Source organism: Apteryx mantelli, chromosome 1 (genome assembly GCF_036417845.1).
Source record: "Apteryx mantelli isolate bAptMan1 chromosome 1, bAptMan1.hap1, whole genome shotgun sequence".
Classification (NCBI taxonomy): Eukaryota; Metazoa; Chordata; class Aves; order Apterygiformes; family Apterygidae; genus Apteryx; species Apteryx mantelli.
The window spans coordinates 51,393,306-51,465,394 of record NC_089978.1 but is presented as its reverse complement, the minus strand read 5'-3'; positions in this window follow the sequence as shown (position 1 = coordinate 51,465,394).

The window sequence follows — 72,089 nt, the reverse complement described above, 5'->3', positions numbered from 1 at the left end:
ACACATTCATACAAACACATTTATTATTATTTTTAAATGATATGATTTTAATTATTTCTTATGCAATAGCTAATACAAGTGATTTTCATTCTATGAGGGCTATGTGGAAGCAGGAGCCAATTGGCCTGTATGAACTAATCCACAGCTGGAGGCTTAAGGAGGGTGATGCTGCTTCAAGTGATGCTGCCCTTGCCAGCTCAGCTGGTACAGCACTGTTCCTGGGTCAGATGGAAGAAGCGCTGAAGGATACAGCTGATTATGAATTAATAGTATCTATATACTTTTGGCACCTGCATTGCCAGAACTTTTAGTTTAGTTTTTTTTTTCTTCTCTCTCCATTTTCTGGGTCATCCCAGCTCCCAACTGCCTCAAATATTATAGAGTTGACTGTATTGCTATACCATTATATTGATCTGTCCTGTAAATAGGTGTCCAGAAGAATGAAGAGGGCCTCAATTATAGAAAATTGATAAGCTTTGATATCACAGCTGCATGCTTAATTCTTTGAAGAACATCTGTGGGCACCAGATTTCAGAAGAAAACTTCACTCTGTGTTTTCTAAATACAGGGAAGTGCCTGCCTTCACCTTTGAATCAGTGTCGTCCCCAGGAAGTGAAATAGGAAGGGGAGAGAAAAAGACACACCCCAGTGCCTCAGCATTTCTGTTGCTTACCTTCTGATGCCTTCCCACTGAGTATATGGGCTTCTTAGGAATACATTTCTGATGTATCTAATTTTGCTTAGGAATTCCATATTTTTTTTGAGATTTCTGGATGGCAGTAACGAAAAAATGCAGGGCTGAACTTTTAGGCATTTGTGTATTTTATTTAATCAAATTGCACTTTCTTTGAATATAGCAGTATTACATGCTAGTAGCCAACATAATAAATTGCCTGAAGAAATTGGAAAATTTGAAAGTATTGCCACTTTTAGTTTAGAAAATAGCCATACTTTGAATTCTTTTTGGACTTCCGAAATTAGAAGAACTTAATGATGGATTCATGTATTTATTTGGCACAGTCATTTTCATTCACTAAAAATAAATAAAGTGCTGTTTCCCTGAGAACAGGAGTAATGAAAACATAGGAGACGCATTCCCTGCTCACAGCCTCAAGGGTTTTCCAGCCGGCGACTGACCTAAACCCTTCTCGGGGTTCCTTTCAGGACAATGCATATTCTGCTTCCTCCAGCTGTGTTTGAACTGTTGTCTTCTATTTCTCACTCACAACATGCACAAGCATATTCCTACATCCCTACTTATCAGCTTGCAATGAAAACATTAATCTAAACAAATTTAATTACTAAATGGACTTACATATTTGTTTTGAGTAATGATATGCATCCCCTGTGGTTTGGAGGCCATCTATTGTTTCTTTCAATTAATCTGAACAAAGAGTAATTACTAACCTTAAGAGCTTCATGAGTTTTGCTTCCAAAGTACACACTAGTGCATTCATAAGTGGAGAATAAAGGCTAAATAAACAGCAATCTTGTTTCCTGCTTCCTTCATATCTGAATTTCAAGCTTCAAATACAGAAACAGAGAAGTGTTATTTTTAGACTTGTAAACAGTCAGCTGCATGTAAGGTATAGATTCCTGATCACCTGCTGTCAGCTTTTGTTCTTCTTTATGACTGAATTTTATTTACTCAAAGGGAAAAAAAAAAGAAAAAAAGACAAGATAAAGGAAGGAAAAGGTACAAAGACAAGACAAATGAGTCAAAAACGGTTTCTTCAGCTTTACTTATAATTAATAATCTGCATTATCATGTTCAGCACATAATGCAATCTAAAGTATATTAACAACAATGAGCTATATATTATCAAAGCTGCAAGAAAGAGTTTTCTATTAGTTTATTATCCTATTAACAGGGTACATAAAAGGGACATCCAACTTAGTAATGGCTCATTAGCTGTTTTTCATGTTAATAATATTATGAAAAAAGGGACTTAGAATACAAAACCTTTTAATCATATTGGACAGCTACAGGAGGAAAAAAAAAATCCACTGACAGCCATATTTTTTTAGTAGGGATGGGACTATTCTATAAGCAGTGATCTGTGCCAGGCCTGTGACAGCAGCAGTAATTGCATCCATCCAGTTGTGCTGGGAATGAAGCTGTCATTTGTCTCCATTACGGCTGAACATTGAAGCTGCCTTCCACTTTATTCAGTAAATGAAATGCTTTAACACCTGACTGTGAAATGCTGCTGAAAAAAAGAATGTGAAGAAAAGGAAGTTATTATCACAAAACAAAGATAAGAGACAATGAGCGACTCTTCATAAAACATATTCTGTTATAATGAATTGTCTTTGTCAGAAAATTAAGGACTCATACAATAAACATTCTGGTACACGAGTACTCTCTACTGGTGTTTTTGATTATCAGTATTTACAATCTGTCGTCAGTATGATATGTGAATGTAATCTATCTTGCATGATTTTTTCTGTGCATATTCTCCATACTTGTTTGTGATGAAGAAGAAGCCATTGATGCAAACTGTTTGCTGAGTACAGACTGACTGTAATTTTATTTTCTATTATTTTTAAGTATTATCTCCCCATGCTAGCCTGAAATAGGCATGGGGCCATAGAAGTGATTTATTTATTGATCTATTTATTTATTTTCCCCCATTCACAGGATTAGAAGCTCCTTTCTGAAAGATCTTTTAAGAAATATCAACAGTTCCTGTTCATCATAGGTAACGAGTTTAGAGTGCTGTCTCTATGTATGTGGGCACCAGCTGAAGAGTTGGGTGTGAGTACACCCATACAACTTGTTTCAATGGCTATCAGTTTCAGTGGAAGGATTTTCATTTATTTCAGAAACTATTGAAGAAATCTTCTGGTGAGAAACTGACATCACTTACAAAGGATAACTCAGCACTGACTTCTGTAGATAAGGAAATGAATCCCTTTTGGAATGATCATTTCATTATCCTAACTGTGCTGTTAAGAGGGCTGCTGCCTTCCTATGAGGGTTCCTATGAGTAGCTAGTTAGATCATAACAACATGACTGCAGGTTAGCTTGGAAAAATGTATTCTCTGTTCATGATATAAACTGTGTTTGTCCTACTGGGACATGATCAGTCAATCATTTTTCTACTTTTTTTCCCTATTTTCTTTATTCCTGTATTTTTAAAGTTAACCCTTGTTTATCTGGCAGAATGAGGAAGGTGACTCAAAAAAAAAAAAAAAGATAGAACTAGAGCAGGATGAGAGGAATCCCTCAGTCTTTGCGTTTCTCTTCATTTACAATAAATGAAGACAACTCAAATGTAGATGTCCACTTTGCTGATGATTCAAGTTAGCAGAGATGAAATCCCTCATGGAAGAATTAGCTTTTATAGAGAAAGAGGAACTTTGTTTTAACAGGTAGGTGTGCACATGAATAAATCTTTCATGTGTTTCTATTTATTACTATGAAGTATCTTTCTATAGATGATTCCATTTTAAGACAAAAACAAAACATATATCAAAATATCTTAGAAATGACCTCATATCATATCATATCATATCATATCAACTTTGAGATTTTGAAAGATGCAAAAACAACTTTTATGAAGTCTTCCTTCATAAAAGTATTCCTGCAAGCTTTCCTTACATAAAAGTATCTCAAAACCTCTTAACTGCAGAAAAATATCTTTCATCACTATGGTCCCTTATGCAAAAATAAATAATTCACTTTTTTGCAGATGAAGCTGTTCAGAGACTTTATGGTATGCCTCTCTCAGAACACAATGGCACCAGTGCATTTATTTCCATCTGTGATGTTATATACTTACAGTAACACCAGTGGAAATAAAAGACAGCTTTTTTTTCATCAGATGAAAAAGTGGAACCATGCATTCCAACTTACAGTTCAATTTACAGTGATTTCTGTCTTTTTAATGTCCGTCTCTTTTGTGCTCATCTGACTGCTTTTGTGCTTTCTTAAGCTGAGACATAACATAAATCTGAGATCCATTTCAACTAAATTTAGGCACATAGGTGAATGGCACATAAATAAGAGGACAGAACCTCCCTCTGGCAACTTTATTTTCTTTGACAAAAGAAAAGTGCTTTAGGGCTCTTTCAGTTGGATCCTAAAATAATGGAAAGTTAGGTGCCCAAATTACAGCAATTCCAAATGAGTTGTTTTCTTTTATATGTGTGTACTGATAAATATGATCTGTGTATCTAAGACTGTACAGTTTAGAATTTCTCCCCTAACTTTCTTTTGTGTATATGTCACCCTATTTTGTTCTGTTTGGGTTTGTTTTCCTTTGTTTTGTCTGTATGGCACCTACAACAAAAGAAATGCTCTGGACCCTTCCCTAAGTACTGCTGCTGAAATGACTGCATGTCTCTTCAAGTAGAAAGCAGAATTTGGTTTGAATTCATTTTTAAATAGCATCATGATCCAGTTCTGAAAAACATCAACATCAAGCAGATCTTTAGGTATTATAATTTTCAATAGGACCACAACATTCTTCTAATTATATGAAGCATGCTAGCAGTTTTGAACCTTCGCTCTAAAACTGCAGTTCTATATCTTCATTTTCTAGTCATTCAAGCAACCACTCCCCATATTGTTCCAGTTTCTTATTTCTTGAATAGTATTAGTCAAGATTCCTTCTTAGCATCTTGAACAATGGTGAAAATATTCCCCTATTTGTACTGGAAATGCTTCAACTAATATATCTTAGAACTCTGGCACCTTCATGATTATATCATGTTAGTGGCACATAGCCATTCAATGATGAGTTAAAATACTGGATTTTTCTCTTCCTCTGACATTTCAATTCATGATTTCTTCATTCAATGAGAAATTCTTATTATTTTTTTTAAAAAAGAATTCCTTTTACTTTGTAAAAGGACATTTAATTCCATTCCTACTGTCAGCTGTCGGTAGTCACGGAAGTAAACCATCCTCTGCTACCAGATGTCGGAGTGGGGGGACGGACCCGGAGTAACGATGAGTCTCAATATGAGTATGGTCGTTCTCCCTTTATTAGAGCTTACACAGAGTATATATAGACAGGCGATAGAGCATGCGCTAGCAATAGCTGTTTGATTGGTTTACAGTCTGTTCACGCCCCTAAAGCGAATACATGATTGGTGCAAAGTTGCTGTTCACGTGGAGGGGCTTGTCGGCCCCCTCCTTGACTTGTTTACCACTACTTGCCTTCCCCTTCTGTAATGGTCTAGGAATGTTCAAGGACAGTTCACATAGCCGCGGGATCCTCCCTTCATCGTGAAGACAGGATTGCTCACTTCTAAGAGATCATGCCCCTTTTCACTTAACCATTCTTCCACTAGTCAGCCCTGCATCTCCAGAACAGATCAGCTAATGAATGCAAGATCACCGTGTAAAATGTTATTGATCTTATCTCATTCCTGTTGGGAGTAAAAGATAAAATAAATTCATTTTACTCAACTAATACACATTTAATTTTTTTATATGGCATTGTTTCATAGCATGCATTATTTTTCTCAGAGAAGGCTACTTGCTGATCTTCTAGTAATGATACAAATGTCCTTTTGTTTCTTCAAGAGATGTACTTGTCATGTTTGGCTGTTGTCAAGTAATTTTGGTAACATACAATTGACATTGTTGTAGCTAGTAGATATTAACAAATAGCTACCAAGGCATTGTATCTATATCTGTGCATATCTGTAGATACACATATGTCTTCTAACTGATCCATATTCTTGCAGAATTAACTATTCAATGGCTTTAGAATAAGGACGTGTGTGTGACTAGCTTCTGCCAGTAAAACATTAATTATATTTTCAAGAAGCCACAGCTTGAAGGCTGTTGAATAAAAACAGGAGATTGTAAGAGGAGCCCTCAAAAATAAAAGCTACAGGCTGTAGCAGAGGTCTTGAAAGTGCAAGCACAACATTTATACTGGTCACTAAAGGTCTTGTGAACCAGGTGAAAACAGTTTTAGGGACAACCAATGAAGAAAGAGCGAGTGGACTTGGGTAGCAAAGACATCAAAATGACTCCAAGCAGATCCTAGAGTGAGGAGGAGTAAACCACTGCCGGCACCGTCTTGCTCTTCCTGGCGAAGAGCTTGGCTTGTTTTGCCGTAACGTTCCCCTGTCCACTCTTCTTCTTGAGGAAGGCTAGCAGGAGCAGCTGCAGGATGCAGAGGAGCAAAGGATGGGCTTAACACAGGGGAGAGGGGATAGATACTAGAAATTTTGTGTGTATCAGTTTTAACTATATCATCATTGGCAATGAACTGTAATAATTGAGTAATTTCACACAGAAGTATTAGCATTATTGTGACTGGGCTAGTAATAATTATTTGAAAAGACTGTTAAGACTTTAATTAGACTAGCAATAATTTTTTGGCCTTGTATATAAGGTGTATGTTAGCACACAAAAAATTGCAGTTTTTACTCTGATGCCAAACAGCCTTTGAAGACTGGTTGTTGAAATTAAGATGCAACATTGCCTGATGCTTCATATTCTTTTAAACTTTGCCTATTCATTATAGATTGATTTTAAATATGAAATGGAAAAAATACAGTTGCTGACCCATCTAAATAAAATATATATAAAATCCACTTCATCAGTATTCATGAAGGGTGTGGATTTTTCTTCCACTTTTTTTTTTTTTTTTTTTTTTTTGCTGGTTTACTTTTACATGGGATATGCATTAGAGCAATATCTGAATTTATTCAAGTATAAATAATTTCTTGTTCATTTTTTGTCTCTTCCACAGCATGATTGAGAGATACGAAAGCTGAAGTTGTGATGCTATCATCATTTCCAAAGGACTGTAACCCATCAAAGCAAGATTTATCAGTAGTCAACATCATCACCTGGGCTTTATATTGAGTAATTTCTTAAAGCAAAAATTTGCAAATGAACATCACTTCATTGCATGTATGTGGAAAATATTTGATCACATGTATAATTACAAATATGATACATAAGAATATATGACATTGAATTTAATGGACTTTCTGCATCGTCATATTCAGTCTTTTACCTTTATGCACCACAGTATGTATTCCTGTCATACAGTCTTATTATGGAGCCAAGTTAGGATAGCTATCTTAATTCAATAAACTGATGTGGATTTACACTCACTGTGGATCTGGCTCAAACCATTTTTGAAAAGTCTAATTTCACAGCTTTATGGCTTCAAAGTGCTGCAAGGACTTCCACATGACATACTTCATGACAGGAACAGTTCTGTTTCCGAGTGCTAGCTTTTACATTACGTCTTTGAGTTAACAGAAAGTCTTGTAAAAAAAAGTCACACTTTTGCATAGCTCATTGCATAGCCTTAAAAGCTCAAGAAGTTAAATTGCTATAGCGAGCTGGAATTACTCTGATAAAATTGATGTATCAAATGGAAATAATTCTTTTCCTACTCAGAAATTCTTCTGTTCTCTTCTTGGGGTGGTCACATTCATTCTTGGGACTATCATCTATCAAAAAAAAAAAAAAAATCCAGTAGATGAGGCTTATTTTAATTAATAGAAGGTAATCTGTCATTTTTTATTAGGCATTCCATACAGGCCTTTTATAAATACATTATTTTATTTAATGTCATGCTGCATATTCAGATCTCTGGGATATTGAAGACATGTATGTGCAAATCCATGTGCCAGTTTTAGGGCAATTGAAGTCTTCTGGTTTAGAATATGATCTGTAAATGAGGTGGAATTAGTGGTTAGAAATTTTGTGGTCAAACTGCCTTTACCGTTTTGAATTTCAGTGGAAGCACAGCTTGTTTTAAATTAGGGGAAGGACACTGATTCATTCTAGAAAGAAAAGATAGGTAGAAACCAGTATTTATTAGTTTAGTCAAGGTAAAACTCGTCAGAAAAATATGAGGAAGTGTTAGTCTGGTAACTAAAGAAGAGACTGAAAGATGGATGATGGAATATAACCCTGAACTCCTTGTTTCTTTTCAAGGGTTTGAAGCTACAAATCTAGATTCCTATTCCTTCTGTGTTTTTACCACATTCGTTGCACCAAAAGAGTAAAAAAGCAGAGAATAGCTACAGACTAAAAGATACTCAAGTCCAGAATTGTCCCAGTTTTACTGGGTTTGTGCCCTTGTCTAGCCAGCTGAATGTAAGCTGGGGTGTGCTTATATGTGCATGTGTACATGTATGTTTAACTCCCCCAAATTGGTCTGGCTGAAAAGTAACTGTGGAAGAACAACTGATAAAAGCATTTAAATTTGCAAGTCCAAGAAAAACTTTGTACCCAAGTGAAAGAACAAAAGACTGAAATTAACTTCCAGACAGAGGACTTGGGTCTGACATATGTGTTCTACTCATAAAACTGTACTTTATTATCAATATGATTTTACATAGGGCTATAAACATGGCTTTCTATAACTGAGAAATGCAAGTACTTAAACAGTAAATTGTAAGAGACTCTTTTCCTCCATTACATTTTCATGAGTTTTTTCACTCTATTGTTAAGCTATAGCATAGCTTTATTTTGCTAGATATTTAGCTATTTTTGATAGCATGCTTTATTTCTGTTTGTTCCCCCCTCCCCCCAGTAAAATAAGAAGAAAACTAAAATGGATTCAGAGTTTTGGAAGAATAAAAAAAATAAAAAATGATAATTAGAGCATAGTGAAACTTTCAGCTTTCAGTATTCTTGAAATGTCTGGCATTACAAAGCATTTGCTTTTATGTCTTCTTTTTTTTTTTTTTTTTTTAAATACTGATTTTCTGTAACCAAAGACTTTGTCAGGGACAAATGGAAATGGCACTGAGAAAAAGAAAGATCACATTATTTCTTCAAAATCCCTTATGTTTCATAGAAATGAGATTAATCATCGAGGAATGCTGCGTATTTAGCTAACTTTCCAGTATGAAAGGCCAGACGGTAATTACCACTAATAATCTCTGCAAAGCTTTATTACCAGTGCAAGTATATAAGTATACAGGAACACTGCAGTAAGGTCAGCTCAGCACACGGCTGAGAGGGAGAGCGGGTTGTCAGTTTTAATCACAGTTAATCCTATGCAGCCTTTCAGAAATGGTAACGATCTCAGTTTCTTCAGGCCTTGCATAAAAATGTGCTATTGGATGGCCTTTTTATGAGAGAGAGATTCAATTATAGCTTTGGGTGAAAATTCTGGGTGCAGTAACTTGCCTTTGGGCCACATCTGCTCATTAATTATGGGTACTTATGGAAGTGTTCTTCATCTCTGTTCTTCAGCTTATAGTCTGTTCTCATAAACTCTAGTGATGCTACATCAACAGCAAAATAAAGTTCTGGGTATAGTAAATACTTCTTCTTTTTTTTTTTTCTCTGTGGTGGACAGGTTCCCAAGTATCCAAATATCCATGACTGTGTTTCCCAGTCAGCTCAAAATAGAGCTTTGTGACAGATCTATAAGTGATAAAAACTGACATAGTTTTGGTAAAATCAGCACTTTTGACAGTTAATTTTGGCTTACATTCCAGTTTTTAGTTTTCTGCCTAGACTATTCTACCTTCTTTAATTTTTGACAGTCTGGAATCATAAATCTTGGATATTACTGAAAAAGGGTTTTTTTATTTGGTTGGTTGCTTGGTTTGTTGGAAGTTTTTTAAATAATTTTCCATGGTTATAGTTACTCAAGAAAAGAAAAAAAGGGCACATGAAATATATTTTCATAAGAAAACAATTGTTTTATCATCATAAAAGATTAACATTATCTACAAAAACAACATTCTTGGTAATTTGTTGCAACCTCATATTCCTGACATGACATTGTGAAATAGCTGCAACAAAGATAATGCATTAAATATTCTCTTTTTAATCATAGCTAGAAATCCTATCCAGCCTTACCAGTGCAATACTTAGAAAATGAACAAACAAAAACTCGGCACATTTATAGATATTAATCTAGTTTTAAAAAGATTCAGTTCAGATTTTTTCAGTGTACTGCTTAAACATTATTCAGAGAAAAATTATGTTATGCACATGCAGACATGTTTAGCAATTTCCTTCTTTTCCATCTTAATTTCTCCAACTCCCAGAGTTGGTTATTATCATTCTTTTATAACAATAGTTCTCTATAGCTCTTTTATATTTATAAAATGTTTATAGTTCTCTATAAAGTTCTTTTTTTAAGGAAATTAGTTACAAGAATTTTTAACAAGATTTTCAAGAGTTTTTTACACACACGCGCACACACACACACACACACACACACATATTTACATATAAAACTTTTTCCTCAGTATTAAACAACATAGTTACCTCTGGCTATGTGCAGCTACAGGACCCATTCTTTTTTCTTTTGGCCATCACATTAGTCACATACTTATGTAAAATGCTTATATATTGTGTCTGGCTGTGGTATTACAAAATACTTATATACTGTTGCTATACAGTGTATACACTACACAGTATTGCTTAAACTATTTTAGTATGCTTCTATTTGGGTTTAAGGAAAGCTAATATTATATCCCAATTAGTGCACTGATAATTTACAAATGTTACAGGGCTCTGCTTTGACTAAAATACATTCCCAAAAAAGTGATGCTTTCATGTAGTAATGGTGCTTACAAAACGATACTTGGTCTAAATAGTGTTAACCAAAATTTAACTTGGTCATGACATTGTGAAATAAGCCTTCTGAAGTCAAATAATTTTTTAAGGCCTGTCAAAAAACTTGAATGTCACAATATCATTTTCCCAGTACAGTGACTGTATTTCCTCTGTCATCTCTCTTTATAATTGCACAGCTTCAAGTCACTGTATTACATGCAAACTTTTTGTTAGCAGGTCAAATCCATGCAAACCCCTTGTTGCCTTAAGGGATATAGGACTTAGGATGCAGGGGAAGAGCATTTAGGGATGGAGCAGAAAGTTTGGGGATTGTACAAAATTTATTAGGGGGTGTTGGAGGGAGTGAAGCAAATCAGGGAAGAACAAGCCTGGGAAAAGAGGGATAAAAGGGGCAGATCACATATAAGCAAAGGCAGGTCATTACGCTTGTCAGATTGAACCCTTAGGTTCATCGCCACAGTCTGTCCTATCTTCTTATTAAATCCCGTTTCTAACTGTCTTGTATGTGAATGTCGTCCCTATTTTGAGGCTGTGTGTGTGAACCGCCAGGGAACTGCACGTTGCGAGTAGGATGAGGTGCCCCGGCGCCCACCACTGGGGAGTCGCATGCTCTGCGTGTGTGCTTGCGAGAAACTCCTCATGAACTTGAAGCTGGCAAACTTTGTGTGTTTGGAATAAGGGTAACACAAGACAAGTGGAGACAAAAGATGGGGAACAAAAACTTTCAGTAGAAAACAAATATTTTTCTCTGACTTCCTAGGAATTTCTACTGGGAAAATATCTATTTGAGTCAGATAAATTCTGAACTTTTCCCTTCTCTGTAAAAGAAATGAAAGTCTTGCAAGAACTGAATAGTTCCCCTAAGGGTCTGGGTTTGTGGTGGTTAAACTGCCTTTCGTTGAATAAGAAAAAAACACATTTTGATCTAATCATAGTGGGACATTTCCCATAAATAAAGAATGGATGGGGTACCGGTAGTACTGAAGTTAATTGCAGTTCCTATTGACTTGTGTTAGAATTTCCCTGCAGGTCTCTTCAGTTCAGAAAAATCAGTGTCCTCATATTCTCGATGAAGGGCTTTCAAACCATTATATGAAAGACTGGTTATGGAAGGAAGAGTTCATATATGAAAAGAATCTGTTGCTGGTGGTTCAGCTAATTCTGTCAGATCTTTGTATTTTTGACCATAGATGTAGAAGTTATAGTAGATAATTTATCAAAGTTATTTACTTATCAAAGCTGTATATGAGTCACACTAATGCATGGTTTAAACAAATGAACAGTTTTTAATTACATACACCTGCAGTATGTTCAAAGAATAAATTGTTTGTAATAATCACGTTGGTATTTAGATTTTCTGAACTGCCAAATATGCTTTCATACATTGTTTTCATTTTATCTGTCCTCTCTAAGCAAAAGTAACTTTCATCATTGGTGACATAACATAAATACACAGTGGTGGGTTTTTGGTTTTTTTTTTTGTTTTGAAGTGAAGTTAAAAAACAAAAAACAAAAAACAAAGTGCTGGCAACTAGAAGCACAAAACTGCCATATTCTACATCCAAATACAGTAAGAGACAGGTGGCTATAAAGCTTACACTTCACTTAGTTATTGAAGTTTTGGGAAAGAACTAGCTTCAGAGAGTACTTCAGACATAACTATATAGTTCTTTTCCATTAGGCAGGCCAAAAATTTATTATACAGTATTAAAATATTGTTGATCAAAAACCTTCAACTAAATTTTTTGCTATAACCTCATAATCTCTCAAAACACTAATAGGGAAAATTGTTTTCTTGATAGGCAATTAAAGACTTTAAATTCCTTTCTGAAATGAAAAATGTGTTTGCCTTTATATAAACTGCATCCTGTAATCTATAATTCTTTAAGGTAATGTTTGTTTTCAATGATCAATATGAATGGAAAGTATTATCGCTGATTTCTTTGATTACCACTGGTATTATTTCAAAGGGAGACCTTTTAATTTATTTATTTCTTTGTTTGGGTTTTTTTTTCTTCCTATTTGTCTTACATATAAATGTTAAAACTTGCTTCTCTGAGTGTAATGTCAAACTGAACTTATAGAAATATTTCTGTCTCAAGAAATTAATATATTACTTGCCACAGATATAATGTATATACAATTATATGTAACTTTAAAAACTGTGTGAGGGTGTTAGTGTGTGTGTGTGCATGTGCGTGTGTTTGAGTGTGCATGCTCTCATAAAAATTCCTGTTTGAGGGCTATTAGCAGTATGTGAAGAAGAAATAGCTAATATATATAATTTCCAACATGGATGTCTCTGAACAAATAAAATATGACTATTCAGTTAGTCCTAATACTAATAAAGAGTTTATATATAAATTTCACATGTGTGTGTGAGTGTGTGTGTGCACGTGTGTCCATGAATATAGCCATATATTCACAGTGCTTCTGATTAGGTGACATAGAGGATTCTCAGTAACTGAAAGGTGAAAGGAAATCCTGATAGAATTTAAATAGAAATTTAGAGGAAAAAGGAATGAGAATAAGACTACATGACCAGTTTAGACTTGACATTGAAAGAAATTACCTGTGGACTATACTTGAGGCTTTGCATTTTTTTCATGTTTTATTATAAATGTAGGTGTTTGTGACTTTGATACTTGCTTATTCCTCCAGAACTCAGATATTCTCAGATATTATCAGATATTATAGTGTGATATTTTCTTTATGAAATATCTTGATTTTTTTATGCATTTTAAGGACATATTTCATGAAAAAAATGGCTTTAGGTTTACAATTATTAAATGTATGCATCTGGGCAAAGTTTAATGGAATACTAATCATGAACAAAATGTTAGTTTTCTGCCTACATGTTTTCTTACTTTTTCTAAATATATTGTATAATATCAACATTTGTCATTGTATATATAATTCATGTGGTAAACATACAGACTAAATCACAATTAGTCTGCTAAGAATATGAACATTTTTTCATAACAAGAGTGGGACATTGGTGCTTGGCCTGGAAGAAATCTGTTGTGGAGTTTTGTTAAGAAAAATCGTAGGTGTTTAGTGCTCTATTGCAACCAGGATTAAATTGCTGACCAGACCTGGTATGAAGAAGGAGTCATTTCTCAATCAAGTTAGCAAGGATTAAGTACTTTTCTGTTTACCTCTATAGCATGTGGCTTAGTAGCATTTCTAAGGTGACTTGATATTTTTCACCTGGTGAATTCTCCATTATTTATGATGAGGGTTTCTCCTTTTTTTCTGTCTTTGGGTACCTTCTACTAAAGCTCTGAAGTTTGCTGGATAGTGGGCATGTTTATGTTCATGGATGGGGCAGTACTAGTCCATTGTCAAAAGGTGGAAGAGGTGGAAGTTAACAGATACAGTTCACAAACATTTGTGAAGTTTGTCGAAAAATTGGTTTAGTGTGCACACAATTCTCCTGCTGAGTCAGGCTTCTGTGGCTGGGAGTTGCCACATGCATATTGTAGATTAGTATATCCTTTGTCCTCAGTTTTTCCTTCAAGTATTCCCCTTGACTAAGCCATTGTTTTAAAAAAGTTTTAAGTTCTGGAATAATTAGTTAAAAATATAGTCAAAATTGCAACTGAAAAAAAAAAAAACCCCTCAAATAACTAAAGGTTTTCCAAACAGTAAACTGATGATTTATAATGATATACTTCTAAAATTATTTCTAAGGAAGATTTAAGCTTGGTCTACAATAAGGTATGAAAACACACACAACAGAGATGGTACATCTAGCTCTTAATTCTCACTATTTTAAATACTTTATTTCCTCTGTAATATAAATGAATAAAAATTGTTTTGATAGTGTTTATCTATCTATATATTATTCTAGAAGTCCTTCAGTGAAGTTTTTAACAGAAGTAATTTAAATCAATTCCTTAGATCCATACATCTATAAAGAGATGAAAGAAATTTAAGCCTAGATATTACTATGAAATTTTTATCTCTATAATGAGATGAACATTTAATTACAAATATTAAGTCTAACTTTTTATGAGTAAGAGATCTTGTGCCCAGATATGCATCTCAATTTGCTTTCTAAACAGAAATTAGGCTTGAGCATTATTATACATTATTTTATAAGTAGAAATGCTTGTATGACCTTTATATTCCCTAAGAACTCTCCTAATCTTTTGCTGTGATAGACTTTCTCAATAGTCTTGCTTTATAGTGAGACAGTAAGACTCCCAGTACCTTTCATATGACACATGAAATGCACACAGTAGAAAAGATCCAAACTGAAACGTAATAAAAATTCAAGTGAAGACCGTGTAAAACAATATGCTTTAAAGCCTTACTCTAATGACCTATATTCTTGCCTATTAATATGAAAAGTAATTTCAGTAATTGGAAAGTGCAACATCATTTGATCTTATTCAGCAAATACTTACACTGCTTTATAATACAATTAAAGGGTTGCTTCAGTTATAGAAGGCTGCTTTAGCTAACAGTTTTAACTCTACGTAATGAAATTTTATAAGCCTATTCAAAATGTAAGTTTTGGGAGGGATAACTTGTAGCAGCAGAACAGTTTTCAGAATGATTCATTTATTTTTGAAAGATTACATTTGAGAGGTATGTTGAATGAGTTTGTGAACAATCCTTTCTCTTCTCCTCTTCCTCCATTCGTAGCTTGCAGCCTGTCATCTTATTCTGCCCACTCGCAGCTCTGAAGAACTGTCTCTATACCAATGATGACTTTTCAGTAATATTCTCAATAAACTTTTATCAGAAATTCCCCTAGATAAGGATACCTTCAGCCATCATTATCAAGTCTAATTGTTAATAGGATGGAGCTAAGCTTGGAAGAAGCCATGGAAGAAATGGAAGAAATGGAAGAACTGAGCTATGGAAGAAATGTAGAGGCATTCAGTCCCACACACAACCATCATCAGTTCTCAGCTCTTCATTCAAACCCTATGAGATTATTAGCCAAAGAAGAGGAACAACTGTATTTTATTGATAATGCACTAGGATAACTGACTATTCTATTTTATAGACCAGCGCTAGGAGGGTACACGTGGGGGTTGTAGGAAACAGTGCAGTTTTGAGTAACAATGTATGAATAAGGTAATTAGTTTCTGAAAAGTGTGAGATTTTAATCAGACATAGATGATTCTGTTTTTCTTGAATTCTTTGAAAGATATAAGGCATTCCAAGAAATTCAAATATCATCTCAACAGAGTAAAAATTGTAAGATTACATTTCTGCTCTTCAAGGAGGATTTAATTTGTTTCCATTTTCTTTGAAATGGGAAGAGTATAATCCAGGAGGATTATAGACAGTCCTGCCTCTCTGTCACAACCAGGGCAGCACAGAGATCAGGGAGAAGCAGTTTATTTGATAGGTAGTGAAAGTTTATTTAAAATATGCAAATTACCTTCATGTTTTAGTCCTATTTGTCATCTCCCCAACCATCTTAATGGACTCTCTCTGCCTTTGAGACAAATTAAAAGAACCTGAGTATGGATGAAGTAGTCAGAGACTTAAACGATTTTGGAAACATTTTCCCTAAATCAAGGGGACACCATGAATTTGAGAGACAATAAGAAAGGCTTGACTAGTAGAAGGAAAATTGTGTGCTTGTCTATTGCAAAGATAGAATAATGCTCTCTGCGGAAAACACAGGTTTCATATTAAAGACACCATACTAAAACCACCTCTTACTACATTACTTTCATCAGGCATCTGTGAGAAGATGAAGCCTCACAAAGGTACATTTTTGGAAGACAGTGGGATTTCCCCAGTGCATGATTTCTTCTGGAAAACATAATTTGTCACATAACATTTGCAACTATCCGTTATCTGAATACTTTTTCCAACACCTTTTTAAGTATTATCTTTCTCCTCTATATATCTCCTCAGAGACTCTGTAACATCTCTACTTCACATTGCACAGAAGGAAAGATAGCCATAGGCAATGTCTGAGCAGGGGAAGGATGAGGATCCCCATGACAATGATGGCTGGAAACTTGTGGGTTTTGGCAACAAGAAGAGGGCTTTTTATCCAAGAGAACATGTTTTTTCTTCAGCTGCAGACCAGGTATAGGGAACAATCAACAGGAGAGAGGAGTGAATTTTGTCAGAGAAGGCATCTCGGCCAGCCATGCCTGATCTATGGATTGTAACTTTAAACACAAAGAGGAAACAATGAGTAATAGTAGTGTCAGGCTCCCTTCTGTAAGACCTGCTGTCTTGAAAGGTTTATTGAACACTCAGGACCTACGACATGGTGGACAGATTGCCAAGGCCTGTCCAGTACTCAAACTACCACCTTTTGCACCAGGTATAATGTTAAGAAAGACCTTGAACAGATCAAAGGTGATGACCTGTCTCTGTGGGACAGGATTAAGAAAATTTGGCTCTAGATGGTGCATTGTGTTTGAACAACCAGAAGAAATCTCTTGACCAGAGCAACTGTTACGGGTGACTTTAACCACTGCAGACGATGGACATGGATGAGGCTGAGGTACTCAGGTCCTTCTTCTCCTCAGTTCTACTGGCAAGGTCTGCACTCAGGCTCCCACATTTCCACAGAGTGGCAAAGTTTGGGGGAGAGAAGTACTACTACCTTCGTAACACAGGTTTGAATTACACACCAGTTAAGAAAACTGAAAGTATACCACAAGTTCACAGAACCTGATAGGATGCATCCAAGGCTGGTGAAAGAGCTGGTTTATGTCACTATGTGGCAGCCCTTTACTGTTGTTCAAAGGTCATGGCAGCTGGGGAATGGCCGTTATGCCTGGGAAAAGGCAAATGCCATGCCTATCTTCAAAAAAAAAAAAAAAAAAGGCAACAAGGTTTTGGGGTACTACAGTCTCATGCAGTCTTTGATAAGATTACAGAGCAAATCCTCCTGGAGGTCATGTCCAGGCCCATGAAGAACAGAAAGTTAAATGGGAACACCAGCATGGATTTAGCAAGGGCAAACTGTGTTTGACCAGCTACGACGATATGACTGATGTAGTGGATGAAGGTGGAACAGCGGATGTCATTGACCTTCACTTTAGCAAGGCTTTTGATAAGGTTTCCCATAGTATCCTTGTAGCTAACAGAAACCTCATGAAATTCAACAAAGGCAAATACAAAGTCCTACATCTTGGGCAGAACAACCTATTGCCAATATAGGCTGGAGACTGAATGGCTAGGTTCTGCAGAAAAGGAGGTGGGTATCTTGGTAAACAGCAGTGTGCCCTTCCAGCAATGCACGCTCAACACATCCTAGGTCATTTTAGCAAAAGCGTAACCAGCAGGCTAAGAGAGTTGGTTATTCTCTTCTATCTGTCACTCGTGAGACCACCTCTGGAGGACTCTATATAATTTGGGGGTTCCTGCCCAAAAAAGATATGGACATAGTAGAGTGAGTCCAGAGGTAGGTCACCAAAATGATCAGGGCTGGAGCCCATGACATGTAAGGAGAGGCTGAGAGAACTGAGTTTGTTCTTTCTTAAGAAGAGAGGTTTAACAGGAAGATCTTTTTGCTGTCTTCAACTACCTAATGGGAGGTTATAGGGAAGATAAAGCATGACACTTCTTAGAGAGAGAGGACAAGAGGCAACAGACAGAAATTGTAATACAAAAAGTTAGGAAAACTTTTTTTTTTTTTCCCCCCACATGAAGGTGGTCAACAGGTTGCCTAGAGAGGTTGTTGGAATCTCCATCCTTGAAGATATTTAAAGCAATAAACTGGAGACATCCCTGGGGAACCCAGTCTAACTTTGGATCTACATCTAAGTTCAAAGCTGGTCCTGATTTGGGAGAGTAGTTGATCCAGCAAACCTCCAGAAGTCTCTTCCAACCTAAATTATTCTATGATTCTGAGTCTCATCTTCCCAGATCTTTTTTTTTTTCTAGCTAAATTTACTGAATAATCATACTCCAAATGTATGTTTATCATTCTCTTCCGTTTATATTATTGCCTGTTTTTAATCAATTTGATAACTATCATAATTATCATTTATTATTTTAAATCCAGATTGTGAATAGTGAAAAATATTAACATGTAGCATGCAGAATTTCAGATAATATTGTTTAATCAAGAAAACCTAGGAATGAAATGGGGAAAAAAACCAAACTAGTAGTGGAATGAAAACATGTAGTGTCAAACGTATTTTTTCAGGCTTTTGGTATTTTTGCATGTTTTATGTTAAAAATATGAATAGGTGCTGTTAATGGTAGGCTCTACACATCAACAGACAAATTCAGTTTTGCTGTATGAAACTCCTTTGCATAATCCTCTGTCTTGTTCCCTGCAAGTCATTTTCCCTTGCTACTTGCTTTTACAAATCACAGACTATGAATATCTACGTGACAGTTGGTAACAATGGGGAAGATGCTGCTGTGGCAATTGGATTGCATTAAGCAGTGAATTGTCAGCCACAATATGTTTTCAATATTTTCTGTTTGTAATACAGTTGTGACTTCCCTCGGGGACAATCTGGAATTATTATAAACTAGTTAAACAAAGCAGACCAGGAGATGAGTTAGTTACAACAGTGGAGAAAAAAAAAAAAAGTCAATCAATAAACAAATAAATGAACTTAAATTTGATAGAATTCATGAGAACAGCATCCATTTTTTTCAGTCATGAGTTATTCAAGAGCATAATTACTGAATTAAATAATTAATATAAAAATAAATTTAAAAAAAACATTTACCAAAAAGAACAGTATTAAGGAACAACACTAACCGAATAATGCTGAACTTTTTGTCAATAATCAAGATTCTTTTTCCTTTAATTAACTTAATAATGATTAATTTAATAATAATTAATTTAATTTCCTTTTCCTTCTTTTTCCATTAATGCTTCAGAGTTTCTTCTTAATTAAAAAATTCCATCATACTTGAAAAGAAGATGTGGGCAGATCCACACAGGTACATTAGCACTGTAGAAAACATAAAAAAGTGCGCATTATGGATAATCAGATTTCTCCCTTTACTGATTTTTGCTCCTCCATTTCAACAGACATCTTACTTTTTATAAAAAGCTATAAGGCCTAAGTCCCATGATATCTACCTTTCTTCCCTTGGCTGACAGTGGCTTGACAGACAGTTGAATTTACTTAGCACTTGTCTATACAACCAAAATTAAAAGTACTGTACATGTAATAAAACCTTGCTCATTTTTTTCCCTCTGTTGCAAGAACCCAGTGAGACAGAAAGGGTGCATAAGCTACTTTTTTTTTCTTTTCTTTTTTTGCAAGTTTTTACTTGACAGGTTTTTCATTCTTTCTCTTTTTTTTCTTTTCTTTTAAATGCAGGTCTGCTGTTTTTCTTTAGGTCTTTGGAACGTAGATTTTATGCATGATCTTTCACACTACAATTCCATCTGCTTCCTAAGACATATGTATAACAAATTAAAATCTTCCATTTTCACAGGAGTTCAAATGCTATGAATTTTCCATTTAGAATAGAAAAAATATTTAATGTTTGACAGCTTTAAATTGACATGTGCTTATGGGAAGTAGGCAAAAATGGAAAAAAAAATTGAGTAAGGGACTTAATATCTCAGTAAGGTTTGAAAAAAAAAAAACCCTCAAAAACTTCATTTGAGGGAATGGCTACTGGGGAGCATATTATTGACATAGCAATTACTGGCTTGCAAAGTGAAGCTTTTTTTTTTTTTTAAATTTGAAAACATAAATCTACACAGGTACATATTTGCTGCATAGTCTCAAAAATTATACCAATCATGAAATTACCCCTTAAATAATTAAAAAAAATCAAAACCAAAACAATTTGAAAATAAAATTATATTTGAAACCAAGTCTATAACATTTTATTAATAGGACATGGTGTTTGTGTGCTTTCACTTGTGGCAAAAAAAGAAAAAAAAAAAAGCTTTTACTTTCATCTCTGACTTTTGTCTCCACTCTACCAAGTGTAACTGCTACATATTTCCAGAAAAGTGGCCTAGCTGATATCCATTTTTATACTTATTGCATAAATCTCCATATTTATATTTTTCAGAGAATATTTTTTTCTGAAAGACCATAGTTCTTAGAATGTTTTTTGGCAGCATGAAAGATATTTATTTCTTAGCGGTATCTATTGAGTTTCCAGAAGTCATACACTAAAAAAGTAACTTAAAAGTCTATCAGACCCATTTTAACACCTAAGGGCTAAGTTTATTTTCTATTTTATAATGTGAATTAAGCTTTATTTTATTTAATTAAAAATGATAACATCTGTGACAGGGTTTTTTAAGAGTTATTTTACTTTCTTCTAAAAGACGGATAAAAAAAGAAAAAGTCTTGAATATCTTTCTTTGCACACAAAACTCAAATTCAAACAAAAAATCAATTTCTACTCATAATTATTCATTTAACTTCTCCTTTGAGCTTCCTTAAATTTTGTTAACTTTAAGTATCCAGTTTTCATAGCACTATTACACATTCTTCTGCTTCCTTTTGTAATTACTTTCCCTTTGCTCTGCTTTTTAAGTTAGCTTTCATTAATTTTGATGTCTACATTCACTTAAACCAATATAATGGACAGAGTCTTTAGCAACTTGGAAATGCTCTGCCCATTCTTCAAGGACAGCCCTCTAATATGGATGGTTCACATCACCTCAGTTGGAATATTAATCCCTAGATTGCCGAGGCTATTTCTACCTTTGCTCTCTTGATTTGTCATAGCTTTATTGCTATGTGGACAAGTATAGACACTGATACAGTAAAATCTAGATGTTACAAATAATACAAATTGAAGACAACTTCATGATATATGAAAGATAGCATGTGTACACAGCCTTTTCTTGATGAAAAGAACACTGGAAAGTGTTGCAAAAAATTGTCTGGGCATCAACTAATGAAGGATTCTATGTGGTTATCACATTTGTTATGGACCAGTGGATGGACCCTTTATATAGATAGGTATTAAAAAAAACCTAAAAGACAATAAAAACCCACAGTCATTCCCTGAGCTTTGGATAATATAAGGCAATAATAAGTACCTTCAAAATATATAAAGTGAATAAAATGAAAATTAGTTTTTTCACTGAGAATGAATAAACCCAGTAAATTTACCTGATCCTTTCCAGAACTCTTCAGTCTTTAGGCTTTCCCACTCATAAACAGCTTTCAATAAACCTGGCTTCACACAAATGTTATCTCCTTGCTGTACTGAATTCCTGCCTGTCTCTCAAGCACAATTTATATGTGCATGTGCATATGCACCAATTGGTATTGCCACTGCTAAGCATCACATCAGGGAAAGTGTTGGCAGCAGCAAAATCATGACTGAAATAGCAAGTGAAAAAAGGGTTTAATAAATTCATTTGAGCAGCTGTGAATCATTCTGTTCCTTGTATTCAGACTTGGTCCACAGCTAGTCACAACACAACCAGGGCTGAAATGATTTTCTGGATATATATTTAATGGAAGATAGATAAGATTTTTGCAATGGAAAGAACTATATTGGAATATAGTGTATGCACTTTCTGTTTTGTTCAGAAGAATGTAAGCTGAATCTTCATTTCACCTTTCTATTATCTGTCAGTTTCCTATATAGTTGCAATTGGTACATCCTGTTGATGGGACTGATTTCTGAAGTTTGATGTGAAGTCATGAATAAAGTACAGCTTGCTAGTCACACTAGCTTCCCCCCCCCCAAAAAAAAAAAACAAGTAAGCAAAGATTGCCTTTCTGCAAGTTATTATTCAATATAGGAGTTTAGCAGCTGGCCTTACCTAGAATATCTAGAAACACACCCTGTGAATGGGCTATTTTCTTTCACAGTACATGATTTGTTTATTCCTTAATAGTAATCTGTAATGCAAAAAATAAACTCATAGTAACCAAAATAGGATATTCTTAAGTTTAGATAATGATACTATAAAATGATCTGTATTCTTATCTTAAAACATGGTCAAAAACACTGAAAAAGTAGCTTATTCGCTGTTCAATACTATGGGCTTTACAGTACTTTATGTAATAATCTAATGATTTCATTCCTATTAAACTGATATAATTTAACTACGATCTTTTCTAATGTCTGCATTACTGAAAGAAATACAGAAAAATCAAAGGCTAAGAATTAGTATTTGATGTCTCTTTAATTTTTTACCCTCTTTAGTCTCTTTTACTTACTTACGACTCCAAAAATTACAAGTAAAGATCACTAGCGACAATATTTAGAATGTTAGCAAGTTTTACACCTCTGTAAATGACCAAAGACATTGACATCTTGAAAACATATTTTATAAAATCCCAGAATATTTTGGAAGGGACCTCTGGAGGTCATCTTAGTCCTACCTACTACTCAAAGCCGACTTCAAAATCAGGTCTGTTTGCTCAGGGCCTTGTCTGGTTGCATTCTGAAAATTTGCAAGGATGGAGATTCCACAGCTATCCTGGGCAGCATGTCCCAATGCTTGACCTCTCTCATTTTTCCCTTATGCCTGACTGGAGTTTCCAGCACTTGTGAACTTTGCCTCTTGTTCCTTTTTCCGTGCACCTCTGCGAAGAGCTTCATTTTCTCTGTCATCCCTCTTTAAGTAGTGGAATATTGCAATTAAATCTCCCCTTTCACTCCCTTGGCCTTCTAGCCTCTGAGATAAATAAATCTGCTCCCCTTTGCCTCTCCTCCTGTGCTCCAAACCCATAACATCTGATTGGCTCTCTGCTGGACTTTCTCCAGTCTGTTGATAACGCTCCTGGACTGGACTCTTGTGGTCTCTTTTTACTTTAAACTTGGAGGCAGTATTCCATCTATACCCTCAGGAGTGCCAAGCAGAGGGAAATAATCCCTTCCCTCAAGGCTGCTGATTATGTTCTTGCTCACGCCTCCAGTATGTGGTTAACTTCCATTGCCATGAGAGTGCACGGCTAACTCATGCTCAGCTTACCGTCCAAAGGAACCCCCTTATCCTTTCCTGCAAAACTACTAACTAGATGTACTGACACTGTGTTGATCTATTTCAGGTGCAGGACTTTTCATTTCTCTTTTGTAAATTTCATGAGGTTACTCTTGGCCTGTTCCTCCAGATTGTCAAGATTCATTTGAATGTTAGCTCCAGAACATCAACTATTCCCCTAATTTGGTGACATTCACATATTTTCTGAGCTTGCAGTCTGCTGCCTTTGAGTAGATCATTTAAGATCTTACAGTACCAGTATCACCCCCCTTGGGAACAACACCTGGGGCCTGCTATGGCTTAGAGTATGACTAGACAACTACACTCACCAAACCTAGTGTCCAGCCAGTTGTCTACCCATCTTATAGACCACTTGTCCAAACCAGAGCTCTCCAGTTTGGTTACAAGGATGCTATGGGAGACAGTATCAAGAGCCTTGCTAAAGTTAAATGACATTCAGTTGCCAATGTATCTATAGTATCTAATGTATCTCTAGATGTTCTTCTTCTTGTCCTCCACATCTGTTGCTAACTTTAATTCCAGCTGAGCTTTGATTTTCCTACATTCCATCCCTGCATGCTCAGGCGATATACCTATATTCCTCCTGTGCAGCTGATCCTTGTTACTACTTTCTGTGTGCTCCCTTTCTGTTTGAGCTCGGTCAACTGAGCTTTCTACCACCCCGCTTGACTTTCTGCATGTTAGAGTGGACCGTTCTTCCATTTGGATGAGGCTCTCTCTGAAGATCAGCCTGCCCTCCAAGGCAGTCCTCCATGGGATCCTGCCAAACAAATCCCTGAACAAGTTGAAATATGTTCTTCTTAACTTTGGAACTGTAATTCTGCTATTTTTCATACTCACTTCTGTGAGGATCTTAAACTTCACCATCAGGTGGTCACTTCAGTCAAGGCTGCCATTGATGTTCACATCCATTACCATTGTTTGTTATTGATGTCTCCCAGCTCCAACAGAGAATGTCCACTAATTGTCTTTTTGATTGCCTCATCATCAACACACATCAGAAATCTGAATCACCCCTGCCCTGCTATGTTGCTTTTCCAGCAGATAACAGGGTGGTTAAAAGCCCCTGTGAGAACCTGGGACTATGATTGTGAGGCTCCTTACAGCTGTCTAAAGAATGGTTCATCTGCTTTCTCCCCTTGATTAGTATGTAACAGATACCCACCTGTGTAGGTTCTCCTTTGATCCTTACTCGTAAGCTCCCAGCTGAACTGTCTCACTCCAGAGTAAAGCTTCAAATTGCTCCCGTGGGTGCAATGCTTCTTACCCACCTTCCTTTCTTGTCTTTCCTGAAGTGCTTGTAGCCATCCAACACAGCACTCCTGTTGGGCAAGCTATCCCACCGTGTTTCTGTAATCCCAAGAAGATCATATTAGAGAAAGACAGAAACAGAAAGAGAGAAGAAGAAAGGAGGAAAGGAAAAGAAAAAAAGACAAGAAAGAAGAAAAAAGAGAAGAAAGAGGCAACATTTTGGATGAACCCTGAATTATTTTTGTGTTGACATTACACTTTGGTGACTAATAAGGTATTAGCTGGAATGTTATATTCAAGTTTCCTGAAAGGCCCTTGCTTTCTCAAAAGACTTTATTTTTAAAATTCACCAAACCCTGCCTGTTGTCTGGGTTAGCAGGAGAAATCATAGGATTCTGTGGCTGTCTTTACCCATAATCTGAGGTCCTTCACTGAACGACATCTCCTACTATGGAGAAGCGGGCACGGGATTTGCTAGACATTTAAATTCATCTAGGAGGCTTTGGGTTTCAGGATATTTGAAAAGGGTGCCTGCCTGCTGCTGAGAAAGGATAGCTATAGGAGGCCTTGACTCCTAGCAAGCTCTAGAAACTTCTGATGAGCTCTGTCATCTGTTCCTGATCACAGGGTGCTCTGAGCTTTGTTTCAGCTGACTCTGATTGTGGAGGATCAATCATCCTTTCATGAGGTGCTAGGGAAAGGCCTATATAAGTGGGAGGGAGGAAGCTCTTCCAAGGTCTGGAGTGGTGGTGCTGGGGGTTTCTTGTTAAGGCTGGGGAAAGATGTGGGCCTTACCTACAGGAAGTGTGTGTTGATGGATGATCTCTTTTGCCAAGTAAAAGAGCTGCAGGAGGAGGTTATCCAGACTGTGCAGCACCAGACATAATATAAAAGAGATTGACCAGATCTTCTATTAGACCCTGCCAATAAAAGAGTACTGAGCCTCAACTGTACTGAAGGAGGAGCAGGCAGTCTTTGCTTTTTCAGTTGGGAAATGGAGACTCCTATGATGGTAAAGGCTGGAAGCTTGTGACTCCTAACACCAGGAGGAGGGCTTCTGTTCCACCTGCAGATCTACAGAAGAGGTTGAATGCCCTGGTGGCAGGGGCTGGAAGCTGTGTCCAATGGAGCATCTGAGCTAGCTGAGTCTGAGCCCTGTAGCTGTGTCAGAAGGAAGTGGTGACTGATGGTAGTGGGGACAGAGGCATTGGGTGCTTGGATTGGGGATGTTGTTGAAAGACTGCTGAGATTTGCCTTGGCCTTGGACTCTTACTTCCCTGCTACCTTTTCATGTGGGCACCAGTGATGCTGCTGGGGAGACCTGGAGTGTACTGAGAGTAAGTATATAGCTCTGGGGGTAAGGGCCAAGAGCGTGGGGCTCAGGTGTTTCTCTTCTTCCTCCTGATGGTGAGGAGGAAGCACTTGAGGGGAGAGGACAGATCCTGTGTGTCAACATCCAATTGTGCAACTTGTGCTGACAACAGGGATTTGGCATTTGCAACCATGGGAAGATTGAGAACTGCTAGGAAGAGATAGGAGTCACTCGACCAAATGAGGCAAAAGTATCTCTGCCAACAGGCTGGCCTATCTGGTGAGAAGAGCTTTAAAGTAGGAATGATAGAGGAGGGAGATTGCAACCCACAGTCAAGTGAAGAAGTGGTGGACCAGCTTGGCAAACAAAGTATGAAAGGTGATATGGACAGGAGATCTTGTAATTAACAAAACATGGCTGAATGGAGCCCAGCTCAAGCATAAGCACACAAATAAGGAGGTGCTCAGGGCGGCACCATTATGGGGGAAGTTCTCACACTTCTGGGAAATCGGCATGACCGGGTGCCTCTGAAATGTGCTTATGCTAACACTTGCAGCACTGGGAACAAACAAGAGTAATTAAAGGTCTGCATGCAGTTGCAGGTCTATGAAATCACAGATCATGGAAACATGGTGGGACACCTCTCCCAATTGGAGTGCTGCTGGATGGCTACAGTTTTTTTTAAGAAAGACACTGGGATGGTGAGGGGGGAGTTGTGAGAGAAGCTCTGTAAGAAACATCTGTGAGTCACTGAAAGTTGAAGGCTCGTCATTACTCTGCAGGACCAAGCTACATGGGGAGACAGTGTTTCTTCCAGTTGAAGACACTGTTAAAATTCCAATGACTACAGTGAGAGAATGAATGAGATGTATGAATTTGCTGTATTAGATTACTGTGTTGCATATTATTTGGGGGGAAAAAAACTAATAAGGTTTTTTAAAATTTTTCAGTAACTGAAAACATTAATTGTATAAAGCTGAACAGAATTAAAGTAATCAGTATCACGAATTTTTCTGCAGCCAATAAAATGTGTTATTTCTTAGGACTCAAACTTTTTTGTATAAATTGCTTACTAAAAATGCTTATAAATTGTGATGTCATTTTGACAGGGACAATTGGAAAGACAAATATAAACTGATAAAATGGAAAAGGAAGAATGATTCATATTTCATGCAAAAATATCTATCTTTCTTAATAAATCCTATTTACTTATGGGCACACTATCAACCTGGTGTAATGGTTCCTTATTTTGAAGTTTAAAGTTTGATTTATGAAATAATGGATGGAAAGTTTAGTTTGACAAGTATTAGAACTTCATAGTGCTGGTAGTCTTCACTTACCTAGCACATATGTGTTCCAGATAAACTCAATGGGAAAGTTAAAGGGACTCTGAGATTCTAAAGAACTAGAAATATAGTTAGGTAAACAGAATGCTCTATTTGTCCTTCCTTCTTCTCTGTGTGGGAAAATAAGGAGAGTGTCCACACAATATTAGCATTTTAATTTGGAAAGTATCAGTAAGTCATAAAGAAAAAGATAACTACTATAAGTATTGAAGTATCTGTCTATTATGCACTCCTACTGTTGCAGGAAAGTTGCATACATTGAATCTCTATTTCATGCAGGGAAGGACTGTGTTCAAGAATGGCCCACAAAAGCTAGTGCACTAAGAAACAGAAGAAAAGAAATGATGCATCAGTAGGTGGGTCTTAAATGCTATTTCTTCTTGAGACTGAAAGCTTAGTGTGAAGAGAGGCATATTTCACCTAAAGTCAGGTGCTAATCTCTTAAAGTGAGATGCATGACAGCCCTGCTTTTTGAAGATAAGAGAGGAGATGAGGGTAAATGTAGTCTTGCATCTAATTGATCTATGGAAATCAAGTTTAAAGTCCATTTTCTGCATTGGAACTACTTCATGTGAGTAGTAAACTCTCTGCAAAATCAGAAGAATTGAATCTTAGTCAATAGCTGTCATGTCATTAGTAAAAACAGGCCAGTGGTAACTGTCAGTTGATCCATCAGACAGTCTACAGGAATGTTTTTGTTCCTCAGCCCCTTCCTCCCTGACAGTCGTATTCCCCAGGGAACTCAGGCACAGCCAGGGCTGTGTGTAATGAGCAGGGACTTGCAGGAGTGCAGCTCAGAATATAACTTCCAGAAGTGATTATTAATGTCTGGGTTTGCAGAAGTGCCTATACTTTCCCTTACAGAATTACAGAATCGCTGAGGTTGGAAGGGACCTCTGGAGATCATCTGGTCCAACCCCCCTGCTCAAGCAGGGTCACCTAGAGCACATTGCACAGGATCGCATCCAGGCGCGTTTTGAATATCTCCAGAGAAGGAGACTCCACAACCTCTCTGGGCAACCTGTTCCAGTGCTCTGTCACCCTCACAGTGAAGAAGTTTTTCCTCATGTTCAGATGGAAGTGTCTGTGTTTCAGTTTGTGCCCATTTCCTCGCGTCCTGTCGCTCGGCACCACTGAAAAGAGTCTGGTCCCATCCTCTCGACACTCTCCCTTCAGATACTTGTACACGTTGATAAGATCTCCTCTCAGCCTTCTCTTCTCCAAGCTAAACAGGCCAAGTCCCTTAAACCATAGAGAACCTGGAATGACTAAATTTTCCCACTTAGCTGTCTAAAGTTAAGTGCCTAAGTTGTAGATCAAAACCCCACCTTCTCTGTGGATAAAGCTTAAAAAAAGCTGGAATCGAAAGTCAGACACCAACATACTCAGGAAGTTAGATTATTAGTTGAATATCTATCTATGCCTATTTCACAGCTAAGCATGACTAAGATCATAAATATCCTGCTATTAGTTTCTAATAAATGAGTAATTTTTCTCCTAGTGAAGCTCTGAATAATGTGAGATTTACTAAGTAGATTTTCTTATATTTTTCTATAAATGAATTTCCATTTTTTATTAAAAAAATGAACAACCTAATTCATATCTCACTTCATTAAAAAGGTACTTCAGTACTTTAACTGTACTGTGCATTTGGGAAAATCAGCTCATAAATTTGTTGCCTAAACATAGAATTAGGAGCTTAGCTTTTTATAATCTTGGTCCTAGAGTGTAAAATTAACTTTATTTGAACTGACCTAATGAGCACTTTGTAGAAGCAGTCTTAGATGTTTTATTTCCAAGTTTATTTTCCATAGTTTTAATCTAACTTAGAGAAGTATATCTTTGGACTATATATTACTATTAATAAAAATCTTTTCACAGAGGATTTCAAAGGCACACGCTCTACTTTGTGAATGTTTTCATTGATTTCCCCCTTGCTTGTTCCTTAGCAGCAGATGTAAATAGCATGAATAGACATAGCACTCCAAGGTCAGTTATCATGCACCTTGCTCTTTCACATTTCTTTTAATCTTCCACAGAGATGTACTAAACAAATATGTCAGGGTGATATGCACTATTTTCACTTTTTTTAAAAAAAGTGTTCTACAAAACTCACTAATTTTCTTGTAACAATGCCTTGCCTCTTAGGCACAGACTGAAAAAAAGGTAATTTCTATAGAAGAAACACTTAAATGCTTCTGGTTCAATGCTAGAAAATGCAAAAAAAGAAAAGACAAAAATAGCAATTTACAAAAATGATGATAATGTGCAAATAAGGAAATAATATTACAAATGCATACAGTGTTTAATGTAAGGGAGGGCACAGCAAATTTCTAGTTGTACAGAAATAGCTATTGCTATTTCTATCTATACCATGTTGGGATAGAATGCGCTGTGAAATTAGACTGAAATTCAAAAGATACTGAGAGATATTTCTTAAATCTGAGCTCTCTGAATAAGGAATTTGTCAGATAGTTGCACAACTATGTTTCCCAGTTAAATGCTAATAGGAAAAAAAATAGGTTTTTTTTAAGGAATTGCCTTAACCTTTCAATAATTCTGAAGTTCATCTTGGAACAAAACTCTTACTTAGCTGATGTTACTGATTTCAGTGTGGCCCCATAAAAATGATTTGCAACTCAATTCGGAAAGAAATAGTATGTTCAGCTCCTTATTTCCTATAGTCAGTTGTCTGAAATCTATTTTAGAATGAATAAATGAGTTACCATTGTTTTGTCAGCTGTGCCAGACCCTCAGCATTGGTCATGCATCAAAAGCCATCAAAGTTCTTGATGCAAGTGCATCTCTTGCTGCATATGCATATCCTCCCTGGGAAGGTATATAAGAATTTGTTGCAACACTTCTGTAATTGACTTTTCCTCACAATTCTTTTTACTTGTCATTCTGTTAGAAATTATATTGTGCTATGAAAGAAGCTTTAAGTGCCATTTTGGCACCTAATTCTTTTATCAACTACTACTTTCTGTGGGATTAGAGTTTAAACAGCAGTTAAGTGCTTAAATACCCTTGAGGATCTTTGTTTAGCTAGTTACATTGCACTGCAATTACATTCCTCAAGGGTACACTGGGTAACACTGAGCTAACGTTCAGCTGAGTTCATGCTCACATTCAGCTAATATGAGCTGAGTTCATAGCGTAAATTCAGTCCCTAACATATCTGGCCTACCACTTTTTTGCTGGAAAGTGTTGGGAATGTCTGTTCCAGCAAGATACACTGGCCTGGCAGGTGAAAGCAACCTTCCATATCTGTGGGCAATGGAGTAACTGCCATATCCATGTGAAAAAGGAGATGGGCTGAAGGCGCTCTGCTGTGCTGAGGCTACCACCTAAAACTTTAGATGCAGTTGCTGTAACAACTCATCCTGTATCACTGGATCCAGTAATATAGTACTTTTCTCTGTGCTTCCTCTAGTTGGACTAGATAAGAGACACAGAGGGTTGACCCATTTTTGTTTAGGTTCTCCTTCTAAAGGAGACGGCTGAACATAGTTCAATAATACATAGTTCCATTTCTATGTAAACAGAAAAGTAACTTATACCTAATTAGAACATCATATGTGGGGGAAGAAAAATAGAGCATTTAGTTCACTTTGATTCATGCTATCAGGTATAATGGAATACTCCTTTACGTGTGACTTGCTCTGGAGTAGGAAAAATATCAACACTTTTCAGCTGTTCACGCACAAAATGATCAAAGTCCTCTAGAAAGTGTCTTAAGACATTCTAATACTGGACAACATCACACTGCAGAGCTTTATTGCATATATTTTAGGGGAAATTTGAAATGAGTCATGGAATAAATTTGTCTGTAGCTGGTAAAATCTTTTGAAAATTCTAAAATTGACACCTATCTAAGAATTTTCTTCAGATATTCCATAACTTCTGAATAAAATATCCATTTGCTTTCTTATGGAAGTAAAAATATCTTCAATCTCATCTGATCCTGCACTGAATGTGGAGTTTTTGCACCTTTTTCCCAGGCTACTGTTTATATTCAAGTATTTACACTGAGATTTCATAGAACTCTACGTAGTCTTTTCTATTTCATATGCACACATTTAATAATTACCAGCTAATTGACCACAGAAGAAACATCATTATCATTTGCAAAGAACTGATTTGAACATTTCAGTATGGTATATTGTTTATTTCATATTATGATTTTTCCCCTTGATCTCTTCTTCCCCTCTCATCTTTCTTTTATATTTAGACTATGATGTACTTTGATATGAAGTATTTTTAATCCTGGCACAACAAGACATCTTATTGCTTTTTATCTCGTTTATGCATTATCAGAATAAAAATCCCTAGAGACATAGAAAGTTAAATTGTTGTCTTCTTTATTACTGATGTAAGTGGTTAATGACACACTATTGTTTTGTCTTTGTATTCTATTACTGTATCTTAGTTGAACATGGTAAGCATAAATGCTAAAAATCAACAATAACAAAACCTTCTAGTGAATGTATTTTTATCCTGATGCATAGTATGGACCAATATCTAGGCTGTCCTGGTTCAGAGCTGAGATACAAGTTCTGTGTACCTCTAACTTCTTTTTCTAAAGCGAAATTGTATAAAGTAAATTACAGGAAGATTATAAACCAATAAGGCTATTATCACTGATGTATAGTCTATTAGGTTATATTTTTTTCAAATATATTTGGGAAGTTAACTATCCAAGTTCTTTTTTAATTTTGCAACTTTTCAAGGTTAATCAAGCTGCCAGGAAGAAACTGCAAATACATGTGCCTGCACTCAAGAGTACAAATGTGCAATCACAGCAGGAAAAGGAATATGTTTTCCACTTGGATGCAATGCATTTATCGGGAGAGTTCTCAAAGAAAATGGTCTGTAACTTAGATGTAGTTTGGAGTCATTTTAAAAAATGGCTTCTCACATTGGGTTAATGCCATTTCAAAATATTGCTCTGTTAGGGCATAAACTAGAAGTGAACTTATAAGGAAAAGAAATATACAGTTAAGTCATATTTCTTTATTTTATCTTTGCCTTCATTTGATTCCTAGCACTACTTTTTCAAAAAGCTGCGACTGCCACAGCTGACACTGGCAATTGCTTCTCTAACTGGGCATGCCATTGAACTGCAGGCAATTTAACTTTTCAACAGATCACAAGACCAGACGTGGGTGCGGCCTGCTACAGATGGTTGGTGAGACCAAAGAGAAAAGGAGTTATTCTTAATCCCTTCTCCCTTCTTCTTGAAAACAAGTTAAGATTAGCATCATTTGAAAAACCTCCTGTGCTTTTGCATGGATTGCAAAGCAGGCTGATACTGTCAAAAATGAGCTGCTTGCTTCCTCTCATGCTTTCATTACTAGTCTCTTAAAATTGTATAATGGATGAGTGAAGTGAGAACCCTTTTCTTCCTCTGGATTGATCAGCTGAACACTCTCAGTGAGGAAGAAGGCACAAGCCAGCTGTATTGCTGTGAGAGCTGCTATTAAAAGAAACTCCTTGCTTTAAAACAGTAGGAACTTTACTGAAGCAGCACTATATGAAGAGTTCCCTAGCATATGAACAGATATACTAATCAAATCAGAAATATATCCAGCCCAGCAATATTTTTTGGCAGTGACCTGTAGTGGACAGTTAAATAAAAAGCAAATATTAATAGGTCCTTATTTTTGTATACCCTTCTAGCTTTTGATCTATTATGGCTAATAACTGAGCTTCCAAATGATATACAACCTAAGTCTTTTCCAGAAGCTTTTCTACCATCATGGTTCTGGGATCATTCAAATGCAGTACGAAAATTCAAATATTTGATTTTGTAGACTAGAGACTTTACCTGTTAGGAGAAGAAAGAAGGGGTGGGTGGGGTGGGGAGAGAAGAAACAATACAAGTAGCAAGACAAAAATCTTATTTTTTGAGTGGCATATAAACATAGTTTCTTATGTGTGTTTATTTTTCTTCAGAGAGCTGAGATCTAGCTTTAAGAGTAATATGAGCAAAGGTGCACAAATACCTCCTGTCAATGGAATCTTTAGTTCTATTCCAAAACAGCTTTCAGAATTTAAACCCAATACCTCCAGCTCTGTAGAAAGGAATCATTAGTTCACATTATTCTTCATGACAGATCTACAGAAAAAATAGAAACAAAAAAGTAGAAAAATACATCTGATAGTAAAATGATATCCATTACACATATACAACACATTTATTGAATAAAGTATTCTTGTTTCATTTCAGGAGAGAAATGCATGTTATTCATCACCTGTCTCCTGTTTCCTTTTGAACTGGGTGGTCGATCTTGTATGAACACAACTATTTTCAGCTACTCACTGTCATTTAAAGGAAAGAAACTTGATTTTCCTGGTACTGAAATCCAGAGTAGCTATGCCACAGCAATTAGAACTTTAATTTAGTGTGCTCAGTCATAGTTTGTTGAAAACAAAATAGTCGTGTAGACAAGTAAGATTTAAATTTGATAACTGAATTCATTCAGGAATCTCAGTATTTAATGAGAAAATAAGTGACATATGGAACTTCATTATGATAAATATAATTTGTGTTACTTTCTAGGGGTGAGGTTTGCCATAGTATATTTTTACTTTTCTTTGAGCTAGATTGTACTATTCTATATACAAAATAGACAATGCAGTTTACCCAAGCACTGCTGATTGGTTGGGGGAACGTGTGCTTGCTTTCTTCCCAAAGCAGCAGAAGCTTGACAGTATCCCAAGTAGAACAGTGTTTTGAGGGGGGTCTATATGTAGATCAGTTAGAATCCCCAAAATATCAAAAGCCTCTGAAAGTATCACAATTACAATAATTTTCTTTTTAATAGAGGGGACTCAGAGTGAAGTAGAATGCAAATGAAAGGGTTTATAAGCAAATCTCTCCACCTCCTGCCATTATCTTCCCACAGGGTGACTCCTGCAGTGTCGCTCCAAGTTCAGCAGCCTTTCAGTATTTTCTGGAGGCTCTTTTAGTCTGTTTTTCTGCCACCTCTGAGTCCTGGCTGTGTTTCCTCCCTGCTTTTTGCAGCAGTCTCTCAGTGGATGCTACTCTTTGCTCTGTCTTTGTGTCCCTCTCCCCCTCTCCTCTGTCCTCCACCTGCCCCAACCTGCCCTCTGCTTGTTGCTCATGGAGGAGACACATTTCTTCTGGGAGGCTCTAATTATCTCGGCATGGAGCTGACAAGCAGACAAGGCAAACCGGCAGCTTTTTTTTTCCCTGCTGCCCAGAAATAGTTTTTTTACAGCAAGTTTTACAGCAGAAATCTCCCTCTTGCAGGCTCTTCAGGATCTGGGTGAACTCTATTTCCTTCTAAAGCTGCATGTTGCTGACTTCCTCCATGGGCTTCACATTTGTTCACGCTGAGTTTGATTCAGTACGGAAACAAGATGTTGCCAAATGCGAGATGGCAGACCCTGCTTAGCTGCAGCTAACTGCACTGCCACGCTAGGCACTGACAGACTGCTCAGGTGTTGGTATTTCAGTCCACTGCTCAGGTAGGGCCATTCGCTTAGGCAGGACTCCTGGAGTGGTCAGGTGCAGTTAAATGTGAATGCCAAACTTGCTCTATCTGTAGAACAGGAATGAATTTGCAGGGGAAAAAAAGAGTTTCTGCACTTTGTCTCCAGTCATGGCAGCTGAATTCAGACATAATTTTTAATGATAAAAAGCAAAATCCCTTCTGCACAGACTTTAACTTTTCTAAAACTAGCTACATAAGTAAAGGATAATACACATGAATGAATGCTCCAGAGAATTTGACATTAGGGTCATAGGGTTAATAATGTACTAAGATACTATTATAAAATGTCCCTAAGTTACATCAAATGTAATTCTCTGTGTTGATTTATGATGAACACATTTCTCTGTTTCCCAAAATCAAAACTGCAGAAACAACTTTGTCACATTTTTCATATCTTCTTAACAGCTGTCACTCCCCCCCCCCCCCCCCCGCCCTCCTTTTTCTAAGATCAGGCCCCTTCTCTCCAGGTCCTGTCCTTGAGGTTTTTTTTCAATGTCTCTTCTGTAATTCCAGCTTCAGTTTTCTCAGTGGAATGAGTAATACCTAATTCTTTCTTGGTGTATGATCTTTCACCACATCTTTCTCTGTGCCTTGATACTCTGCTTCTCTTTTCAGTCCATTTGTCTTCTTCTTCCACTGTTACTATCAAGCTTTTTCTGTTTCCTCCCATCTCTTCTTCACATGGAATTGTATGTCTGCACTGTTCTGTCCTTCAAAACCAGTTTCTCTGTTATTGCTTCCTCATTTTATTCTACCTAATTCCCCAAAGAAAAGAATCAGAACATTATTCTGATAGAATAATGCAGTGTTTTATCATCTTTATTTCTGCAGGCCTCCATCTGTTTCCCTTTTCTCCTTATCTGTGTCATTTTAATGGACTCAGCAAGAGCTCTGAGGCAGATACCATGGCTAAAGAGTCCATATAAAACACTGGATAAAATGGATGAAAACATACAAAAATTTCAACACAAGAATGATTTAAAATGAGAAATGCTTCCTTTAAATTAATAGACAAACATAATTTTGTGATGAAAATGGCATAGCTACTAAATCAGGTCTGTTATTATCAAGGACAGAATCAAAATGAAGATATATGATATATAAACCATCTGCTTAGAACTTTCTCCATTTCAGTTTTACATATTCCATCTTATCCTCCAAGAGGCTTTTTCTTTCTTGGGTAATCTAAGAATGATCATGAATGCTAACCATTTTTGCCTGATTTCCTTCAAAAAGTACTGAATATTTTCTCTTGTGTATTGATGCTATTTTTTAAAATAGTTCTCAGTATTGTGGATGCATAGTGTGCTTAGATGGATTGTTTAAATACAGTGTCTACAAAAATCATTACTTTTATGATGAGCTTAATTGGCTCCCATTGGCTGTTAACTGTGAATATGGTCGCTTGCTAATTGCCTGTTGTTTTCTCCTGAGCTATACTTTTCACAGATCAGATCAGCAAATTGACACCTTTTTAGAGTAAATGCAGTGCAGAAGTCTTCCATCTTGTAAGGTTTTTTTAGTGTTTCTTTAGTACAGGGAAAGCTTTGAAAAATATTGTCTTCTCTTTTTGCTTTGCAGAAAAAATTGTCTTAGTCATTAAACAAGTCAGTACTTTCAATCTCAAACATTTGCTCTATAGAGACTGCTTTCTTTCCCCTCCATATAATTAAAATTATCAGTATATTATTTCTGCTGTTGTTATTTTTGGTTAGACAAGATTTGCAGTGCCATGAGTGAGATTAGATGTCACCCAAGAGAGTGCACAAAATCTAGATGAGGTTAATATTCAGAGCTACATTAACTTACACAAGGGAGACCAAAAAAAAAAAAAGAGAGAGAAAGAGAAAGAAAGAGGTGAAGGCAAACTGCTGTTTTCTGCCTTCCCTACTGCTATATAGCTGCCTCTTTTTATACCACATAGCACAGTAAATGCTAGCCAGTGGCAATAATAAAAATATGTAGCCCTAATTATTACCCTTACTCTACTTAACCTAAATACTTGCACTTGTTCTCACAGAAACTCTGCCTCCTCTTAACTAACTCCTTCACCCCAATGTATATGGAGGGCTGATTAATATATACAACTTTTGACACTTTTAGAACCAAAATTCCTATATGGGAGATAACCAAATGTTACAGAAGCTTCTATGAGATTATGCTCTTCAGAGAACTATGGAGGAGAATGACTGGCAATTTCTTTAGAGCTCAGAAGCTTTGGAGAGGAAAAAGATTGAGTGGGAAATGAAAAAGAATCTCTTCACCCAAAGGTTCTCTCTTCTGTGAGTAGGCGAATATCTTACATAAACACCCCTAATCTGTGCAAAGAGAAACTGATAGCATGCCAAAAAATTGCAAGAAGTATTTTGTAAATTCTTTGAAAGCTTTTGTGATACTAGGTCACAGCTTTCTAAAGGGATACAGAGCAGATGGAGACAACAGCAGATAGGCATGTACCACTGGTTATTCTTTTATGTAATAGTTATTATTTTAACAGTTGTTCTTAGATATTTTGATTATTAGATTTCTTAAATATGAAGATGTGTTCTTTGAAACTGTATATTCCTCTACCACTGAATATTAGAAACTTGATCTATTTGATTGGGGAGGGGATGGTATTTGTTTGGTTCTCTTTTCTTCTTTCTTTTTGGGGAGGGAAACAGGACTCTAGGATATCTTTAATGAACTTTAAAAAGAGCTTTTCACTTTCAAATAAACAAGCAGGTTCTGTAGCAGACCATCTACTCCCCCGCCCCCCAACCCTCATTCCAAAGGATGGGAATTACTGGAAAAAATGCTTTCTGTATTTATCTGTAGAGAGAAAGATCCTACACCATTAAGATATAAAGAGGTCTTGGAACAATATAGCCTGAAGACAGCTGGACACAAACCTCAGTGATTCCTTGTGAAACAAAACCTTCCATGCAAAGTAGTGACTTTTATTGCATGGGGAATATACACAGAGTATATACTTAACCTCATACAATATGTACTAAGTATCAGCTAACCAAATTACCTTCATGTCTGCAGTTTCCAGTGAAGACTTGAGGAAAAAAGAAGGGAAAAAAAAAACACTTATCGCTCTTGTGTCAACATGTACTTCTGTTTTTTATTTCTATTCTTTGTAAGACAGAGCATCTTGCAAAATATAATTACTGAAGAAAAGAGGTTAAATATAGCAGGACAGTGTATGAAAAAGAAAGAAACTAGAAGATTGCTCTAAGTGATGATTAAAGCAAACTGTTTCTTAAATTTGTATCTGAGCATAATGAAATAGCTGTAAATTTTTATTCACATTTGCCTTTATAAAAAACATTCTACAGCTTTACAAAGCCATGTTTCAGGAGGAATGCATGATCTATAGCAAGTTCAAGGTTTTCAAGTTTCTATTACTATACATTGGACAATTCAAAAAGTATACAGAATATCCATAGACAGTGAGATAGAGTATGAAATAAAGTGATTAAAAGAAAAACACAATACTTTTGTAGGACCACTTTTTTCATTGGTGCCTTCCTATTGATTTATATCAAATATATTGGACAAACTCTGGTAAGAGGAAAATTTCATCTATTTCATTTAACTAATGGGCTGAAGTATTATCACACTTGACCTGTCTTTATCTATTTTTGCCTCCTTCTAGGGTTTGACAACAAGGTAATATTTAATGATATGAAATATATCAATAATACTAACTGAAAAATTTACAGGTATGATGAAAAGTCATTAAAAGGCTGTTATTATTTAAATATGAATACACGAGACAGAATACATATAGCAAATGTATTCACTTGTGTCAAATCAGATCAGAATTAAGTCATTTGAGGACATGATTAAAATGGTGTGTGTTCATAGACATTAACAATTATAAGTTTATAAAGCAAATGAGCAGTTCTTCAAGTCTGATTTCTGTAGACATACAGAAACTGCAGAATCTTGTAAGACAGAAGAATAATTATATTTTTTGCCAAAAAGTGCATTTTTATAGACTTACATTTCAGTTATAGACTCAAAAGTGATTTTGTAAGAGATACTGTAGCATTAATTCTATGAATGTTGTTTAATCATTTTCCAGATACAATCTTTTTTTTTCCATTTTCTCTCCCCCCTTCACCCCAGAAGCTTAGTGTTCAATGCTGGTACCTTACCAATAAAAGATGCTCAAAACTGCTCTTAGTTTGCACTTGATCAAGCCTGTAGACCACCTTTTGGACACCTCTACCTCCCTGTCTATGCATTGGATTTGTACCAGTAGAGTTGTAGAAGAGCCTTGTCTACACCGCAGTGACTAGTGTACTAAAGTTATACTCAAAGACAGCATGAAATTAGCTATCATGGGATATTTTTTTCTTAATCTGTAGAATAATTCACCATGAGTTATGATGCAAGGACTTTGGAAGACATTATTCAAGTTCTCCAGAATCTGTCGGGAATATAAAATAAAACTGAGAACATTATCAGAAGATACTAAGGTTGTCCCGGTGTAACTAATAAAATGTTCTAGAAAGTAAAAGCTATAAAAAACTCCAAGTGCTGGTTTATGAAGCAGTTAGAATCTGGGTTTATTTTGGATCCTTATTTCAGAATCACATAATGGTTGAGGTTGGAAGGGACCTCTGGAGATCATCTAAGTCCAACCATGCTGCTCAAGCAGGGTCACCTAGAGCACATTGCACAGGAACGCGTCCAGGTGGCTTTTGAATATCTCCAGAAAGGAGACTCCACAACCTCTCTGGGAAACCTGTTCCAGTGCTCTGTCACCCTCACAGTGAAAAAGTATTTCCTCATGTTCAGATGGAACTGTGTTTCAGTTTGTGCCCACTGCTTCTTGTCCTGTCACTGGGCACCACTGAGAAGAGTCTGGCTCCATCCTCTTGACACCCTCCCTTCAGATACTTGTACACGTTGATAAGATTCCCTCTCTGTCTTCTCTTCTCCAGGCTAAACAGGCCCAGCTCTCTCAGTCTTTCCTCATAAGAGAGATGCTCCAGTCCCCTAATCATCTTTGTAGCCCTCTGCTAGACTCTCTCCAGTAGCTCCATGTCTCTCTTGTACTGGGGAGCCCAGAACTGGACACAGTACTCCAGGTGTGGCCTCACCAGGGCTGAGGAGAGGGGGAGGATCACCTCTATTCACCTGTGGAATAGAGGTAATCTCTATTCTATTCTATCCCTCCACCTGCTGGCAACACTATTCCTAATGCACCACAGGATACCATTGGCCCTCTTGGCCACAAGGACGCATTGCTGGCTCATGGTCAACTTGGTGTCCACTGGCACTCCCAGGTCCTTCTCCGCAGAGCTGCTTTCCATCAGGTCAACCCCCAACCTGTCCTGGTGCCTGGGGTTATTCCTCCCCAGGTGCAGGACCCTGCACTTGCCTTTGTTGATCTTCATGAGGTTCCTCTCCGCCCACCTCTCCAGCCTGTCCAGGTCTCTCTGAATGGCAGCACAGCCCTCTGGTGTATCGGCCACTCCTCCCAGTTTTGTATTGTCAGCGAACTTGCTGAGGGTGCACTCTGTGCCTTCATCCAGGTCATTGATGAAGAAGTTGAACAAGACTGGACCCAGTACTGACCCCTGGGGGACACCGCTAGCTACAGGCCTCCAACTAGGCTTCTTGACACTGATCGCAACCCTCTGAGCTCTGCCATTCAGCCAGTTCTCAATCCACCTCACTGACTACTCATCTAACCCACACCTCCTGAGCTTGCCTATGAGGATGTTATGGGAGACAGTGTCGAAACCTTGCTGAAGTCTAGGTAGACAGCATCCACTGCTCTCCCCTCATCTACCCAGCCAGTCATTCCATCATAGATGGCTATCAGATTGGTTAAGCATGATTTCCCCTTGGTGAAGCCATGCTGACCACTCCTGATCACCTTCTTGTCCTCCACATTCTTGGAGATGGCCTCCAGGATGAGCTGCTCCATCACCTTTCCAGGGATGCAGGTGAGGCTGACTGGCCTGTCGTTTCCTGGGTCCTCCTTCTTGCCCTGTTTGAAGACTGGGGTGACATTAGCCTTCTTCCAGTCCTCGGGCACCTCTCCTGTTCTCCATGACCTTTCAAAGATGATGGAGAGTGGCTTAGCAATAACGTCCGCCAGCTCCCTCAGCACTCGTGGGTGCATCCCATCAGGGCCCATGGATTTGTGGGTGTCAGGTTTGCTTAAATGATCTCTAACCCACTCCTCCTCCACCAAGGGAAAGTCTTCCTTCCTCCAGACTTTCTCTCTTGCCTCCAGGGTCTGGGGCTCCTGAGGGCTGGCCTGAGCAGGAAAGACTGAAGCAGAGAAGGCATTCAGTAACTCTGCCTTCTCTGCATCCTTCGTCACCAGGGCACCCACCCCATTCAGCAATGGGCCCACATTTTCCCTAGTCTTCCTCTTGCTACTGATGTATTTGAAGAAGCCCTTCTTGTTGTTCTTGACATCTCTAGCCAGATTTAATTCCAAACAGGCCTTAGCCTTCCTCGTCGCATCCCTGCATACTCTGACAACATTCCTATATTCCTCCCAAGTGGCCTGTCCCCCTTTCCACTTTCTGTAGACTTCCTTCTTCTGGCTGAGTTTTGCCAGGAGCTCCTTGCTCATCCATGCAGGTCTCCTGCCCCCTTTGCTTGACTTCCTACTCATAGGGATGCACTGCTCTTGAGCCTGGAGGAAGTGATGCTTGAATATTAACCAGCTCTCTTGAACACTCCTTCCTTCTAGGGCCCTCACCCATGGGATTCCTCCAAGTAGGTCCCTGAAGAGGCCAAAGTTTGCTCTCCTGAAGTCCAGGAATATATGAAAATATATGTGAAAACAAGAAGTACTGATGCCTGTGAAGCCGTGTAAGATATGCTAATTCTTTAAAAATAAATGTGACAGCTTCAGAATTGCATTATCATTAGGTTTGTTGAATTAGCTTCACCATCTATTTTCTTTTATTTAGATTTATTTATATTTTTATAATGATACATTTTTTTCCCAGGTGAAGCACCATGCTTTTCATGTTTAGGGTCATATTTATTTTTCAGCTAATCTCAAAATAAGCCTTTTTCAAAAGAGTTTATACACTCCAGTTGAAACCCAGCTCTAATGAATGGGAGAGCTGCTATTGACTCATATGGAAACACTTTTAAGGATTTTATTATTATTATTATTATTATTATTATTATTTCCAGGGATACTTTACAAAGGGAAGAAATGTTTTCATCCAACAAAGAGAAGTAAAAGTAGAAAACAAACCAGCCATGACCAAATCTTTATCAACAATATACCTCCATGTCTTTCCTTGTAATTTCCATTTTTAGACCTTCTTCCAAAAGCAATTCTATAACTTCCATTAGAAGCATTACATTGAGCACATATAAAAGAAATTAAAAGAATTCTTCAACATGGATGTCAGTTTCATGAAAATGGTAATCCTAGTGAAACTGTGCACTTATGTTAATCCAAACTGTGATTTCAGAAGGGCTTCTTTCCCCTTGAAATACTAACTGGTTTTGGTTAGTCATTCAGAAAAGCATTTTAATATTTTTTCCATGATCTGAGCGTCTCAGTGTAATGATTGAAGGTATATTACTAAACTAATTATTATGCATTAGTGTACTGTGTAAATGAAATTAATTTCTTTAAAACTGAACTGCAAAAGTAAGCTTTTGTGTGGTGCTCCTGTTATTTTAGTATATACAGTATACTACAGTATAACAAGATGTTTTTGAAAAATTGTATATATGTGCTTGATGCACTTCTCAAGGTATTTAGAAACAGCACATCACACCTCAAATATATTACATATGCTTTATGAAAGATTCTGAAAAACTGGAGGAGCCTCGATATGACATCAAGTCTAAAAAATTACAATATAAGCCATTATCACCATAGCTTCTGTGATGAGAAAGGGAATTATAAAATGGAATGATCTGTAGCTCAGATTTTAACTTCTAAATGTAATATGAAGACCTACTTCTTTAGTAAGGAAAGGATAATTAGAACCAGATACATCTAATCATTAAAATACACAGAAAAATATCAAAACTGTCCCTGGAGAATGGCAGAAGCTTAACTGTTTAAAGTGATGCGTGTGTAGGTATTTTTAATGTCTAGGTGTGTCAGAAAAGTGGTAGAAGAATGTGCTAGAAATACTTTGACAAAATACTGAAATTCTTACCTGGAAGCAATTGTTATGCACTAAACCAGTCTCACTGATCTATATGCCCATGACAGATACAGACTGTCATCAAAGGCTCAGGAAGCAAAGTTTAATTTCCCCTTATATGGAGGCTGTCATGCATTTCAACAGGTCCCTGATCTGAACAATTAGAACACTCGTTATTGAATTCCAGAATACATGGCAGTGCATCCCAGCAAGGAAGACTAGCTATGTCTTAAACATTATTCCTAATATGGATTTGCCACTAGCTTAGTCACCAAATCAGTTCACTGTTACCTCAGTCTTTTCATCTATAAAATAGGAATGAGTCTTGATATGCATGGAGAGGAATATTACACATTCAAGCTATCACAGAGGTTTAGACCAAAAGTAGGTTGTAAAATAATAATAATAAAATATTTCCTACTACTGTGTTTGGGTCTCTGTGACAGTGTGCTCTTTCCCCCCGCCGATGTGCTCTCTCCCTCTCAACCTGACCTCCCTGTAAATAGCATGTAGGCAGGGGCTAATTGAACATGCGCCAACTAAGGCCCATCTAGCATGCAAATATGACTGTGAGTCAATCATCTCCCCCCCCCCCCCCCATTAATAGGGGGCAGCCCAGAGCCCATGGAGCTCTCCTGCACAGCAGCAGGCTGCACTGCAGAACCTCCCCTTGAGCAAGGACGCCTCTCAAGGTTACTCCTCGAGGTTGAGAGATTCCTTACCTGCAACAGATCCTCAGTAAGTGATTAACAGCATGCTGAAACTGCAAACTTCGCAAAACTTTGCTGAGTTATATCTGACTAATTGTGTACATAATCCTTAGACATAAACTGTTGACCAAGTCTGAGACTAGGATCGGATCCAGTCGCACCCAGGCTCCTCTCAGAAGGAGTTTAGAGAGCAAGGGGGTCCTTTCTGAACCTCGTGACTCAACAGGAGGGTCTCCTTCACACACACTCCTTTAGACGTAAACCGTTGACCACGTCTGAGACTAAGACTGGATCCAGCTGCACCCAGACTCCTCGCAGAAGGAGTCTGGAAAGCAAGGGGGTCCGTTCTGAGCCTCGTGACTCAATGGGAGGGTCTCCGTTGCGCGTGCATCTGACCCTGTCCTTCATGCAGTAAATAACTGAGTGAACCTTACTAATTGAACCTTGTTAAATCATTCTTATTTATGATTGAACTTTGTTAAGTTGTTATCTTACCACAATAACATAGTGCTGCTTCTCTCTTACGAGTGAAGTGCATCACTCCTTCGCGACAGTCTCGAGCAAAAGGATTTCTCAAACCAGGACTATGCAAAACTGTAGTCATAGTTTTAATGAGGTTTAATGCCCTGAAAACAGAAAAAAAGAATTTGTTTATTTTATCCAGCAGTTTATCTCATTAAAAAGTTGTTTCTTTCCCTAAGCTAGTTTTTCTGCAGTCCAGTGCAGAATACCCCAACAGTTAACTTGCAGCTCCCTTCAAGGGTCTAACAGACGGGAACTGAGTAGGATGCTAGGAGAGTTCTACCATCCTGCTATATCCTCCTCTCAATGAAAAACTGAAGTTTAGTAACAAGAAACAAGAATTGCCATATAAACAAATGAGGGCTAGGTGAGTAAATTATTTTTAACATGTCAGACTTCTTCCCTAAGAAAAAGTTATTTATCTGACTCAAAAAAAATGCATTTCTTTTTTGTGTACTAACTGCTTCAGAAAGAAATAAAAAACCAAAAAAGTTACAATATTTTAAACCAAATGGTATGTTCTATTTCATGTTGGACACTATTAACAAAACTAAGGAAAATATAGGACTAAGCACCCCTCACAATATGATTATGGGAGACTAAATCAACTAAATCCTCTGACACTGAATGAACCCGTCTCTCCCCACAGCACGACCTATCTGGATACATAATAATAAAATATGTGGAGGAGAGTGGAGATTTAAAAAGTTTTAATCTCTATTTTTTTGGTTGCTGAACTTTGCATAGAATATCTAAACAACCAGGTGCTGAGTGGTAGGGAAGCTAATAAAAACAGTGAAAAAGCCTGTTGTTTTGACCAATCACCTGAGAAACAAAGAGTTAAGGTTCAAATCTGTTCTTCCACATGGCAAAGGATGCTTTGGAGATAGGCAGAGTAAAAAGGCATAGAATGTTTTTTTCATCTTTCCCAGTTATTCCACAGCTTGGTATTTAAGAAACTCATCTAGCAATACATAGATTTAAGTCTCTTGAGGCAGTGGAATAAATTGAATTTGGACTTCTCACATTGTGTGTGAATGCTGTATGCATTGGACTCTTCATTAAATCTGTGATTCTAGCTGTCATACATGCTGCTTTTTCAAATAAAACTATTATTTGTCCAGTTCAAGCTAAATCTTCAAATACTTGAAGATGATCAACACCATATTTGTCTTTAATTATGTTTTCATAAGCAATTAACCAGGTTTTGTAAATACACGCCAAAACTGCCTTTAGACAAATAATTAAAGGTCAATTGGGAACCAAAGAAATCAAAGCAATTACTACCCCAAGTAATGTATCACAGGTATAAATAAAGTGTATTCATAATAAGATACCAATAAGTCTGTTTGTATCAACTTTTTCATGACCAAAAAGCGTATTCTTACTATAATCACTAGCCCTTTGAGGGGAAAAATTAGATACCAAATTATTTTTATTCAAAAAGACAATGATTTCAGTTATGAGTTGTAACCATTTTTTACTAACATTCTTGAAAAATGGCCTCTCAAGAGATCAAAAAGATTAAAAATGAAATAGTTTTTTCAAAATCAGCACCACACCAAGATAATCAATATATCACTTCAGGTGAAATTACTTTTCAGGATTTATAATATAGATGTAAACATTTATGATTCAGTTTTGAAATGATTTTTTTTTTCTTTAAAAGTTTTCTGGTAGGCCTGAGGAAAAACAATCTCAAAGAACTTTAAATTTTAAAAGAGTGTTCAATAAAATATACAGGTAGGTCCCAATCCTACAAACATTTTTCACATATTCAAGCATATTTGTCATCACTTAAAATCTACATTCCCTCCCAGTAATCCAAATTCTGGAAGAATATAGGGTGGAATTCAGTTGCCTACATCTAGGCATTTAGTGTTGCTTGAGCTGACACTTAAATCTCCCCTGGCGTCCAGTTCTTGCTCCAGAAATGACCCAGGTTCTTGAAGGTCCTGCATCCATATATATTAGCCTCCCCTACGTGGATACTACAAATAATCTAAGACATTTCAGATGACGCTAGGCAACATAATCAAGCCATTCATCTCCACTGACAATAGCTGGAATTTTGAAACCTACACTGCAGACATTAAATGTAGTTGTGAATGAAGTATAGTATGTATATGATCTGAGCCTACTCCAAAACAAAACTATTCCTATGGAGCAAAAATATTTGATATCATTGCCATTCAAATGGCAACAAAATAGAGGTTATACACTAGTACAGTAAATGTTTTCATCTAGTTGGTGAGAAATATTATCTCTATTGTTATGCACTATTACAGTATGCGTGCTTATTTTGTCAGTAAAAATTATCCCGTCACTTCAGAGCAGAACACATCAGGATACTTTTACAGAACCAGTCATGCTCTAACAACCCCAAGGCCTCTAGTTCAAACAAATAAAAGATGAGAGGAAACCTATTTTTTCCCTTCTGTATCCAAATATTGTTTTTTGTGTTTCCTTAAAAGTTGTAGACTTTTCTGAAATGAAATTCTTAGGGGACTTATTGTATGTTCTGCTCACATATTCAAGGTTTGATATTAAAATGGAAGTTTTGCCTAGAACAGGTTGTCAGTGTCTTTGAGTTGTCTCGCTTTGTTTTTGTAGTAATGCCTGTGTAACATGGGGTATTGTTGACTACACAGAGTCTGCCTAGAATCTGAAGCTGCATCTTCACTTGAGGGCAGGTACCATCATGATGCAGCGGCAGTCCAGTTCTTTGCCTATTCTTGGACATTTCTTCAAATGTATTGCCCTTCCCTCACTGACTATATACCAATATGTCCTTATGGAAGAAAGAAGGAGATACCACAAATCCAGGAGGTTTTGGTCATCCCAAAATGTGGCGGATGAAGGCATGGACTCAGGAGGGTTTGCGTCCTGAGACATTTATTGTTTATTCTAACACATATTTATACTAAAAAGTTAGCTACTTCAGCGATTTCACAGATACACTTTGCTAAGCCAATCATTATGCAAATTATGTCACAAGTAGCCAGTCATTACACTGATCACACATGCAGCGATCATGCCTTGTTTGCTTCTTTGTTGGAAAAACGCTGTCTTGTTCTTAGCCTTGGTTCCCACTGGCTTTTGCTGGTTTATCTGTACTTTCTCAAGATGTATCATTCCCAGCTGCACCAGTGTCCTTGGGTATGCTTGCTCCTGTTGAGACTTCTCTTTGTCCGAGCTATTAACAGTTTCCCCAGTTCCCCTTTTCCCATGGTGTGCAACTTTCCTCCAACTTAACCTGTCATGACCCTCCACACCAAAAGACAGTCAGGATGCAGTTAACAGGCTTGCTTAGACTTGGGAGCTGGGAAAAAACTCCTAAGTTTCCTAATTAAATGCAGCTGTATTCATCACAAATCTTGCTGCTTCAGGGGCTAGGGTACTGACAATGCTTTCAATCATGCCTTCTTCTTTCCTGTAATATAACTGCCAATTTTGCTCTCTCTGAGGGGGGTTTAGGTGGATTTTAGTTTATAGGGCATGACCCCAGTGTTTGGTAGTGTAGTTCTATCTCATTTACCATAGATATATACAGTTCATAGTTGCAGTTCTGATGACTGCATGAGACCAAATAGCATTTTTCAATTGTATAATTTTATGATGTCCATCAAATGGCAGCTTTTTGGATGCTGGAAATAGGGTGTTAGGTTTTATAGCATCTGCTGTAGTGATACCATATTCTACAGCATAGTTTTTGTGCCAGAACAAACTGTCTACTTTAGATGCCAAAGTTAGGTGACATGTCAATTAGGCATCAAGCCCATGAAGGAGAATCTAGACTGTTAGACTGTTAGTTTTAAATGTAAGTTGGAAGCCTAAGCTCTTGATACGAAAAGGAAAAAAAGCAGCTCTGAAGGTCTCCAAAGAATGACTCACAATATCTAAGTTAAGAATACCTCTTTTACCTCTTTTGCATCTCTCTCTCTCTCTCCCTTCCATCTTTCTGATTGATTTTATAGGTATATATATATACACCAGGGTTCTCACACAATTGAAACTGGGTCCCTGAGTAACTAGGAATGTCAGCCAAATAAACCTGAGCTATCCTAGTAGTCCAATGTGACAAATTTTCTTTTGTGGAATGAGGGTCTTTTTGGCTAAACCCAAACCTCAAAGTAGTGTAGGTGGGATGTAAACACGTCTTCGAACATGAAGATATATGATGCCCTTGTCTGAATAGGGGTGAATACATACATTAAGGATCTGTGAAAATGTGAAGCAGACCAGATAGGTGCTTAGTGATCTTTGACATCTATGGCCAAGTCTCCATGGCTAAATGAAAAAAAGTCTAGGGAGCAATCTCTGGCCTAGAGACCAGGTGGCACTGTTTCATGTAAAAACTGCTTAGAGCTAACCCACTGTATATCAGATTTATATTAGAAAGAGTTACTCAGAGTGGATAGCAGTTCTACTTTATAATTATTTCATAACTTATCATTTACAGAGCACATATGTATATGAATTTTTTATATATTTACCAGCATCATTGTTACACTATTTATTGGAAAAAGACATTCAAAAAGGCACAAAGAAACACCATACTGCATTTTTTAGAAATGAATGGCATGCTACTATGAATTTTCAGGACAGTGAATTTTCAAATTAAAGTTCACATAAAGAAACAAAAGGTATTAAATACTCAGATATCACAGTCTATCAATATATAAGCAAGCAGAAGACCAGATTTTGAACAGTCATTCTATTCTGTTGGTATTTTAGAAACAAGTTGTATCATACCAGGTTGAACAACATTAGCAGTAGGTGTGACATAGATACATCTTCTCTTCATTACCAGTTTCTTAAAGAAATGTGTCTTGATTGTTTTTTTTTTCATGTAAAAAATATCCCAGATGTGTTTTAAAGGTGTCATCTTAATTTTATTTAAATATGTATTTATGTGTTTAATGACTGATATAATTAATTATATTTATTACTATTTTGGCTGTGCAGAGATGTAATTTATATGTAAATTTAATTCAGAATTATTCATCTTGTTAAATTTGATCTTCCTGATAAGCCATGAGATAATTAATGACTCATATGATTGCATTGTTTATTTATTGTTTATTATTGCTATTATTTATTTTTTGTTTAATTATGTATGTGATTTTCCATTTGTATGAATAAAAAAATATCAAAAAAAGCATACCAAACCAAAGAACAGCAATTCCCCACCACCAGAATAATTCTAGAAATAGAAGAGAGGGAGTGCCCATTTCAGATAACTATCTTAAACCTCAAGCCACAGAGCCAGACTTTTGTTTCCTCTGACATTTAATTGATTCGCTGATGGCTGGGTTTTGAAAGGAGGAGAGAACTCTACTAACATGAGAGAGGCACAAATTTACAATCTCCCAGACTAGAGCTGCCACTGTGTTTGTTTTCCTGAAGGAAAGAGTGAGCCCAATACATGAACTATGCGTAGCCCGAGTTTCCTAGGCTTTCAGGCCCACCCTCACAGTCAGCTAACTGCAACCCAAAAGGTGCCGAAGTCCAAGAGTGCACCTTCCTCCAGCATTTCCTATTGGCATAGGTGATTATTTTTATCCTATTCTTTGGCATATGATTTAAAATGAAAATTTTAAGGGCTTAATTTAGCACTGTGAATTTCATTCCCATAATGAAGTTCCTAACTTTTAGTCAGTGTATTGCCAGGTATCGCAATGCCTAATCTCCTTCTGACTTTAGCTTTAAGTTCTGTTTGTGGATCTCTCTCTGGGCTTTCAAAATTCCACCATGTTTAGAGCATCTTGCAGAAGCATAGAAATGTAAAAGCTATACTAGGACATGAAACAGAGACAACTAGGCTATGTCTAGATATTTCCCAAATGAGTGGAGTGAGAATCAGTTGTCTAAAAACAAGCATCTAATGCCGTTTGAAATAACTTAAGGTATTCTGCCTGGCCTCCAAAAGGGTGAAGGTGTCCCGCAAATTCTGTGTCATATCTGGTAGTCCCATGCAGATGTCTTCCATTCACATTGTCCACTAGGACATCACAAATGAAAATATACGCCTATGCTCAGACAACTGTATCAAGCTCAAGCTCTCTAAGAGAATTTACACTCAAGAGACAGAAGACTGTGATTAAGAAAGAAAGAAGATTAAAAAAGAAGACGTACAGATGAATAAGGAAAGTTTAGGAAAATAATAAGTTGATAAAAGCCAAAGACAGAGGAAGAGAGAATAAGGGTTATTGAAAACTGTGGGCAAATAAGAAAGGAATTAGATAATTTTACATCTGAGCCTAGAAGCCATGTATTATATGAGAACAAAAATAAAAATAAAACAGAATTTTAGCTTCAAGTTCATGACAATATTTTGCATAACAACATGAAAGCATTCTGCTAATCAGATAATAGAGCAGAATTATAATAATAGAAAACAGATCTATTGACTGCATCCACCCCCCTCCCCCCCCCCAAGAAAAAAAGTCAGGCAAAATGCCCCTGCTGTCCCTCATGCACATTCGAACTGTTATATAGGGAAGGTTTGATTTGACTGAGTTGCTCAGTACTTGTCATAGGAGTTGATACAGATACAGCATTAAGTTGTTGTTATGCCACAAGCATCACCAAATCACTGTGCCCCAAGCAAATTTTCTTTTCTAAAATCCATTCTCTGATCCCAGTGTTATTTTAGAGAATTTATTCAGGAAAGAATGAGATACTGCTTACCATAATTAAATGACAATTAAGACACTTCCTTTTGAGATTTGAATTAGTGAACTTAATTTTCCACATGAACTGTAGGAACTAGGATTCTTTCCCAGTGTTTCCATCCCTCAAAAAAAGGAAGTGTGTTTTGAACTGTCATTCAGAGCTAAGATAGTTGTCTATAATAAATGGGATTAATTCCCCTTTGCAGGTGCTTTATCCATTTGCTATTCAAGAAGTCAAGAGAGATATTTTTAGATTATTCACTAAAATGGTGAGATGAAACTCATTCTTGATGTCATAACCGCAGACCAGTGGCAATTTAGCTCTCCCAAAATTTAGTATTATTAGAAAATGTCAGGTGAAAAGAGGTTGTAGGTATAATTTTCATACATATCTCTATAATACATGATATATTCACATCTGATTTACTTATTTAAGTATGCACACAAACGTAAATATATATGATGTGATCTAAACATTTATATATAAAAGAAAATAGGCCACTGTTTTTATTCTGTTTTGCTAGAAATACCAAGGATTTGAAGCTTAGCTTATTGTCTTCTTAAATAGCAAATGATTTTGATTGAAAGAGTAGGATAATTCACACTGATATTTACCAGTCTCATTTTTATTCATACTAAGCATTCTCAGCTAACTGTGGCTAAAGACCTCTTAATTATCACTATTACATTCAGACATAAAATGAGCAGAAGAAAATATATATCCTCGTTAAGTGACTGATGAGAGGTTAGAGTTCATTCCTCTCTTTCTCTTCATCCTCATCTATATTTATCTTAAACTCCAATTAACAGTGAAAAGTTTGCTTAAAGTTTTGTTTTGTTTTGCAGTAAATTTGTTCTGTTGGCTACACCAGCCATTTAAGAAGACATTACTTTTAAGGTTCAATAAATGTTAGTTATTTCTGTAAGCTCTTTTTTTCTTGTATCATTTGAATTCTGGTTCATTTTGGATATATGTATTTCATGACATAATATATATATCTAATAAAAGATATAATGGTGTTGTGTCTTCCATTCTCCAGCTGACCTCAGGAAACTGTGTGACTCAGAAAGCCATGGATCATTGGCTTGAGGTGCAAACATTTGTATCTTGGTCTTGGGCAGCCAGTGACACATTCTCCACTGCACTGAGTGCACTCAGGCTGGGCAATAGTGAAGCCAGCAAGCCTGGCATCCAGTTATTAACACGGGCAGGTTTGAAATTCCTGATACCTATAAAAGGAAAAAAGCCATTCAAGTACCTGCTGAATAAGAAAAGGAAGATGATGAACGAAGGAAAGGATAGAAGGCATTTAAATTCTTAACAATTCAAGGTTTAAAGTCTCTTTTAGGAAAGAGGTGAGAGTGGCCTTCATGTTATATTTGATTTTGATGATGAATCCCATCTGCCTGCAAGCACCTGGATCTGTTGTTTGCCACTGTTGTTTGGCCTCATCTTGCTTACTGGATCAGACCTTAGCTCAACAAATCTCTCCTCTGGCATGTTCTCTCTTCTATATTAAGTTAACTATACCTTTGTGTAACTAGATGTTGTTCACAGAAATAAGGACTTCATGAAGTTCTAATTAGAGAAACATTTACCTGAACCCCATCAGTCTTCATTCCATATTGAAGATAGATAATCAAAGGAAGTTAGCACCCGATGATAGATTTTTAAGGGAGCTAGGTATCTAATTATTATTTGTATCTCTGGAAACAGTTTGTTTAAAATATTGAGTCACAGCAAATTCATCAGAAATAAAAGCTGGAGTTCTATGGTAAGAAACTGCCTCAGCTGAAGTCAATGTCAAAAATCTCTTTGGTTTTGGTAGGTCTTGACTGTTGGGTATCCAGGTATACCAGTGTGTTATAGACTGTAATATTCTATATTTTATTGAATACCCCAGGAAATTCTAGCATTAACATTAAATGATCAAATGGTTTAGTACATTGCTAAAGTACACATTTACAATTTTATATAAGTTGTAACAGCATGCAATTTTCCTAAAAAAAATTGTAAACACACCCGTACATTTCAGTGTTGCTTATTTTTTACACATATTATCATAAATAGTATTTTCAAGAAGCTGTCAGATTTCATGTCTGGAAGGATTATGCTCTGCTGGAACTGCTGGAACTTAGAAACTTTCAGCTGTTTGGATGGAGAACAGTAATTCTCCAAGCCTAGTAAAGTCTCTCTTTATAGTTATTAAAATAAATTATAACATGTGAAAAAGACTAATATAATGAAATTCTACTTGGAACAACATAACACTTATTATATTCTTTCCGAAGTTCTTTTTATCTTGGGACTGTTGCAAGAAGTAAACTGCCAATGAAAAGCCTTGAAATGCAAAACTGTGGCCCTGTTCCTTTTGCTTAAGCAATACAAAACTAAGCCTTTTCACAAAAATAAAGACTGACATTAGAAACGTAGGGCTGATTCAGTTTCTAGCACAGAGACATCTACTGCTTTGTGGAATTTGCTGATTCAGAAGGGCATTGGTCTCCTGCAGTTCTTGTGTAACATCCTGGGAAATTTCACAAGGCACTAAGCAACTGAATTAAACCCTCAATGTCATTCCCAAGAGAGTTAAGAAGAATAGGAGGAAACAATACAGAAAGAGTAAGCAGTATCTAGCAACTCTCTTCACATTCTATAAAAAAGAGCAAGGTAGTAGTCGATTAAATTAAAAAGTGTCATTTGCAGAGTTTTTATTTATAAAAGGAAACAGCTTTTACCTGGATGTGCAAATAGCAGAAATTATTGACAGAGGATGTTGTAGAGACCAAGAAACTAATAAAAATTGAAAAGGGAGTGAAGCTCTTCTGAACCACTATTGATAGGTCATTTTGAGAAACAGAAATTTGAAGGAATATTAAATCTCATGCCTATGTGTTTGAAACAGCCTGTTAGTGATTAGAATAAAAACCTCCATATTATTCACACATGCTAGTAAGTAGCTTCTGTAATGCCTTCATCTAGTGCATCCGTGCATGAGGGGCTAACTTAGAGAAAGAGAATCATCTCACCTCAGTTTAAGTATCTAAACCTTAGGCTTCTAGAGGGGAATGTACTAGGACAAATGAGAACAATTATTTTAAAACTGCCTATTGCTCAGGTTCCTATAACTACTCTTAGAGACTTGGTGCTGGACTATGTGGAGAATGTCTTTAATTGACAAGCGTTTTCCAAAAAGACTGCTGTTACGAAATATTTTAAAGGCATGCCTTATTATTGTGAACTCTGAAGCAGTCAGATGTGGTAGCCAGGTAAAAATTAATAAGACAGAGAAATGTTTCATGGTCACTACCAAAATATTGTACTGAAGTAAAGGAGGTTGGTTATTGGGATGAAATTGGCTGGCACATTCAGGGTTTGAAAGAAGTGGAGAAAAAAAGTAGATAAGTATCTGAAGAACAGAGACTTCTGAGGGAAGATCAGGTCATAACAACTAGCTTGTATGTTCTTAATGCTTTGTTTTCCTTTCAGTGTTCTTAATTACAGGAACAAGAGAAGAAAAAAAAATCTAAAAAATGAGTTTGTTATAAAAGAAAGATAATAAATTGGATACCCCAAAATAATGGCTTTATAGAATTTGAAAACTTTGGTGTAACAGTCCCCAGTCCTTCATGAAAGAGCCTACAGTTCTATAAGATTCATGTATAGTATTCAGAGACACATTCTTAATAGCCTGATGCAGAATACACACATATATCCAACTTTCAAATTCAAGCTTTAGTACTCCCTTTTGTATAGTTTTGTGTTCAGTTTTCTGGAAGACTGCCAAAGTAATCCACAGAGTTTTAATAACCTGGCCATTTACATTTAGTGAGCTAAGTTTTATTTATTTATTTATACATCGATCTATATTCTGTAATGTTTTCTCACTGCTTTTGTCTCTGGATGGAGATATTAGCCTAGCAGAAAGTCATACGAAACTTTGAATTAGATGTTGAAAAATTACATTGATTTCCTTTTGGTCGGTTTAGTATTTAGCCTTTTTTTTATTATAAAAAGAGTAATATAACTTGATTATTTTAAAAGAAACATTTGACATGAAACTGTCTCTGGTCTGCAAGCAAAGTTCTAATCCAGTGTTGTTACATTAAAAAAAAAAAAAAAAAAAAAGGAACATTGAAAGCATTAAGTGACTTCAGTTAGGGCTTTTCTTTTCCCTGATTGAATAAATGGTGTGAGATTCTGTTTACATATATTTGGATACCTATATAAAGGTGATTATGTATATGAGGTAGGTATCTAAGCTTCCACTATAATCAAACACATCTAGACATCAGTGCTTTGGCAACTAAATAAGGCCCATAATGGTTGGTCTTTTGAATTACTCTCTAGGCTGTATTGAAAATATACACCTAAGAAGACATCTAAATTTCTGTGTCTTAATTTGGAATTTGGATCCCAGTTGGGGTTCAATTCGGGTGCCAGATCATAAGCATGTAGTGCCTCTAACTACAGTCCAATTGACCCTCCAGTAGGGTGTGGATATCCTTTAACTTCCATGTCAAATCAGTTCCTTCTCTGCAAACATCCCAGATACCACTGGACATCTTAAATTCCGTTGGATGTGTATGTTTAAGCAACTGAATAGTACTCACAGAGTTCATTTTAATCTTGGGAGTTAGAAAAACTTAGCAAGTATTAGAAGACTGCAAAACAAATTCAAATAAGTATTAATAAGGTTAAAAAAAACAGTTTAATCTTTTGGACATTTTTCTCATTAATGACTCAGCAAATTAAGATGCATTGAACTTTGTCTCAGTATTAAAACAAATCTAAATGATATTACTAAAAATACATATTGCAATCAGACTCTTTTACAATTGAGTTTTGTCTTATAGGTTACAAGCAAAATATGTTTTCAGACACATAAGTTTTCAGTCATTTAAGACAAGAGCAGAAACTGATTTTGAAAATGAGTCTTGCTTACTTTGCATATTCTTACTGAGCTGAAACATACTAGGAAAATAGTGTTCGAAAGCCTCTTGATAAAATGTTTATCTTCTGTGGATCTTCAAGCATAAGGAGGATCCTCTAAAAAGCCCCATGAACCTCTGTACAGCTTTCATGCAGAATAATGCAAAAGTATGCTTTGCACAGATTTGGAACCAAGAAGCTTTCAAGTGCTTAGAGGTAATGTCTAGAAGATGGCATAACTATGTGTTATTGTAAAATGGTTCAACAGGTTCATTCTGAAGTGTACCCCAATATCTTTATTTGTAGAGGAGAGACCTGTTGAAAGGTGTCATGGAGCTCTCCCTGCCTGCATGCCTGAATATTCTTACCCAGACTGTAAAGGTGCAAAGGTGTCTTACCATAGCTAGAGTGGAAAGACAGGTACTATACACCTAAAACTATCCTCAAGATATAGGGAAGACTCACTGACATATGTACCTGCATCCTGGAGTTTTACAACTTTAATGAAGAAACAGAAGGCTGCTTATTTTCTAATATATATGTCAGGTAAAGAGCCAAGGATTATCCACATCAGGGATAAAGATCATGGATCTTTAATAAAAAGCTCACTTAAACAAATAAGGGGGGAAAAGGAATGTTAGCACTACTGAGGGACTGTTTTCAAAATCAAATAGGCTCCATCATAAATATCATTGTGAAAAAACACAAACTACTGAGGCAACTGATGAGTGGGTAATGCAGATGTCCTTCAAAGCATATTTTGTTTTCCAAAGGGCATTACGTACTGAAGTTCAGGGCTTGACTAGAACAACTGAACTTGAGAAAAGGGCATTTAGCATAGTTAGAGGACAGAAGACATCCAAAGGGAAAACAGAAATGCTTAGTATTATGTTACATACATTCCAAGGAGGGTGTGGGAAAGCTGTCCAGCAATTAGATGTTCACAAGTAGGGATAAAGGTGAAAAGCTATGCATCCATTAGCATAAAGTGCTGAAAAGAAGTGGGAAGGAAAAGCTACAGCTTTACAGTAGTTTTGGATTGTATTGTGAAAAAAAATTTTTTTTTTGAGGGAGTTATATACAAAATATCACAAAGCAAGACATTTTACTTAGGACAGCCATGCAGATCACTAATGAAGTCCAATGAGTAAAAGCCCCTATGGAGATAACATTTTGGCACAGTTTTCTCTGGCAACGCACAGAAAAAGGAAAGGGGCAGTGACAAGGCATATGAAACTATCCTAACAGGCCAAGAAGTATCTATAACATTCAAAACTGTCACTAAGACCTAAGTATATTGTATTTCTGAGACAAATTATAGGAAAAGTACAAGTCAGATCATAAAATTAATGTTACTTTGACCACTGAGAATATCATAATATGGAGTTCTATCTTGTGGGAAATGCAATGCTCATCAATGTTCAAGGAAAATGTTAAAATAAGATTTTCTAAATATCTGTACTAGCAGTATCCATAGTGGTGCTGGCTGGTACTAGCACCAATCTTACAGTCATTCTACATCACAAAAATATCTTAACAGCTGTAAAATTCTTAAAAGAACAAACTTGACAGCAGCTTAGAGACTGAAGAAATCATTCTGATGTGTTTAAATGTAATTTACCTAACTTGTTTTAGACATGTTTAATGTACACGTCCACATCTGAGCAAGTCCTCTAGATGCCCTTTACTTATGTCTATCTTAATAAGAACTAAAATCACACTCTAGGAATGGCTGTTTCTGTAAGTAATTATGAAAGAGTTTAAGCAAGAAGCTCAGATATGGAGGTCTACAACCACAGACATCAAAAAACAGATCTAATCCACTGTCTACTGGAATATTTGAGAATCAATCTGCCTTCCAAATCAGTGTAAATCCTGTATCCCCTGTGATGACTGTCACTGAAATTAAGGCCAAAACTGTAAAAAAAAAAAATCTACTTATGTCAAAGAAAGGTAAAACATAAAAGGAAATATGAAAAAGCTGTTTTAATTACTGTTGTATGAAACAGAATATGTGTGTGTTACTCATACACGTTCTTATGAAAGAGACCATAATATATATCTTCATTTATCCATACACCTTCAAAATTTAAACAAATAGTACCATGGAAAACTACACTCTATTCTGCCTGCTAGCATTAGGATTTCCACAAGAAATGTATCCATGACGGCACAGATCTTACTTTTTCAGACATCTAAAAAATATCACTGGGTGAACTGAATCATTCTCCAGAGGTACTCTACCCGGTGGTTATAAAGTCATCCTAAAGACTCGGCTGAATTGCCTCAAACATCATGTCATCAGAGGCACCCTGGATATTTGCCTTGGCCTCCAGGTCCTACTCCAGAAAGGCGTGGGACCCCATAGAACCATGTTCTTACTTGCCGACTCTGTGCTGGGTACCTTAGTACATTTCAAATGACACTAGAAGACTGTTTCAGCAACTGAATTGACTCTTAGATGTCTAAAATTAAATAATGTTTATAAACACAGGCATTTTCATGTGTGTGCAGTTATGTAGTAATAGTTGTAAAAGATCAGAAACCTCTGAAAACAACATTTTAAACAAACCTGTAACTTCATCACTGGAAAACTCCATCCCATGCTCTTACTCAGCTATGTAAAAGAGAAATTCCTGTACCAGAACTTATTTTCCTCAGTTTCAAGCACAGTGAGGTAGGAGAATGACTTGAAAAAGAAGGCTTGCATGATAGTAGAATACAACCTGTCTACAAAAAAACTCATTTGTAGAACAGTGAAGGGAAAAAAGTGAATGATGGGGCAAATAATCTTTTTGAATTACATGCAAAATTAAAAACACAAAGAAACCACTTCCAGAATTTATCTTAGAGAATGATTTGCTGCTGAAAGTTAAGAATAGTGCTTCCAGAAAGAAATCATATCTGGAGACTGAAAGAAAAAATCATTAGGCAGTCTTGGTATGATACTATATGAAGTTAGATCAAAGATAAAAAGTGGTAGCTAATATGAATATGCAGACAAAAGATATCTTCCCTTCTGTAATAGAAACAGAGACAGGAACCCGGGAAAACTTGACCATTCTTGTGGACAAATAGATTTAAAAAAAAAAAATCAATAAATGTAAAGCAGTGCACATGGAAAAGTTTAATTAAATACACACAATTATGGACACACACACAATTATGGATACATCCTAGGTACTTAGGCCAAGCACCTAAGTAAAAAGTACAGCTGACCTCTGTTTGAAATTCCCTGAGTGGTACTGAAGGATCGAGCTGCCCTACTGATTTAGCCACTGTGGTTAGGCTTTCAGAGTTACTTTGGATGAATTCAGGCCCCATTTCTAAAATATTAGCCTTACTTGAGTAGCAGATATCAAATTGGATAGAAAAATTAAATACTGGAAACGTTTAAAAAATAGGCAACAAGTTTGAGATTCACTATATGCATTAATGGGCATCTTCTTTGTGAGTGCTGTGTGCAGCCCTGGCTGTCCCGTTATGTAGCTGGCTTGCAAGTAACGTATGGGTCAGGAAGTCCCTATACTACAGACTGATACAAGTCAGGACAGTTATGCCAGAAAATGGCCCAATTTTAAAATTCTCTGTTTTTCATAATCCTTCTCTATTTATTACTACATATTGTCAGACACAAGAAACTGAGTTATAAGCATCTCTGGGTTATTTTTTATGTTCTTAGAAGCTCTTTCTTTTAATCCTTCTGCAGAAACAGTCAAGTGGCCTGCAGTAGTAGTACTGTTGTCATTATTTAATGTATAAAGCAAATGTTCAGTGTGAAGAAGGAGTAAGAATTGGGTGAATCTGCATTTGAACACAGATCAGATGGAATGTGGGAGAGAAATTGTTCTAATCCTATTTCTGAGATCATTTCTTTCTTAGGCCATGGAAGGTTCCACATTTTTTTCCGTAAAATTTGAATTCATTTGCTTACATGACAAGATTGTCATGAGGATCAATTACATAATATCTGAAATATGTCTTTGAAGATAAAAGAGACTAGAAAAGTGCTAAGTTGCTGCAGAATTTTCTGTGCAGTATGTGCATTACTAACAGACTCTGTAGGGATTTACTAGCAAATTTAGCAATACAGTTTGTGTGTGTACTTTAAGGAAAGAGAGCTATATTAACAACTGTGACTCTGAGAGAGAAACCAGTAACTACAAAAATATTTGTTTATTCCTGTGCTTCAAGCATTAAAGGACATATGAATCACTGAAGGAGAACATAAGAAAGGAAAACTACTGACTAAACAGGCATTTATTTTATGTAGTAGACATCTGGGGGCTAAAATTCTGCCACATTTCATCTCACATAGGCAATTACAGCTGTAGAAGATTTGACTGGACGAGAATGGGTGCACTTTATCCTGATTTTTCACAGGGCTATATGACAGTATGAAAAGAACTTGCTGATTAATGTGCCTAATACACCAAAGATACGATATGAAACAATTATAGCCCCCCTCAACACTTCCTTAGCCCAAATGGGTGAAGTTTGTTTTCCTGACTGCGCAGTCCCAAGCAGCTGTGTTTCCTTATTGTGCCCTCATGTAACTGTAGCCAGTGTATCAAGACCAGAACAAGGTGATCTTAAAGATGAATGAACAAGCCCCTGCACTGTCAGCCAATGAATCAGGCTCTGCAGGGAAAGCACGGTAGACCAAAAGCTGCTCTGGAAGTTCATGACTCGTGAGTTACACAAGGGGGAGGAGAAATAGGTCTCTGGGGTAGACACAAATCCCATTTAATGTAATGGGTTAGCCCTCCACACAGTGGGTATGAAGCAGTGTCGTTTGGCTTGTGGGAAAAGGAGCAGTTCATGCTCCTCCTTTACGGGCAATGTTATTGTAGCATATATCTAAAACCATGCCAGAACTGAAAACCCATGGCCTAAATCCAGTGTTGCCTGTCAAATTCCTTTTGCAGTGGAGTTTTATGCAGGCACTTATAGTTCTGCCTCTGTACATATCCTCAATTACCCCATTTTGATCATGCTCCATTATTTAGCATCATATTCTAATGCTTTCTTTGGATCCAGGAACTAAGCGTTAAGCTGCTAATGGATTTAATCAGGAAGGCTTTCTCAGGTTACATCTGACAGCCCCTAATAAGATTTATTTTTCCACAAAATGTCATTGTAATTACCTCCATCTTCTGACTGTGTCGTTCTTGTATGTAACAGCCTTATGGGTAAAGCAGTTTCAAAATGTGTAAGATACAAATTCAATTTCTTCCCCAGTAGCAGGTCAAAGGAGAGGTGCCTCAGCTATTAGCTTACTGACTAACCCATCCTGGGAAGAGTATGGTAAAGCTGTGAAGATGGTAATTTTTCCATCTCTCTTTTTGAAATTGTGTGGACAATAACAACAAAACAAAGAAACCCAACTTTCTAAGTTGGGGAGGAGAGAGAGGGGAAAAGAACGCCCAAGGGCGGCTGTAGAGCCTAATGGGTAAGGTGCTCAAACAAAAGGAGTGTTCGGGGTCCCAGGCAATATCACTGATATATTACCAAAATTGCTTTACAGTTTGCACAGCTCGATATACTTCTTGCTCTTTTCATAGATTTATCCCAGATGTAGTATGTGTACCTTAATAAGGAGGAGAAAAAAAACATCTTGGTGTTTAGTGAGGGTAAACACTAATAAAGGAAAGTGGACATTCTCCTAGTAACAAATGCACAGATCTCAAAGCTCTGTGTCAAGGCAATCTCATCTCCTGTACTCCCTGATGAAGAAGAATTTCTTCATGAAATCTTCATGCCTTCTTTCTACTGATGAAGAACATTTAAAAATTAAATTTTAAAATAAAATAAGTTTTAAAATAAAACAAACTTAACAACATATAATCAACAAAGCAAGCAAACAATTAATTACTACATTGAAATTTCAGAAATACTCAGTGTTTCTGGCTGGTTTGTCTATTTTAGGAAGTTAATATTCTTTCAGAAATGTTTTTCTGTTGAATTCCGTCATCTACTAAAAGCAGAAAACTTCAGTGTGTTGCCCACATTACAAACAAAATATGTATTACAGAACATAATGTGCCTTAAAAATACATCATGAACAGCAGATTGCAATGTTCCAAGAAAAAGCAATGCAGAATTAAATAAAAATTGCCTGTTTTCCAAACATCAGATTGTTCCTTCCAAATTATGACCACACTGTGAGAAAGCTAGGTGAGCTTTTGAGGTAGGCAGGGGCTTCAAAGCTTTTGGTTTCATGTAACCATGAAACCATTGTTTGTCCCATGTTACTAAAAGAATAGGAAAAATAAATGAAAATTTACCAGCAGGCAGCAGTACACTCAGATAAAATTTGTACAGAAGATTAAATAGGCAGCAAGATATTTGCAGGAAATCCCGCCGCTTCTTCTGACCAAAGCTTGAAAGTCAGAAAAAACTAAAATTTCTCTGTTATCTGGGTTTGTAAGAATACTAGCATTCCTGAGCATCTAATGGGAATGCCATGAAATTCATGGACTGCATCACCAGTATAGCATAATTGTTATTTTGAAGCAGTCAGCCCACTCAAGGTCAAGGTAGGTAGCTCTCTCAAATGGACAAGAAATGTCACACCTTAAAAAAAATAAATAAAAATAAAATGTCTAAACAGCATGTCCAAAATCACATAGAAAAAGTGCTTGCAATTACTATCCGTAATGCATTGACAATAGTGGTTCCTGTCAGAGTGTTCGCAAAAAGTTAATTAATGTGCAGAGGCATAATTTAATTTCACTTTCAGGCGCTCAGATGTCACCCTAATAGTCGTTGCAAAAGAAGTTGAACACAGTAACTTCCCTTCCTACATGTTATTTCGAAAAAAACATTATTTCAATAAACAAATGCTGTGGCACACTTCCGAAAAGGCAAACCCTTAAGACAAAAGCTGCTATTTAATAAACAGCTTTGTACTGTTCTTCTGTAGCCTTATATTAAAGGAAGAACTGTATTTTGTCTTTTTTTTTTACATGATAAGTGGATGCCTGACATTTGTAACAATTTGGTTTGATTGGCCTAGAGGTATGTAGAGTATATAACATCTCCTGTATTCTTCTGCTTTGTTCAAGTAAACTGTAACTAATTCTTCTTTTACTCCTCCTTCCTCCCCCACACACACTTTTTTTTTTTTTTTTTAGCCTTACTTTTAGACCAAAGAGAGCATTAAAAGTAAAACTCCAGTAAGCATAAGCCTCTACATTGCTACCAGGCTCAGAAAAGTTCAGAACACTCTACCTTCCAAATACGAAAAAGTAAAAATTACAAAGAGACAAAACCTGTCGTAATGCTAAAATACACCCTAGAATATGCCAGATGGTTGACATTGGTCTAATATTCTCAAAGTTAGATACCAATTCTATCAAATTAATTAATTAATTAATTAATTAATATATGAAGATTTATTCACAGTGGATACTAAAGCTTGGGGTACTGGTTTAAAAAATGTGGTGGAGAAATCAGGGCCTGCCAGATAAACCTAACTCATCTTGGAAGCTATTTTTCTCAGATTTATTGCAGGGATATTGCGGCAAATAGGTCAAAGAAAGCTGATCAAGCCAGGGACTCCACTGTTATGGGTTGTATGGCCTTGAAATGAAATAGAGATCTAATCAGAAATCTAGTCTTCCAAATTATTCAAAGCCACTTAACCCTTCACAAATATTTCTATGACTGAGTAATAAACTAGAATATTTTTAGTATTTCATTAACTGAGGAGCACAATAACAAAGAAAAATCTACTAGTATTACACAAATCATAATTTGAACTGAAATACACACCATTTTTATTCAATACATCTCTGCATTGTAGGTGAGTACCTAAATTTCTTTCTCTTTGGGTTACAAACACATATTTCATAACTTATTCTTTCCCCGCCCTGACCCTGAACCGTTGAATTATTATTTGTTATTTTGCTCTCAAACAACAGCAATTAGGAGCCTGTTCCAAACCTCCTGTATGCATTACTTGCATGTCTTTATATTGAAAACAGGTTATGGATGAAAAATAGTACAGAATGTTTATATACTTTCACTTGGTTAATGAAAAGTTTGCGATATTGCATATTTTTTTGAATTGGGAACTGTATTTTTATAATGAAAACTAACTATGTAGATGTTTATAAAGGTCTCTGGTACACTATGCCACTGATGACTTACTGCTTTATAGATACAACATATGTTTCTGCACAGTTAGACATAGTCATAGGGCATTTTCTGCAGATTAAATTTTACTGTGAGTATTCAATTCTGTCAAATCTCAGTCTCTGAAGAGAAGACTGCCAGCAGACCCTCACCTCATGGTGCCATCTTGCATTGCCCACCTCTTAGACCCTTGCACCATGCACACTGATTTCCTGCTGACTTTGTGAGGTCTCTGAAAGGGGGACCTTACCAGTCCCTTATAAGAGCCTTGCTGGGAGGCACGTTCTTATTGCAACAGTGTATTTTAATGACCTTTGTCCCATAATCGCACAGCTGGGAAAGAGTCCCACAGGCATCAACCCTTTGTGTTGGTCATTTTTGAGTAAGATTGTAATGGTGGTATAGTTGGAACAGCGAACAAACATCCCTTAGTTTGCAGAAGATGCCAAACTATAATGATTAGTATACAAAATAATCTTTATAAATTACACAGATGATCCAAAGTCCACAAAACATTATTCAATCAAGACAAGTTCATAGTGTTATACTGTGAATGAAGTGCACATATTGAAAATATTAAATAACTCAACCAGTAGTTTCAGCCTCACTTTTTTTTTTTCTTTTATTTATTACTAAATTCAGGTATCTTTCTCAATCTTTAGGAGAAAAATAATAAAAATACTGCTGGAGCAAGCAGTTACCTATACCAGCATTTACAGCTTTATTATTTAATTTAAGCTAATTGGCAATCAATTAACCTAAGTTTAAACAGAAGTAAAAAATCTAGTCTAGACAAATCCATAGAGAAATAGATAGATGAGCTCTAACAGTGTCAGCATTGCCCATGTTGTCTCCTGCTATGGTAAGTAGTGGTCTGATCCTATCACATACATAACATCCCTTGCGAAGTCCTGACGCTGGTTAGTTTCTACTGACTCTTGCACTTCACAGGACTAAGGATGAAATAGGCACAGTTCTCAGAAGGCAAATCAGAAGTTATTTTGTGACACATGGCACATCTCCATGTGGTGCAATATATACATGAAAAAAAAAACAAACAAAACACAGAGATTTCCTGTCATATTTCCTGTCAGAGATTTTCCTGTCAAGCTCAGTATTGCAATGCAGCCACTGTCTCCTTGCATCCTAAGGAGTCTCCAACTGTAAAACTGGAAAGATATTACATTAGGAGTTTGCTATATTTCCCTGGAATTTGCTTCCTTGATTAAGGAAAAAAAAAAAAGAAAGCTCATCTTGTTTTACTTTGCTAACAGAAGGTTTGTATATCCTTTTTCTGATAAATAGACAACATGATAAATTACAATGATAATGCAAAGTCTTTTTGACAGCAGGAAGGCAATATTATTACTGTGGGTATTAAGAAAGCTAGGAAAAAATCAAACTTAACACTTGGAAGTGAAATTTCTTATGAAATCTAAACAGATGTTCTTGAAAATACATTATTCATATTTAGAATATTGCTAAAATTAATACTTCTAATAGGATTAGAAAAAAATGAAAATCAGATAGCAGTTTTTAGTTCTGAATATTTGGACTAAATAGAATACAATCATATTTGCACTATAAAATGTAATTGTTCTTAAGTAAATATATGTTAAACTTATACCAATATGTACCAGCGTGACAACATCCCACATTTACAAGGCATAATTAATCATGGCAATGACTGATCATAAGAGATAAAAAACAAAAATAAAAACTAAAAAAGCTTAGCTCAAGAACTGAGTAACAAAAGCAACAATATAAATATTTTTTAACCTGAATGTCAGTACTCCTTATTTCTCTTTAATGTAGAAAAAAACACTAGAAAGCTGGGGAAAGATGGGAAAAGTTTTCTTTAGTAAAGATCAACAACAGTAACAAGTAATGTCTCATGATTACCTGAAGAGAAATATATGCAAAATTTATTACATGTTTTCTTTTTGGTAGATCAAAAACTGATCACAGATTTCTACTACTGTATTGCTATTTTAAAAAGAAGGGGACAATAACCATTAAGTGGAGTCCAAGGTCTCCTTTCAAAAGCATGAGTTTCTGTAGGATCTATACACTTTTTAAATGTGGAACAAAAGGAGTCATATTAACTCGGGAAAGGGAAGAAGGTACTTCCTACATTACAGAGTTATTATTTAACTTATATTCTCGTGTTCTACACACACAGACATGCACATCCCTCCAGAATATTTTCCATTCATCCTACTGTCTTCATGTCACTGTACCCCATACTTTATTTAAGAATAAAGTAATTTGGACCTCACAATCCATTACATCCCTGAGATCACTTTTTTTTTCTGTACCAGAAGAGGTTGTGGTATCTCTCCTTGCTGACTCAAAAGTTAAGGGTCACTGTCCTGAGCCTCTACTTACAACTGAGGTTAAAACAGCTAATTACAGCTGAAAGGTGTTTTGAGAAGATGCCATTACTACCATTAGATCTTTGTTAACAGCTCCCAGCAAAGACCAGACAGCAGAGTGTGAGTACATGTCCTCTCTTTCACGTTAAAGTCAAACAGGTAAGCTTAAATCATCATTATCATAAAAGTACTGAAGAATATGCATCAGTAACACACCACAGTGAGTTAGAAGGCTACTATATTTCAAAAGTATGAGAACAGCATCAGAGTGTTATTGTGTGATGCTCTAATATCCAATATGGACAAAGATTGACATATTGTCTACTATATAGCCTTAGTAAATATTTTACAGGTTTGATATAATTTGAACAGTTGCATAAAAGCATCTTGGTTGAGATTTATTTAGCTTTATGGATAGGTTCCAGTTGCCTAAAAATGGACATCTTGTGCCATTTGAGCATAATCCATCATATTCTGCATGGTCCCCAACTGCTGCTCCAGAAATGTTGTCGCATGGCTCCTGTGTTGTATCTTTCAAATGACCTAGAGCATGGGACGTGTTAATAGATGACCATGTTTAGGCAAATGCATCCCATCCTAGGTGCTTACAGTAGTCTTTTTTAAAGTCACTTGACTTTAATTTGGGCACAAACTGAAACACAGGAAATTCCATCTGAACACAAGAAAACACTTCTTTACTGTGGGGGTTGTTGAACACTGGAACAGGTTGCCCAAAAAGGTAGAATTTCGTTCCTTGGAGATAGTCAAAACCTGACTGGACATGGTCCTGAGCAACCTGCTCTAGCTGACTCTGTTGCAGGAGGGGCATTGGACCAGATGATGTCCAGAGGTCCCTTCCAACCCCAAATATCCTGTGATTCTGTGACCCTATTTAGATATGTGCCTTCAAGATTCACTGAAATAGCCTTAAAATACTAATATTTTTTCATAAAGGAAGTCCAGATGGCTACCTCAAATGTAGCTACAGTACAGGTAACAGAGTCCAGAGGTCGATACATCTGACCAGATGTAGTTGTCTACCTTATGATATGATGATTAAAGGCTCAATTCAATTGCCTTTATGTAGATTTCTAGTACTATTTAAGACGCCATAGAATATCTGAAACATCCCCCCTACTGTTCTAGAGTGACAAATTGATAGGTCAGATGGAGTCCCCTAGAGTGTATAAAACACCAGTACATGCCTAACTGAAGGCAAATGAACCAAAGTTCTGTCTTCTTGACCAAAATGTGTTAGAAGAAGTTCTGTTCTATTCCTATTCCTATCTATTTCTCCTACATTTTTTATTAATTAAAAAGAAGTCATGAATACAATTATTTTTTTTCTTGTTATCTATGTTAAGAAACATAGAGAACCCTGAAGAAATCATGCAAAATAATGAATTGTAAGTAATACAGTGCAATGCAACACAAATAATAAGCTTAACAGTATACTGTGTAAATTCTGACTTTATAAGATCCCTGGCTGATTGTGGTAGCAAGTAGGAGACACAAAACAGGGCAGTTTGCATGCAGCTTTGCTTAGTAAAGGCAGTAGGAAGAAGGGAAAGAACAGTGGGCACAGGCTCCTGGAAGAAGTAGTAAGTAGTTCACTTGTCTGATAGTAGATACGCTGTTGGCAGTGACTGTATACTTTGGTAAGCGTTTGGGGAAATTTCTGAGTATTTGCAAAGTTGTCTTTCAAGGGTTTGCGAAGAGAGGGGCTTTGTAAGGTTTTTCCTTTGATATAGAGGATGGCACAGAGCTCTTCCAGTTTTATAACTCGTGTATTTTATCCCCTGACCAATTTTCTGTTTTCTAATTCCACATAATTTTTAATAAATAACACCAAAATTCAAACTCTATACTTTTGGCTAGTTTTATTTCAAATAAATCTTGCTCTTCTGTTTTCTTATCTTATGATTGCTGTAAGGGTCCGGCGGGGGCGACGCCTGGACTCCCGGCAGGAACAGATACACAAACACAAGGCACACTAAGGTCAATGCTGAGCGTTTATTACCTCTGCGTCTGAGCAGGGTTTCCCCAGCGATTTCCCGATCGAGGCAATAAAGGAGCGGGAGAGTCCCTGGCACCGCTGAGCGTCGGTCCATGGCGAGGAACGCCGGGGGGGCACTATACGTGGGTTTTGTGTACTACACACATGCACAGTGGGCACATTGAGCTCATCGCTAATCTCCAGTCAAAGCCCAGGTGCACACCACACTGGCATAGGCCCAGCTACATGGCTATGGGTCAACATGTCCTGTTGATGCTCCTTTTCCCACGGAACGGTCTGGCTAGCTTCCATCGCCTATCTCCTCGACATTCTTCCGCACTTTCCCATACAATTGCCTTTCAGGTTTTTTTTGAAGGGAGCAGAGGGTAGTTGGGGGGGGGTTGTTTTTGTTTTTTGTTTTGAGGGGGAAGATGTATTTAATATTTTAGTAATGGAAGGAACACATACTTCATATTCAAAACTACCAGTTACCTGATGGAGTTCCCTGAGGACACTTAGTGAGTTTTTTTCAGACCACACACATATTAAATGAGCCAACAAATTCAACACAAAATGATGTTGAGACTACTGCTTTCACTTTCTTAAAGTATGGCTCTAATAGTAAATAGTGGTATAACTCTTTCATGTACCGATTTGTCAATAAAGACCATGTTCACACTAAATGGGCTTTGCTGGCATAGTGTACTGGTACAGCTTCTAGAGTTGACCAGAAGTGAAAAAACTTTTTTTTTTTTCTTTAAGGAGATAAATCCTGTACCTTTTTCCCCTTTCACAACAATTTATTTTGCCAAGAGAAATTAGCTAAACCATTGATCACTAGGCCAGAAATTGCAACCCTCAGACAAATCTAAATATGTGGATTACTATCCTGACTATAGTTTCTTCCATTTTATTACTGCTTAATTGTTGATGTGTTGTATACAGTCATCATATTCTAATACTATTTTAGTATAGACTGTAAACAAGGTGTAACAAGAATTGTGAAAATTAACAAAGAAAACTCTCTGTTGTTTTTAGAAGAAAAATACTCTCCTCTTGTTAAAGCTAATTCCTTCCAGAAGATCTACCAGTTACTTTTAAAGTAATGCAACTTCATATATTCCAAAACCATTCTAATGAGATTATCAGAATTTCTCCTGTATGTAGTCAATGCTTTTAGATTCTAATTTTTACCTTTTTATTTACAAATATATCTCATTGTACCTCTTTATACCACTGCTTATCATCCTTCACCTTTACATTTTCAAAATTTGCTGAATGCTTGTCATGGAAGACAACATTCTCATAACATGTGACTACAGTATATCTTATTCTTTTATAACAGACTAGCAATCAAAAGAAAACACAGTCATTTTATACAATGGAAACATGTTTATCTAAAGATATTATTTCCTGAAACTACATACTTTCTCAGATGTCAAGTTTCTTCTCACTCTTTTCTGTGGACTTGCCATCTGCTTACGATTCATTTCAGTCCCTCCACATTACTTTTTCATAGAGAATTTACAAACAAATGAATTATTGCTAATGAAATAAACAACATACTGAAATCTTCTGTCAAGTGCTATAGTATTTACCCATGCAAGGCTTAAATGACATTAGAATTTGTTCACTGAATATCTAGTGTATTAAATCAATATTGACTCTACATTTATTTTTGGAAACAGAAAATATATGTGTTAAAATGAGCAGTTATAAAATCAGATGTAGTCAGCAATTTTGTGAAAATTGATGCAGGTGTAGAAGGGTTCTGTAGTCAGTAACTGTTACTATGAAGCTAGTAATATTTTATTTATATTATACTATCAATATATGGTACCCCAGATGAGATATTTTTAGATAAAAGACATAAAAATCATGTTTCCCCCAATGTTTGTATTCTCTCTTCTCTTTCTGATGCTTACCATAAAATAGCTTAACTATTAGCTGTAGTATCTTACAGATATTAATATATCCCACAATTAGGACTGTTTTCCCTCAGCAGAATTTTGTTGACTTCAATTCAGCTTGTGTCCCTTACTCTCCCAAGATATTTTTATGCAGAACTTTTCCTTAGTCAATTAGTCTTTCTGAGTTTTGCTTCTTTCTTGTAATATTAAAAGCTTGTTATTTTCATTTTCATGTTTTTGGAATTGTTTCTTAAGCTTATTAAGGTCAGTTTCTAAGGTTGTTATTCAAAGTCCTTGGAATTATCTTAACACTTCCAAATTTGTATTCTTTGTGAAACGTGTAAGTAAATTCATTATTCCATCATTCAATTCATTAATGGAAATACTCTGTAGACTAAGACTCAGAACATATCCTAGTTTGGCAGTGAACTATTTGAGTGTGTGTGTCACAGGGTGTGAAACACAAACTCTGGACACACTTTTAAAAATTCAATACTCACAGTTTTTAATTCACTCTAATAAAAAACAGGTAATGGAGGCATGTCAGAACTGCAGAATGGTGCAATGGTTCATTTACGTTATAAGCACAACCCTACCTTTGAGCTTCATATACAAAGTTTTGCATGTAAGCACACATACATCTACACCCACACATGAATATGTAGGCACATGTCCCAGAGACAAGCTTCCTTACTCCTGTCCTGGTGCCTACAACTTGGATCCAAGAGAGAGGGTGGTCTGTATGATCCTATAGAGGTTGGGCATCGGGGAGGAACTGTGCAGTCGCAGGTGCTGCTTTCTTCTAGTTACCACACAGTCCCAACACTCTCAGGTGCTATGTTGCTGTTGACAGTCATGTCTTCAGACAGCTCTTCCCTATTTGTAAGCAGTAAGTCCAGAGAGCACCTATCCTCATTAGTATATTCAGCAACTGTGTTAAGAAGTTGTCCTTCACACAATCCAGAAATCTTCTAGATTGCTCGGGCAGCGCTGTGTTGCTTTCCCAGCAAGTATCAGGATAGCTAAAGAACTGCATGATAGCCAGGACCTACAGACCTGAGGCTTCTGATTAAGGCTTCATCCACCTTTTCTTCTTGATCAGGTGGTCTGTAGCAGATGACAGCCATGCAGTCTCCCTTGATGGTGATCCCTCTGACTTTGCCGCAGAAAAAAACTCACCAGGCCTGTGCTCCTTTCCATAGCTAACCTCCACGTAGTCAAACTGATCTTTTATATATAGCACAATCCTTTCTCCTCTTCTACCCTTGCTGTCTTTCTTGAATAGCTTGTAGATGGACCTATTCCTTTCACTGTCTTATTTTTACTTTTAATGTACTTATAAAACTTTTCTTTTTTCTTTATAATGTTCCCATGTAGTTGTAACTGATTTCACGGTTTTATCTTTGTGACGTAATCCTTATATGCTTGACCTATTTCTTTATAGTAATCTTCAGTCATGTCCTTATTTTCAGTTTTGTATGATTCCTTTTTAATGCATTTTCAAGTCATTAAAGAGCTCATTATATAGCAATTATGTTATTTCAGTATGCCTCCTAGCTTTCCTCAGCAATAGGATATTTTGTTATTATTTCATTCATCTTATTTTGCTACTTTCACCCTCTCGTTTCCTTCATACTTGTACTTGTTTTTTAATTACTCTTACCATATTACCTTCTGACTTTAGATTTTCATCTTCCTCCATTGATTAATGAAATGAAATCTAAGATAGCTGTTCCCCTAATAACTTCTTCCATTTCATGAATCAAAATATTTTTCCAGGAGCATTTAGATTATCTGTTCTGACAGATTTATTTTCCA